The sequence below is a fragment of the Quercus lobata genome, chromosome 10 (assembly GCF_001633185.2).
Source record: "Quercus lobata isolate SW786 chromosome 10, ValleyOak3.0 Primary Assembly, whole genome shotgun sequence".
Classification (NCBI taxonomy): Eukaryota; Viridiplantae; Streptophyta; class Magnoliopsida; order Fagales; family Fagaceae; genus Quercus; species Quercus lobata.
The window spans coordinates 34,782,734-34,854,822 of NC_044913.1; the positions used below are offsets into that span (position 1 = coordinate 34,782,734).

The following is a 72,089-nucleotide window of genomic DNA, read 5'->3' on the forward strand; positions in this document are numbered from 1 at the left end:
CATGAGCATTTGAATGATCATAGCATTGAAACAAAGAAAATACAAAATAAACCCTAATCCTAACATGTGAGACAAAACAAGCAATTAAACATGTGAAACATAGTCATTGAAAGCATAAAGGCATAGGAAAAGAAGCTGAACAAACAAACATGTGAAAGCAAAAACGAAATAGACAAAATAAAAATTAGGGTTTTTGGGTAGCAGCTTGCGCACGCAAGAACCATCCTACGTGCACATAATTAAGCCTGCCTGCATAGGCAAAATTATGCATACACAAGTTCTTGCCCAGAAAATTCTAAAAGAATAACCAAGCTTAAAACACTAAATTTAACACCCTACATGCATTTTAAACATATAAAAAGGTAAATCTAGACTAGAAAAGCATATCAAAACATGTTATAACAAGAAACAAGACAAACAGAAGAATTAAAAGCATAAAAAGAGAAGAAACAGAAAATGCAAAGTTTGAACTAATACCTCAAAGAAAGGCTCTTCAAGCTTGATTTTGACCGTTTCCCTCAGTCAAATCTATCCATAAACCAATAAGAAAGTGATTAACAATGTTAAACTAAAAGGATTGAGGCTAGAAAAGGTCACAATCAAACAAAATTGACTTAAGGGTGTTTTGTGAAAAAAACCCTCTTTTAATTCACTATTTTCTAGTGAATTTTGTATTTTTCCAATGAGATTTCTTTGTCTTTCGAAAATATACCATGTAAGGCTTTATAAAGAGAACAAAATAGGGTTTGGAATAGCTCTCAAACAATGTGGGATTCATTCCAAACCTCAGTATTTATTACAAAAAACTTGCCTTTTTTATGTCTCTGAAACCCTAGTTATGTATGCATGAGTGTTCCTGCGTACGCCTGCTTTAGCCCACGTACACAGGCTGCTACCCACGTAAATGGGTCAAGGGCTACTTTGGTCATTTTATTTTCAAAATTAGATTTTTGCTCATTTAAAATGTTATATTTTCCATTTTAACACTCCTTAAGACAATTTGATATCTGATTGGACTCTAAATTGGACCTTAGAGTTTGGGCATCATTGGGGAGCGGGAGCCCAAGTCATAAAAGGTACAAAATGCGGTGTCTACAGTGTCCCATACTATGATCACATGCGTGAGACCTTTTTTGTTCATCAAAAAAAAACTTTGCGCAAATTCTCTCTCGTTTTGCACTTTGCAAGTTCCAATTTTCTTAATTTTACTTGCTTTTGGATAAATTCTTTCACTTTTTACGTGGTAGGGTCTTGAAGCTTAAATACTATAAGAAAGAAAAAAATCCAATAAAGATTTCGTGAATATTCTCAAGTATTAAAGATAATAAAGTTATAAAAAAAATTAAAAAAAAAAAAAAAAAAAAAAAAAAAAAAGTATTTCCTAAGCGAAATTGAAAGAATACATCATTCTTGAAAAGGAAATTGATAAAAGTTGAAGCCATAATTTTGTACTTGTAGGGCTATTTCGTCCACATGTAGGATTTACCCAGTAAATTTTTCTCTCATGCTACAAATTCTATTCTTAAACGCACAAAGCATCAATTATACCTAAAAAACAAAACAAAAACAAAAAACAAAATGCAACACGAATTAGCATTATGTCTAAATTATGCAATTGCATTTAATGCAACATCAATTATCAAAAGAAAAACAAAATAAGAAAGAGGAATGAGAAATCCCTACAGTATTTGCCATGAGTGAAGTACAGATCTTTTGAATACCTTAAAGAAAATTATTTTATAAAATTATGACAACTTGATAAGAAACAAAGAAGTTTTGAGTGTTTTAAACGTTTAAGAAATAATTTTCTTGAGAAAAAGCAAATTATTATTGCTGACCCTATTATTGAAACCTTTTTTAAGTTTTCAAAAGTTGAATGGGTATTTTGGAAAAGTCAAAATGTCCATGCCAAATAGAGAAAGCCCCTTAAGTAGTAATAGTAGTAATATGCGTGTAAAAAAATATCTAATTTTTTTATGAAATATATATATATATATATATAATTTTTTTTTTTTTTTTTTACAATCAAATAGTCTTATAGGAGTATAGTTTATAAATTAGATCCAAGATACAACAAACTTCGCCTATGCAAAAAAACATATGTTAGCATAAAAAGTATTTTAAAACCTTGTGACCCTAACTAAAGACATTCATTAAATAAATTGCAAGTCAAATGACTAAAAAATTATTATATCAAAAAAAGTATAAATTCTATAATCGTTCTATGAACAACAATATTTTAAGGATAAATCAATTTATAGTTCAAATTTCCTTTTTTTTTTTTTTTTTAAATGTGTCATATCATTTTGTATATAAGGCAAAATTCAAGCCCTCAATCCAAATTATTTATGATTAAACTTATGGTAGTGATGATGTATTTCGTCATCCTTTTCTCTGATATTATCTATACATCTTTCCATCATTCTTCAATTCCGATTATACTCCCTCATGTTGTATATATAGGTATATACATGGATAGGTTGTAATAATGATATTTGAGTTTGGAGAGTATTGTTTCATAAAGTGAAAATTCAAGTTCTAGAAATTTCTAAGTGAAATTCGAACTAAAGGATTTTCGATTGGTTGAAACTTTTGCTCGATCGATCAAAATGATGAAGAAAATAATTTAGGAGTCACTAAATGATTCGATTGCCATTCGATTCTTATTCGATCAATCGAAAAGAGCATTCGATTGATTGAAAGGAACTCTCAATTGATCAAAAGGCTACTGTTTTTTAATGCTTTCGGCATGGCTTATGAAAGCTGTTAAGACATATTTGAATCATGTTAGGAACATATGTCACTATAGAATTGACTAATCCTTTGACAAAACACACTTTACTTGTAATTGGGTAGATTTAGGATGTGTTTAATACTTTAAGGAACAAAGTTTTAAGTTCAAGTGTTAAAGCCATGCAAGTCTATCCAAGAATCAAGTGATGAAGTGCTCTGATAGGCCAAGAATGTATTGACCCCTTGTGATAAATTAACCAACTGATGTAGCCAAGTTAATAAATTAATTCAATTAACATGCAAAATGCGTGGTAGCACAAACAAATCACCAATTAACTAATATGCGACGGAAAATAAATTGACACGGTGATTTGTTTACGAATAGGGAAAACCTACACGGCAAAAACCCCATCGGGTGATTTTAAGGTCACCACTCCCAAAAATCCACTATTATCAGCGATTACAAATAAAGGAATCCCAGTACCTTATTTGAACCTACAGTTGAACCCTTACCCCAATAACCAATTGGACTTGTACTGTAGTGACAATCTCTCCTTTTCAATACACGGCTCCCAGTACATGACTAACCAATAGATGTGCGGATCCCAGTACGCAGCTTAATCACCAACTTAAGAAAGATGTTGGTTGCAAAGTTCTTCAATTCATCACATGATGATCATGAAGCTCCTTGGTCACAAAACCCTAAGGTATACAAACACAGCAACTTCTTCAATAGAAAGATGAACTAGGGCAAATTTTGTCTCCAATCATAATTTGCATGAACAAAACTTTGCTTCACACTTGTCCAACCTTTGATGGCCCTTAAAATAATCCTTATATATGTTTAGGATTGTGAGAAAAGAAAGCCCAAACATATACACACGGATTGGATGAAAAACAACTCTAAAAAACTGAATTCCATAAACCTCGACAGATAGGGTATCTATCAAGCTAGCTGTCGAGTTTCGAGTTTCAACAGCTTTTTAAACCTTGATAGATGCTAGTTGTTGAGCTTTAAAATTCAGCACTTCTTCACCTGTTTCTTAGATAGATTTGCATGGCTTTAACATTTGATCTTGAAACCATGTTCCTTGAAACATTAAATACATCCTAGATCTACCCAATTACAAGTAAAGTGTGTTTTGTCAAAAGATTAGCCAATTCTAAAATGACATATGTTCCCAACATTAAATCACATATGTCCTAACATGCTGGATTTTAAAGCTCGACAGCTAGTCTCTATCGAGGTTTAAAAGGTTGTTTAAGCTTAATACTCAACAACTACTCGATAAATAGGGTATCTGTTAAGGATTAAAAAAATCATTTTTCAGATCTGATTTCACTCCAATCCATGAATAGATGTTTGGGCTTTCTTTTCTCATAACCCTAAACATATATTGATAGGCCAAGAATGTATTGACCCCTTGTGATAAATTAACCAATTAATTCGCCAAGTTAATTAATTAATTCAATTTGCATGCAATAAGCATGGTAGCACAAACAAATCACCATCTAAGTTAATATGTAGGGAAAATAAATTGACACGGTGATTTGCTTACGAATGGGGAAAACCAACATAGAAAAAACCCCATCGGGCGATTTTAAGGTCACCACTCCCGAGAATTCACTATTATCACAACAAGCGGTTACAAGTAAAGGAATCACAATACCTTATATCAACCTACAGTTGAACCCTTACCCCAATACCCAATTGGACTTGTTCTGTAGTGACAATCTCTCATTTTCAATGCACGACTCCTAGTACGTGACTAACCAATTCAATGCACGGATCCCAATACACAGCTTACTCACCAACTTGAGAATAATGTTGGCTACAAAGTTCTTCTGTTCATCAACACAATAAAGATCACGAAACTCCTTGGTTACAAAACCCTACGGTGTACAAACACAGCAGCTTCTTGAATAGAAAGATGAACTAGGGCATATGTCTTCGGTTCACAATATGCTTGTGAAAAACTTTTGCATTGAGTTGCATCATCTATGATAGCCCTTAAAACAATCCTTATATATGTTTAGGGTTGTGAGAAAAGAAATCCCAAACATCTATACACAGATTGGAGTGAAATCATATCTGAAAAACTGATTTTCTTAAACCTCAACAAATACCCTATCTGTCGAGCAGTTGTTGAGCATCAGGCTTAAACAGTCTTTTAAATTTCGATAGATACAAGCTGTCGAGCTTTAAAATCCAGCACTTCTTCACTTGATTCTTAGACAAACTTGCATGGTTTTAACACTTGAACTTGAAACCTTGTTCCTTGAAGTATTAAACACATCCTAGATCTATCCAAATACAAGTAAAGTGCATTTTGTCAAAGGATTAGCCAATTCTACATTGACATATGTTCTTAACATGATTCACATGTGTCCTAATAATCTCCCCCTTTGGCAATCCATGATAAAACCACAACAAACAAATGAACATATAAGAGAAGTCATAAATCACTCAACTCATATTCACTTGTTGAATATAATAAAATCTATCCTAACACAAACTTTTGAAAACTTTGCAAAAAGAGAGTTCATGGCAAGAAAGACTTTGACAACCTGTATTTTTGAAACACTTTAAACAAAACTCATCACGGCATCTTAGTGTGAAACAGAAATAAAAGATTGCATACAAAATATAAGAAGCATGTGTATAAAGAGAGAAAAGAAACAAAGATAGGTGAATAACATACATCAACATATATATATATATATATATATCCAAAGATAAGTACAATGTATGTCAAATGGTCAAAAGACTGGTATACATAAGGTAAATGTAAAAGAAAGATAAGAAAAATACATAATAACCTTCCTACATCCCTCAAAGTATAAACACTCCCACTATTACAAAAATATCCTATGCTAACTATCCCCCTATGTATATGACTACTCTCATATCCAAAACTACTCCCCCTTTTTGTTACGAATGATAAAGGGTAAGTAAATCAAGCAGTCATCTCATCGTCATTGGGCAAGCTAGCATCCTCATCCTCATCATCACCATCATCGAAGTCACCATCATCATCCTCATCCTCAGATGCTTCTAGAGAAGGAGAGAGAGACTATACAAAGCCACCAAGGCAAGCCTGTTGTCTAGCAATACAGCTAACAGAAGTGTTCACCTAACATAACTCATCACTGAGTGTGTCAAGGCAAGCATCCATGCGTTGCATCTGTGCCATGACTGCCTCGAGGGTTACACTACCTACCGATGAAGAAGATGCAGATGTGGAAGGAGCAAAAGAAGCAGGAGGAGTCGCTAGCTCTGTCAATGGCCACTTCGATCGAAGCCAAGCCTCGCTCCGTCTGACGATAGTCACATCTATGGCACACATGACCGAAAAATGAGGAGACTCGGGATAAGAGATAGAAAATGGTGAAGAATTCGCATGATAGGTCGCCTTATCCCTATAGACATCTATGAAGGATAGAATGAAGTGAGAAGGAAAATAAATAGAGAGTCCCACAAAAAGGGATAACAAAAATCGAGTACAAGGCTTTGCAATAGAGTTATAGTGAGACAATGGATAGAGAACGAATGTCATCACATTGTTAAGGAATCTCGGACCTTTTGCAAAGCCTGAGCAAGGTGTGTTTTGATGGTCACCCCAAGATGAAGGTGTCTCACAGAATAGAGACGAGAGTTTGTCTTTGGACACAGTTCGGAGACAATCGCAGCTAGGGTAGTCAGGATGCACTACCCTAGGAACGTGTAGTACCTTGGATACAATATCTGGAGTAACTACGATACGTGTAACTTGAACGCGAGTGACAAAATGAGGTATAGAATAATCAAATCTGTGCATATTAGAGTAAAATTCATGTACGATCATGGAGGGACAAGTGACTGGGATGCCACACAGTGACTTCCAACCCCGACTGTAGATGGCAATGTGAAGGTCAGTATCAAAAAAATCTGATAGAATGACTTGGCATTCTGAATGAATGCCTCTTCATGAGAAGTTCTCTGAAAAGCCCTTACGGGCATTATCATCACGGAACCTAACGTGAAAAGGAGTGGGGTTAGAAAGCGAAGAAGAAGAAGATGCCCCAGAACAAAGAGGGTTCTAGGATGAAGTAGATTTTCATTTAGGTGCCATAGAGCAGACTAACGCAAGAAAGAGAGAAAAAGAGAGAAGGAGAGAGAGAGAGACATGCAAAAAAGCACCAAACAAATCAATATAAAAAAATAAAGAAATGAAGGCACGTATGCATGAAAATGCATGAGCATGTGATAGGCAACATAGAAAGCATCATGGGCTCAGCCCAACCCAAACCTAACAGCACACAACAATTCAACATATATAGCACACATATATAGAAATCTCAGTTTCTCGATGGATCGAGAGGTGTCAAGAGCTGTCGATAATTAAAACGTGAGAAATAGCTATTGAGCAGCTATCAAGAGGTGTCCACAACACATAAACTTTGATGGATCGAGAAGATATCGAGCATCCAGAAACTTCCTCGATGGATCGAGTAGCTATCGAGCAACTATTGAGATTGAATCTCAAGAATCGCAATGGATCAAGATTGCAATAACAACTATCGAGAAAGGAAGTTCAAAAGGCTCGATAGATAGCCTACCTATCGAGAGGTATCGAGAAGCTGTCGAGATTGCTTAAAAATAGTTTTTCAAAGAAGAGAAAAACATAGACATGAATGCAATCAATCATGCTACTTAACCAAAGATCCAAACAATATTTTAAGCTCTTAGAAACATCTCTCATAAAAAAAAAATGTTAAGTGTTTAGATCCAAAACACACACACACTAAATAAGTTTAACCAATTTTATATTTCAAAAACAAGTTAAGACAGTTTAGTGAGCATACGTTAACACATGTATTTCTTGTGATAGCTAAATCAAATTTTACCTGCACATGTTTCAAGAGTAGCAAAGAATATTGCATGTTGTGTGTGAAAAATATCGCAAGATTGCATAAGTGTCTACACGTTATGATGATTTGAGATGTGAGAAGATCATTTTAACTCACACAAAATCATAACTATTTGATGGGAACTATCACCTTCAAGGTACATCCTATAACTCCCACATCCCCTACAAGAAACGCTTGCAATCATATAAAAAGTATTTGGATTCTTTTTGCTTTTATATTTTCTTTGCATATTTTCTTTTAAGCAAATCATGCATGGGCATATAAGAGAGAGAAAAGAAATACCCAATGATGTTAAACTTTTGACATTGCACTTTTGCTATGTTAAAGCATACAAATGTCATTTCAAGATTGGCGAGCAATAATGGTGAGATGGATATTTAGGGCTTTCTCTTCAGATTTTCTAGTCCTTCCCTTAAAAAAGAGTTATACGAGTGTTAAGCACAAGAGATTACTTAATCTTACTCATCACAAACATGAGCCACAAAGCTCACTTGAATGCGGTCTGAGGAGCTAGGCATAACCAAGGTTCTATTTAACACATCAGCATATAGCCAAGAATATTAATTTACCGAAGGCATCTGGTCCGAGGAGCCAAGTATAACCAAGGTTCTATTTAATATTCAGACAAGTAATAGAGAGTGTTAATTTACTGAAGGAATGTGGTCTGAGGAGCCAGGCATAACCAAGGTTCTGTTTAACACATAAGCAAATAACCAAGAATATTAATTTACTCAAGGCATCTTGTCCGAGGAGCCAAGCTTACCCAAGGTTCTGTTTAATATTTTCACAAGTAAAAGAGAGTGATAATTTACTTAAAGCATGTGGTCCGAGGAGCCAAGCATAACCAAGGTTCTATTTAATATTTAGACAAGTAATAGAGAGAGTTAATTTACCGAAGGAATGTGGTCTGAGGAGCAAGGCATAACCAAGGTTTTGTTTAACGCATAAGCATATAGCCAAGAATATTAATTTACCCAAGGGATGTTGTCCGAGGAGCCAAGCATAACCAAGGTTATGTTTAATATTCAGACATGTAACAAAGAGTGCTAATTTACCGAAGGAATGTGGTCTAAGGAGCCAGGCATAAACAAGGTTTTGTTTAACACATAAGCAGATAGCCAAGAATATTAATTTACCCAAGGCATGTTGCCCAAGGAGCAAAGCACAACCAAGGTTTTGTTTAATATTCAGACAAGTAATAGAGAGTGATAATTTTCCGAAGGAATGTGGTCTGAGAACCCAGGCATAACCAAGGTTCTGTTTAACACATAAGCAGATAAGCAAGAATATCAATTTACACGTGGCATGTGGTTCAAGGAGCCAAGCATAACCAAGGTTCTGTTTAATATTCAGACAAGTAACAGAAAGTGTTAATTTACCGAAGGAATGTGGTCTGAGGAGCCAGGCATAACCAAAGATTTGTTTAACACATAAGCATATAGCCAAAAATATTAATTTACCCAAGGCATCTAGTCCGAGGAGCCAAGCATAACCAAGGTTCTATTTAATATACAGACAAGTAATAGAGAGTGTTAATTTTCCGAAGGAATGTGGTCTGAGGAGCCAGGCATACCCAAGGTTCTGTTGAAAACATAAGTAGATAACCAAGAATATTAATTTACCCAAGGCATGTGGTCCAAGGAGACAAGCACAACCAAGGTTCAAATTAATATTCAGACAAGTAACAAAGGGTGTTAATTTATCGAAGGAATGTAGTCTGAGGAGCCAGGCATAACCAAGGTTCTATTTAACAAATAAGCAAATAGCCAAATATATTAATTTACCTATGGCTTATGGTCCGAGGAGCCAAGCATAACCAAGATTCTGTTTAATATTCAGACAAGTAATAGAGAGTGTTAATTTACCGAAGAAATGAGGTCCGAGGAGCCAGGCACAACCAACATTCTGTTTAACACATAAGCAGAAAGCTAAGAATATTAATTTACCCAAGGCATGTGGTACGAGGAGCCAAGCATAACCATGGTTCTGTTTAATATTCAGACAAGTAATAGAAAGAGTTAATTTACCGAAGGAATGTGGTCTGAGCAACCAGGCATAACCAAGGTTTAGTTTAACACATAAGCAGATAACCAAGAATATTAATTTACCTTAGGCATGTTCTCCGAGGAGCCAAGCATAACCACGATTCTATTTAATATTCAGACAAGTAATAGAGAGTGTTAATTTTATGATGGAATGTGGTCTGAGGAGCCAGGTATAACCAAGGTTCAGTTGAATACGTAAGTAGATAACGAAGAATATTAATTTACCCAAGACATATGGTCCTAGGAGCCAAGCATAACCAAGGTTTTGTTTAATATTTAGACAAGTAACAGAGGGTCTCAATTTACTGAAGGAATGTGGTATGAGGAGCCATGTATAACCAAAGTTCTGTTTAACACATAAATAGATAACCAAGAATATTAATTTACCCAACTCATGTTGTCCGAGGAGCCAAGCTTAACCAGGGTTCTGTTTAATATTTTGACAAGTAAAAGTGAGTGATAATTTACCCAAGGCATGTGGTCCGAGGAGCCAAGCATAAGCAAGGTTCTATTTCATATTCAGACAAGTAATATATAGTTTTAATTTACCGAAAGAATGTGATCTGAGGAGCCTATCATAACCAAGGTTCTGTTTAACACATAAGCAGATAACCAAGAATATTAATTTACCCAAGACATGTGGTCTGAGGAGTCAACCATAACTAAAGTTCTCTTCAATATTCAGACAAGTAATAGAGTGTGTTAATTTAAAGAAGGAATGAGGTCTGAGGAGCTAGGCATAGTCAAGGTTCTGTTTAACACATAAGTAGATAACCAAGAATATTAATTTATCCAAGGCATGTGGTCCGAGGAGCCAACCATAACCAAGGATCTTTTTAATATTCAGACAAGTAATATAGAGTGTTAATTAACAAAAGGAATGTGGTCTGAGGAGCCAGGCATAACCAAGATCTGGATTAACACAGAAGTAGATAGCCAAGAATATTAATTTACCCAAGGCATGTGATCCGAGGAGCCAAGCATAACCAAGATTCTATTTAATGTTAGAACAAGTAATTGAGAGTGTTAATTTACCAAAGGCATGTCGTCTGAGGAGCCAGGCATAACTAGGGTTCTGTTCAACACATAAGCAGATAGCCAAGAATATTAATTTACGCAAGGAATGTTGTTCGAGGAGCAGAGCACAACCAAGGTTCTGTTTAATATTCAGACAAGTAATAGAGAGTGTTAATTTTCCAAAGGAATGTGGTCTGAGGAGCCAGGCATAATCAAGGCCCTGTTTAGTATTCAAACAAGTAGTAGAGAGTGTTAATTTACCTGAGGAATGTGGTTTGAGGAGCCAGGCAAAACCAAGGTTCTGTTTAACACATAAGCATATAGCAAAGAATATTAATTTACCCAAGGTATCTGGTCCAAGGAGCCAAGCATAACCAAGGTTCTATTTAATATTCAGACAAGTAATAGAGAGTGTTAATTTTCCGAAGGAATGTGGTCTGAGGAGCCAGGTATAACCAAGGTTCTGTTTAAAACATAAGTAGATAACCAAGAATATTAATTTACCCAAGGCATGTGGTCCGTGGAGCTAAGCATAACCAGGGTTCTGTTTCATATTCAAATAAGTAACAAAAGGTGTTAATTTACTGAAGGAATGTGGTCTAAGGAGTCAGGCATAACCAATTTTCTGTTTAATAAATAAGCAGATAGCCAAAAATATATTCATTTACCTAAGGCTTGTGGTCCAAGAAGCCAAGCATAACCAGGGCCATGTTTAATATTTTGAGTAGTAAAGGAGAGTGATAATTTACCCAAGACATGTGGTCTGAGGAGCCAAGCATAAGGAAGGTTCTATTTAATATTCAAACAAGTAATAGAGAGTGCTAATTTACCGAAGAAATGTGGTTTGAGGAGCCAGGCATAACCAAGATTCTGTTTAACACATAAGCAGGTAGCCAAGAATATTAATTAACCCAAGGCATATGGTCCGAGGAGCCAAGCATAACCAAGGTTTTGTTTAATAATCAGACAAGTAATAGAGAGAGTTAATTTACCGAAGTAATGTGGCCTGAGCAACCAGGAATAATCAAGGTTCTGTTTAACACAAAAGTAGATTGCCAAGAATATTAATTTACCCAAGGAATGTTGTCTGAAGAGCCAAGCATAACCAAGGTTTTGTTTAATATTCAAACAAGTAATAGAGAGTGATAATTTTCCGAAGGAATGTGGTCTGAGGAGTCAGGCATAACCATGGTTCTGTTGAAAACATAAGTAGATAACCAAGAATATTAATTTACCCACGGCATGTGGTTCGAGGAGCCAAGCATAACCAAGGTTCTATTTAATATTCACACAAGTAATAGAGGGTGTTAATTTACCGAAGGAATGTGGTCTGAAGAGCCTGGCATAACCAAGGTTCTGTTTAACACATAAGCATATAGCCAAGAATATTAATTTACTGAAGGCATCTGGTTCGAGGAGCCAAGCATAACCAAGGTTCTGTTTAATATTCAGACAAGTAATAGAGAGTGTTAATTTACCGAGGGAATGTGGTATGAGGAGCCAGGCATAACCAAGGTTCTGTTTAACACATAAACAGATAAACAAGAATATTAATTTACCGAAGGCATGTTATCCGAGGAGCCAAGCTTAACCAGAGTTCTGTTCAATATTTTGACAAGTAAAAGTGAGTGATAATTTACCCAAGGCATGTGGTCCAAGGAGCCAAGAATAAGCAAGTTTCTGTGTAATATTCAGACAAGTAATATAGAGTTTTAATTTACCGAAGGTATGTGGTCTGAGGAGCCTGGCATAACCAAAATTCTGTTTAACACATAAGCAGATGTCCAAGAATATTAATTTACCTAAGGCATGTGGTCAAAGGAGCCAACCATAACCAAGGTTCTGTTTAATATTCAGACAAGTAATAGAGAGTGTTAATTTGAAGAAGGAATATGGTCTGTGGAGCCAGACATAGCCAAGGTTCAGTTTAACATATAAGTAGATAACCAAGAATATTAATTTATCCAAGGCATGTGGTCCGGGGAGCCAACCATAACCAAGTTTCTGTTTAATATTTAGACAAGTAATAGAGAGTGTTAATTAACCAAAGGAATGTGGTCCGAGGAGCCAGGCATAACTAAGGTCCGATTTAACACAGAAGTGATAGCCAAGAATATTAATTTACCCAGGGCATGTGGTCCGAGGAGCCAAGCATAACCAAGGTTCTATTTATTGTTTAGACAAATAATAGAGAGTGTTAATCTACCTAAGGTATGTGGTATGAGGGGCCAGGCATAACCAAGGTTCTGTTTAAAACATAAGTAGATAGCCATGAATATTAATTTACCAAAGGCATGTGGTACGAGGAGCCATGCATAACCGAGGTTCTGTTTAATATTCAAACAAGTAATAGAGAGTGTTAATTTACCGAAGCAATGTGGTCTGAGGAGTCAGACATAACCAAAGTTTTGTTTCATGCTTAAGCGAATAACCAAGAATGTTAATTCACCCAAGGCATTTGGTCCAAGGTGCCAAGCATAACTAAGGATTTGTTTAATATTCAGACAAGTAATAGAGAGTGTTAATTTTCCCATGGCCTGTTCTCTGAGGAGCCAAGCATAACCAATGTTCTTTTTTATATTCAGACAAGTAATATAAAGTGTAAATTTACCCAAGGCATGTGGTCTGAGGAGCCAGGCATAACCAAGGTTATGTTTAACACATAAGCAGATAACCAAGAATATTAATTTACCCAAGGCATGTGGTACAGGGAGCCATGAATAACCAAGGTTCTATTTAATATTCAGCCAAGTACTTGAGAGTGTTAATTTATGGAAGGAATATGGTCTGAGGAGCCAAGCATAACCAAGGTTCTGTTTAACACATAAGCAGATTGCCAAGAAAATTAATTTACATATGGCATGTGATCCGAGGAGCCAAGCATAACCATGGTTCGGTTTAATATTCAGACAAGTAATAGAGAGTGTTAATTAACCGACGGAATGTGGTCTGAGGAGCTAGGCATAACCAAGGTCCTCTTTAACACAGAAGCAGATAGCCAAGAATATTAATTTACCCAAGGCATGTGGTCCGAGGAGCCAAGCGTAACCAAGGTTCTATTTAATGTTCATACATGTAATAGAGAGTGTTAATTTACGCATGGCATGTGGTCTGAGGAGCCAGACATAACCTAGGTTCTGTTTAACACATAAGTAGATAGCCAAGAATATTAATTTACCCAAGGCTTGTGGTCCGAGGAGCCAAGCATAACCAACGTTCTGTGTAATATTCAAACAAGTAGTAGAGAGTGTTAATTTACCAAAGGAATGTGGTCTGAAGAGCCAGGCATAACCTAGGTTCTGTTTAATACTTAAGCAGATCACTAAGAATGTTAATTCACCCAAAGCATTTGGTCCAAGGTTCCAAGCATAACTAAGGTTCTGTTTAATATTCAGACAAGTAATAGAGAGTGTTAATTTTCCCAAGGCATGTGGTCTAAAGAGCCAGGCATAACCAAGTTTCTGTTTAATATTTAGAAAAGTAATTGCGAGTGTTAATTTACAGAAGGAATGTGGTCTGAAGAGCCAGGCATAACCATGGTTCTGTTTAACACATACTACTTATAGATAACAACCCTTCTATGCTTTACCTTTGCAGGTTCGCAAAAAAACTTTCCGAAGAAAAGAGACTTCGAGAGTCACAATCACCACATACAAACAATCCGGCATAAAGGGGATCATTGGTCGTCTTTGGTACACGTTGGAATAAAGATCACCTCCTATATATGAATATGTTTACTAGTTCTAAGAGTTATTACTTTAAAAATCATTGTAATTTTATTTATTCTGATCATACAATTCATTAATAGTTAATTGGTTTATGCAGTAAAAAACAGTTATCCGAATAAATTGAAAGTTTACATTAAAAGTTATACACAGACCAGCTATATGTGAAAATGTAATTTGAGGATGTGAATTACATTATTTACTACAAGTCCCGGGTTGCACAGATTTGGGTATAAACTTATAAAATATATAATTTTATTAAAATATCCCCTCTTCCATTATAGCTATAGAATACTTTTCAATCAAAATGCTCCACTAAGAACTTAAATTGGTGTAACATCAACTCAATCAACATATATTATTCTAAAAATATAACTAATAATGTTGAATGACTAAAGAATGATTAAATAATTATAATCATTGGAATAAAGATAATCACTCCAAAAACGTTGTCCACTAAAAGTACTTAAATAGTATTATTTAAAAGCCAAAAATATGGATTGTGGACTTGCTTTCAAATAATCCGAACAATATAGATCAGTTTTTTTTTTTTTAATTCTAGCTATCCCATGAAATTGTTTGTACTAAGCAATGGTACTCCAAATATAAAAATCATTGTTCATTCATAACGAATCTTCGTTCTAATCTTACAAGTCTTTTTATTTCAGCGTTGTTCAACTATTTAACCCAAAAACTATATGTGGCAAACAACTATAGCATACACAACCGAACTAAACATACATAATAATACATATCATGCTGAAAAATTAACACTATATTCAATTTATTTTTTAAATCATGTTAGTAAAAAGTTACTGACAAAACTATTATTAGTAAACATTTCTTAGGATTATCTATTTAGCTTTGTTGCCAAAGTGATATCTAACTCTTTTATTTTATTTCATTTCATTTTTTGATTTGTACATTGATACAAACTATTTTAAAATTATAAATACTATCTTATTTGATTGGCATTGCTAAAAAGTTGATAAGAATAAAAAGAGTGGTGTTAACTAAAAGAAGAAGTGATAAAGGAATAAAAAGTTGATAAAAACTGATATAGGACAAAATCTACTATTTTGATTTTTGTAATTATTTAATTTAGGTATTTTTATGTAAAATTCATTGTTTTAGGTTTAGGTTATTTATTTCCTAATTTTTAGGTGCTTTTAATGTTTTTTAGGTCAGATTTGGTTCTTATTATGATCAGGTATTAATTAGGAGTTATTTTAGAATATATTTTCTTGTCTATCAAGTTTTATAGAGCCCTTAAATAGACCCCTAACTCTTTAAAAAAAATTAGAATAATTATTCAACCAATAAAATTCAAACTTTTGTCTTTCTATTTTCTGGTGGATTCTAAACCCTTTCTCCTTGTGGGTTCAATGACCCTTATGGATTCAAGAAACCCTCATGGATTCAAGGTTATTTTCAGAAGAAAACGTGTTTTGTTTCTTGTTTTCTAGAAGTAGACATGTTCTACTTCTTGACACTTCCGCATTCCCGCATCAGTTGGTATCAGAGTCTTGACTTATCCTGGTTTGATGGCTAACATATAAGACAATAGCAATTCCAGTGACAGAAAACTTAGCAAGTATTACGTGACGTACGATTGGCACTCTCAAATATTTTTACTAGGATGCTGTCATTGGAGCATGGAAATAATAGGGATAACTGTGGCAAATACATAACTCATGGGCAACCTATTTGTAAGCAAATTTCATACAGGCCTTTTAAGAGAATTGCAAGGTTTAAAGGTTATTTTTATAATTAGATTTTCTTGATTGGTTACTTGATCTAGAGGTTTATTTGTCTATGAGAATATTTGTGATGGGAATAGTTAAACTTGCTTTGTATGAACTTAAAGAGTATGTCTTACGTTGGTGGGAGTGAATACAAACTGATAGAATCCGACAAGGTAAAAAAAAAAAAATTGGTTTATGGCCAAAGTTGAAAAAGATGCTTGCTATCAAATTTTTTTACTTTAAATTGTGATGAACTTTTTTCATATACAAAACAAGAATATTTTTGGCCAAGAAGTTCACACTTGAATTATTTTGGAGAACCATATATTCCACCATTAAGAGAAGCATTGTTTGTTGAACAACACATTTTTCTTGAATAAAATATAGAAATTTATGAGGAAGTTCATGAAGATCTTATTATAGAAGAAGAACCTAAAATAGAGATTGTGGATGAGATTAATGAAGACCTTATTATAGAGAAAGATCTTGTAGAGACCATTAAGAAGAAATTATGGAGGAAGTTGCCAGCAATCTCAGTGAAGTCAAGTTAGATGATTGTAACGTTCAAGCTCCCATTATTTTTGTGGGACATATTGAAACAAAGTGATTTTCTTGGGGTGGAAAGATTTGATTTGATCATTGACACTTATTTGGTGAATATTTTTTCAATTGCATGAAGATCAAAGGACAAGAAGTTCAAGTTGCCCAATGGATGACTTTCAAGTTTGTCAAGAAGACAAAGAAGATGAAGTATTCAAAGTATTTTTTGTCTTGGCGTGGAAGATTTCATATTTCAACCATCAACCCGAGGACGAGTTTGTTTCAAGTGGAGGGATTTGATGTAGGACAGAATCTACTATTTAATTTTTGTAATTATTTAATTTTGGTATTTTTATGTAAAATTCGTTATTTTAGGTTTAGATTGTTTATTTACTTGTTTTTAGGTGCTTTTAATGCTTTTAAGGTCAAATTTGGTTCCTGTCATAGTTAGGTATTAATTAGGAGTTATTTTAAAATATATTTTCTTGTCTGTCAAGTTTTACGGAGCCCTTAAATAGGCCCCTAAGTTTGTAAACGTTTTTAGAACAATTATTCAATCAATAAACTTCATACTTTTGTCTTTCTATTTTCCGGTGGATTCCAAACCCTTTCTCCTTGTGGGTTCAAGGACCCTTGTGGATTCAAGGAACCCTCGTAGATTTGAGGTTATTTTCAGAAGAAAACGTGTTTTGTTTTTTGTTTTCTAGAAGTAGACGTGTTCTACTTCTTGATGCTTCCGCATTGCAAAAAAGTTGATAAGAATAAAAAGAGTGTTGGTAACTAAAAGAAGAAGTGATAAAGGAATAAAAAGTTGATAAAAACTAATAAATTTTTGTTATTATCTAAAAAAAAAATTGCTTCAATCTGGTGAAACCATTCTTCTAAGCACATCTTTATATAGTTTGTGTTGCAAAATTTTTGGTCAACTTATAGCAAATATAATTTTATTGAAAAAAAATTAATTAATTAATACTTATATATTATATAAAAATAAGGAATAGTTGAATTAAAATTTTACTATTAGAGAAAATAAATTTAATTTAATTATGCACATATAAACATAACATGACTCTTTTTAGAAGAATATAACACAACTAAAAACCAATAAACAATAATTTAAATTTATAGTAAAAATGTAATCAAAGTTATTCAAAATCTAAAATTAAGAAACTACACAAATAATAATTTAAGATATAAATGTAGAAAAAGAACCTCTATGATTTTGAGAGATGAAAGTTAGAGTAAACCTGAACCAATTGGTGTAGGAGAGAACAAATGAGTATAAAAGTTGAATATTATGAATTCGGTTAATTTCTCTATCAATTTTTAATGTGGAATTAATGAATTTTTAATAAATTAATAATAAAAGGATTAGATGAAGAATTTGGATTGTAATCAAATTAATATTTTTATCAACTTAGAAATTATAGGAGAAGAAGATAAGAAAAAAATTATATCTTTTTTTTAAATTAAAAAAAAAAAATCTACAATTTGGTGTAGCCATTTGGCTCAGTCACGGCTTCTAAGCCCAACTTTTATTATGTTATATATATATATATATATATATATATATTAGACTCATCACATGCACTTTGCAGGTGCAATAAATGCTTTTTTTTTTTTCTTTTTCTTTTTTTGGTTTAGAGCTTATTTGGATAAGCTGTTTCAAAAGGTGCATTTTAAAAACACATTTTTAAAATGTTTGTTTTGAAAACAACAATTTTAAAACCATAGATAAGAGTTTGGTAAAAATGTGAAAATATGTGTTTTCTATTTTTAAAGCTACATTAAGCATTTGGATAAGCTATTTTAAAAATAGTTGTTTTGGGTGTGAATTTCAAAAAAGGACTTAACTATTTTATTAGGATTATTTTGTCATTTTTCCTATAATCAGTGTTTTCTTCAAACCCACTACTATTCAACAAGAAAAAACTAATCCCATCCAATCCAAATGGTTTTGTTCAGAAAGTCTCCAAGCAATAGCTATCATGGTTTGCGATATCCATGGAAGTACAGGTATTGATCTAGGATCAGAAAACTCATTCAGTGAACTTTCTGACTGAGTAAAGGAGCCCAACAGTTCCTCCGTCGTTGCAAAATTTGATGATAGAAAGTCTCGCTTCAACAGCCTCTCAAACAAAGTCAATATCTGCAACAAAGTTTGTTCAATTGAGCAAATGATCACACCAAATAATAATAATAATAATAAAAAATAAGTACACAAACAAACACACACACACACACATATATATATATATATATAAATCAAGACTATGCAATATGGAAGTAGTGAACTAACAATACTACCTGTCATATGAGCAGAGTACTACACAATAGTCCATAAAAAATATCAAAAAGAAAATAAGAAGTTAGAAAAAAGCAAAACAAGATAAAGTAAAATTGATTTCATGTTTTCCCTATATAATTTGCTAGCATTTCATGCTTGACCATGGCCATTTCTGAGCTTGTCTACTGCTTTTTAATCCAAGTCTTAGTTAAAGACTTGTATTTATACCGTGTGTGTAATGTTGGAAAATCTAGTTTTGCATCTCATACAAAACACACAGCGGAAGCAACAATCACACATCTACTTCATTCATCAGAGATAACATGTAACCTTGAATTCTAGAACAAAGAATAGAAAGCGTACCTTGATGCAATGAAATTCAAAACCAAGACTTGAGAATACCTTTAATCTTCATCTCAATTCCACATGGTGCCCAAGAAGTGTGATCTCTTAATCAATCTTTTTGTACGTTGATTCTCAAAGAAAATTTTTCTTCTTCTCATTGTAGAGAAAAACTGTTTTCTTTTTCTTTTTATCATATGTACATTCTAACTACCTTAGTAGTTACTTATTTAATAAATCCTATTAAATAAAAACTGATTATTTAATTGGGTTAGCCTTTTGGGCCTACCAATTGGGTTTTAGTTTGTTTTAGTTTGTGGCTTGAGATGGGACCAAAGGGAACAAATAAGACTCTAGCTCCAATGGGCCTTGGGCTTTTCTGTCAACTCTTGACAAGTCCTAAGTTATCATTAATTATATTCAATACCACTATAAGAATATAATTGCACTCTAGGCCTTATTAATAAATTATATCCTAAGACTTTATTATATATGCAACCCCTTCATTAAAATATTCATAGTGAATGCTTAAAATGTGTGAAAACATGAGCTATTTAGACCCCCAAATAAAAGATACGGCTCGATTGATTTTACACTAACTTAATACTAAGTGCGGAATAGTGTAAATGTGAGCGGATAAACAAACAAGATACTCTAATCCATAATCATAGCAACACAGTAGTAAAATGGAATGTAAAAGAGTAGGGAAGAGAGATGCAAACACAAGATAACACGCCGATATATTATCGAAGAGGAAACCGAAGAACTCGGCAAAAAACCCCTCTGCCGCCCTCCAAGTGGTAATCGATCCACTAGATAATCAGTTGGGATACATGGGTTAGCAAAAGACCCTCCAAGCCTAATCTACCCGATGTACCTAAGCCCTCCAAGCTCCTACTCTAACAAGGCTTCTCGGAACCGTGTCTTGTCTAGCTCTCCAGATCCCACAACAAGCTCCATGTTGCATCTGCCATCCTTGGCTTCTTCTAATGCTTCCCAGCAGCACCAAAACCTTACTTGACACTCTGAAAGGGTGTGGTAAGTGTTTAGGCTATCAACCTTTCAATGGTATGGAAATGGAGAGATAGGAGTTGAGGAAATCCACAAGTAAATATGTAGAGATACGTGGGTATAACAATCTCTAACTCTTAAGGTTTGTGGTTAGGGTTTTCTCTCAGAAGCACTCCTCAACATTTATGGGTAATGTGGGTACATATAGTGTAGGTACAGAAAGTGTGTTTCAGATATGACAATCTGGCAAAACAGAATGTTTCGCGAGTGTCTCGTGGGAAGGCCTTACCCGCGAGCTACTCGCAAAACACAGCTATCTCCATCTATCTCGACTCTTCGCATTCCAGTCATGTGCAGGGCACATATATCATTTCATGAGATGCTTAGTCGGTAGCTACCCATGAGAACTCTTCAGTCTTCAATTACTTGAGTGTTCACACTTTGTCTCTATCACACAACCCTTACAATTAAATCTCACAATAAATATAGGGTATAAAAGATTGAATAAAATTACAATCAAATTTGGCACGAAATTAAGGCCAACAAAACACATAGTTGTAAATTACAACTTTAATATCTCCCCCTTTGGCTATTCCATGACAAAACCCCTAAAACAGACTCTAAACTTAACGTGAGTTTGGGAACAGTGGCAAAACTCACTCACACATAATCTAGAAGTTGTGAAGCACTTACACATATATACCTGTAACCTAAAACACTTGCACACAAACAAAACTTTCACTAAGCTTATGACAAGTTGAATACAAGATACGTATATGAACAAGTAAAGTGCGATCAAGTTTGTAAACACTATATATAATGTAAGCATAGCTTGACCAAACAAGTTCAATAATTAAGGAATGACTACAATGAATATTTAGCTAGCAAATGCTCATCCGGACATGCAATGCAATGAAGACCAATCACAATAATCAATTGCATGTCCAACACACAACTAATGCAAAATACACAAAGTATTTGCATCTAGGAATTAAGATCCTACTAGGGCACAAGTGTGAGGTACTTAAGATATAATATAAACATCTAAAAGTACTAAAAAAATGCTACAAAGCATTGAGATAAACACAAATACTAAATATAAAGCTGTAATTAAGAACAAAGTACTTAAGCATAAATAAAAGCATAAACCGAGCAATATAAAAACTAAAATAAACAGAGGTAAACCACCTGAATGAACCAATGTTTCTAAGCCCTAAGCTATGCTCCCCTTAACTATGCAAGCTCCCCCTCAAAATTTTCTCCCCCTTTTTGACCAGAATGGCCAAAGGGCTAGAACTGGTCAGACTCTGAATTGGAACCCTAGTCGACGGACAAATCATCGATCTGAGAGGATAAGGCAATGATCTGACCCTAAACATAAGCAAACTAGTCCGCGGTGTGCTGCACATGGGAGTCTAGCAAAGTATACAGCAAGTCCACTATAGAAAGAAGGCGATCAAGTCTGTCGGGTCCTCGTGTAGGTGCTGAGGAGGATGGCTGTGCTGAAGTCTTTGGGGCTGAAGTGAGTCTATCAATCTCCTCCTCTATATCTCTTCCCTCCTCCTCAACACGAGCCCATGGTATCGTATGCACACCTATTTTGGAGCCTTTTATGTGAGTTGTGCTCCTAGTCACTATGTGTGCACCAATAGGATAGTCCCTCTAAACCACTGTGAGACCACTTGGGAGTTTGAGCCTTTTCATCGCAATTAGGCCCATAATTAGTGAAGGAAAAGGCACAACTGTTCTAGAATTTTGCTTCTCAATACGCCTCTTCAAAAGGTGGAAGATGTGTCCACAAATATCAATCTCTTTATGAGTGAAGAGATCGTACAAAAAGATTGTCCTTGGAGCGGACAATGTAGTAAGGTTGGTGACCGGGTATAAATTGTTGATCATCACATAAGCAAGGGTCCTCATCTCTGGACTAAATCGGATTGTGTTCATGGAGGTTTTCTTAGGAGTACCACCAAGTATCCTCACCATCTCCTCAGTAGATTCCAATCTATCCTCATATTGCACCATGATTGGGTGTGAGGGAGGAAGAACTTCTAAGAACTCCTGAATGCTGTCCCTAGTGATGACAAACTCTTTGTGCCTTACACAGTAGTTTATATTATCCCCTTCAACACTAGCATTGGAGAAAAACTCTTTGATAATCTTCGAATACACTACTCCAACTAGATTCAACAGTTTTGTGCATGTCCTTTCCCTAAACACTGTAGGTATGCAAGTGTCTAACTTCACAACCCTTTCCATGATAATGGTTGCTCTTTTGTAGCAGTCATTGTACTTCAAGTCTACCTCAATAAACTTAAAATTATCAGAATCCATGCGTGCACGCTTTGAGGTTGGTCTCTTAAGGGCTGAATGTTTGGTAGGAGACATCTACACAAAGAAAAAGAAAACAAAGAAACGAAACATGTGCACAAAACAGGCCACAAAACTTAATTAGATTCAAGTTAGTCCAAAACAGAATCAAAAATAGCTTAAAACAAAGCATAACAAACTCAAAAAAACATGTTATAAGAGATAAAACATGTAAACAGAAACACAATGCATGAATTAAGTGACTGTGCATGTGTGTTCATATGTTGTGCATGTGTGTACAACATGAGATGCACGGGGTGTGCCTAGGAGGTGCATGGCATGGCACAAAATGGGAAAGTGTGTAAAACACACACTCATTGATCAAAACATGTCAAACATGTTCAATCAAGAGCAAACCCAAGTATTGGAACTCATTTGAGTCCAATTCAACACAAGAATGTCACTAGGACAATCTATCAAACACCTAACATGCAACAGTGAACAACAACCATGAACAATACATGAACATATGTGAAAGTGCCTTAATACATGTTTAAATTGCCTCATGGGGCCAACACAGATACAAACATATCAAATGGGACTCAGCCCAATCAAAGATTTGGAAAAAATTTCACAAAATTAAGAAACCCAACCCAGTTTTCGAAAATCCCCAATTTTTAAAAACCTAAGCTAAAAACTGCAAAATTTAAGACAAAAGTGAAAACAATGTTTGGGAAAACATACTTTGAAGTGATTTTGCAGAGAGTTTTGGTTGAAAATGATGGGGTTTGAGTGAAAGTGAGATTTAGGTTGAGAGAGGTTCGAGAGAGGCAAAGTGAAGGAAATGACTAAGTGTTTGAAAAACTGTCACATCTACTATATAAAACTGAAAACACGCGTTTTTCGTGGGTTGGACAGTCGCGAGATTAGTCGTGAGACATACTAAAGCTTTCGCGAGAAGCTTTTAGTCACGAAATAGTCACGAGACAGTTGCAATAGCCTTTGTATGAAATTGAAAGTTTTCCAGTTTTTGCCTAAAAGGCATTTCGCGAGAAGGGTTTAGTTGCGAAATACTTGTGAGGCAGTAGCGAGACTCTCTATATGAAAATGTGACTTTTTAATTTCCCTTAAGCACTTTTCGCGGGAAGCTCTAACTCCCAAGCTTCTCACGAAACAGTCTCTGAACCAGTTTTTGAAGATAAACACAAAAATGTATTTTGAACAAAAACTAAAATCACGAAAGTATAAACTCATTTTAAAAAACAAATAAAACACTCAAAAATCTTTTTGGGTTTGATCAGCAAGTACCTGAGCATACACATCACATTTGAACATGTACAATCACACAAATGAGATAAGCATTATTTGAACAAAGTCTTGTGTGTTGTGGGTGAGTATCAAATGTGGAATAGTCCTTAGACCAGAGTGAAGCTTCAATGATCAATTCAATCAAGTTCTACACAACTAGTACTAAATCAAGCGGTCTATCTCAATTATAGAAATGAACATATATGACCTCCCACAAGAGAATGGTTACAAAACTTAGAAACTTTTCATCTGGCTTCTGCATAAATCATAATATTTGATCCTTTTTGGAGAATACATCTCTTTTTGAGACCGGTGCTTAAAATTTTTGATATTTCAACATTGAAAGTTAGCCTTTGGCTTTTTGAGCACTATACATTTCAATACAAAAGTCACTTTCCCTTTTTCCTAGTTAAATACTAGTATGTGCGACAGGCTTTTGCAGCTCATAATCTCTTTTTCATTTTGAAATTTATATTTGGTGAGCTCTATTGCAAAAACAAAAAAATGTGGGAAAATATCTAGGCACAAGTCTATGCAAGTATCAAGACCATCAAGACTATTGACCAATTATTCATGACAAGCTTGAAAATCTATTTACAACAATCACACATAGTTTTCAAGATTTCTCCCACAAAGATATATGTGCATACATAACAAGCTAAGCTCGTAAATGTACTACATCATTAGTACGAAGGCACTAGGCCAAACTCACAAGTGATATACACAAAACAAGCAATCAAACTTTTTGAAGATTTTTCAATTTTTATGGGTTTTTGAATTTTTGAACACACTCAAAAACAGAACAAGTAAAGTAAGATCAATAAAAACAAGTACAATACAAAACTTGTAAAAGAAACATGCTATAAACAGAAAGCAATGCATGACATGATGCATGAACCTATGATCCTAAACATTGGAAGTATTAATTCATGGACATAAGAGGTGATCATGTATGAGTACCCTTCTTCACTCACACGTCACGTGCGTTTGGGGTGATATCCCTATAGGATTGGGTACGAGTGTTGCGACCTTCAAACCTTCTGTTGAAGTTTGCCAAACAGGTGGTGAATGCATCAATCATCTTCATCACATCCATCACTCCGGAATCACCATCTCAGCCTCGTGATTGTTCAACAGCCCAATTCCTTTTGTCATCTCTTGGTCCTCTTGACCTTTGATCCCTTGCATTCTTCAATGCTCTAAGCTTATGACAATTTGGTCTTATGTGTCCTTGAAGTCCACAATGATGGCAGAAATGTTTTGTTCTAGGACTTATTTGTGATTTTGGAAGTGATTTCCCTTTAGCTTTAGGCCTGACCACTAATTGGTTACGAGGCTTATTCAACACTCATTGGTCAGCCACATTCTTATTCTTCCCTTCCTTCACTTTCTCAGCAGTAGGGGTAACTACTATTGGCTCCTTGGCTTTCACAAACTTCACTTCCTTGGTTAAATTGACAGCCGAACTACTTTCTCCAGTATATCCCAATCCGGTTTTGTCGAAGAAAGCTTTTTGATGAGAAAGGACTTCATCAAGCTTCTTAGAAGAGACTCGCTCTACCTTAGCATTTGCTTGAATCACTTCAAGCTCAAGGAATTTCATAGGCTTCAATAAACTCACCATTCAGTGTCTCTATTTCACACTTGGCCTCCTTATAACGCACTAGAAGACTTCTATAGTCCTCCTCTGCCTTCTTCATCTTTTTAACGACTGCCTTGGCCACCCTTGCATATTCTCCTGATTTTTCAAGAAGGGAATTGTAGTTCTCTTGAAGTCTTGTTGTATTTTCATCTTCCTCAGCATCGGATTCTTCTACCACTCCCATTGACTCCACCTTACTGTGCTCCTCAAACTCTTCCACTAGCAAACTTAAGTCCTCCGAAGACTCAACATGAGCAATAGTCATAAAAGTGGAGTAATTCCCTTCTCCATCACAGCTCTCTTCTGAATCTAACTTGGAAGAATCCGAATCACTAAGAGTTGTGGCCTACGCCTTGCCTTTCATTCTCAAATAATTAGGACATTCTTTCTTGATATGTCCATGTCCGTTGCACTCGAAGCAAGTGATTCCTTGAGTAGGTTGAGACTCCTTCCCATCTCTCCTTTTGAAGTCCTTTTTATCCTTTCCGAAACTTAGGAATTTGCCTTTCTCAACAAATTTTCCACTGTTTTTGAACTTCAAAAAATTTTGGAAATTCTTCCCAAGGTATGCAACTTCTTTCTCAAGAACATCCTCATCCAATGGGTCGTGAGCTTCTGCCCTTTCATTAATTGTCTTAAGAGCAAGGGATTTGCTCTTCCTTTGTGATGGCAATGACAGCTCATAAGTTTGAAGTGAGCCAATCAGTTTTTGTACTTTGATATCATCAAGATCCTTACTCTCTTCAATTGCTGTAACCTTTGCACGGAAGCTCTCCGGCAATGATCGAAGGATTTTCCTCACTATATTTGAATCCTTTGTTTTCTCACCCAAGTTGAACTTGCCAATAACCACCTCATTCAGCTTACTATAGAAATAGTCAAATAACTCGTCCTCACTCATTTTCAGCTCCTTAAACCGAGTAGTCAGCATCTGCAACTTAGTGTCTTTCACTTTCTTCGTTCCTTCATACGTGGTCTCTAATATCTGCCATGCCTCTTTGGTAATAGTGATGTGAGAAATTCTATGAAACTCATCTGGAGATATGTCACAAAAACTAGCGCTAAGTGCTTTGCTATTTGCATTAGCCACCGCGAGGGCTGCCTTATCACATGTGGATTTGGCTGCCTTCGGCCTAGTCCATCCAATATCAACAACATCCCAAACACTTTCATCTATTGAACACAAAAAGGCCCTCATCCGGACTTTCCAAAAGGCATAATTGCTACCATCAAAATATGGTGAAGCATTTAAAGATTGAGACCAGTCCATCTCAAAGGGTCAAGGATCACACTTAGGTATTAAAGCCAAAAAGCAAGTGTACTCGCTCTGATACCAATTGAATGCTAAAAATGTGTGAAAACACAAGAGCTATTTAGACCCCCAAATTAAAGATACGGCTCGATTGATTTTACACTAACTTAATACTAAGTGCGAAATAGTGTAAATGCGAGCAAATAAACAAACATGCTACTCTAATTCATAATCATAGCAACACAGCAGTAAAATGGAATGTAAAAGAGTAGGGAAGAGGGATGCAAACACAAGATAGCACGTTGATGTGTTATCGAAGAGGAAACCGAAGAACTCAACGAAAAACCTCTCCGCTGTCCTCCAAGAGATAATCGATCCACTAGACAATTAGTTGGGATACATGGGTTAGCAAGAGACCCTTCAAGCCTAATGTACCTAAGCCCTCCAAGCTCCTACTCCAACAAGGCTTCTCGAAATCGTGTTTTGTCTAGCTCTCCGGATCCTGCAATAAGCTCCATATTGCATTTGCAATCCTTGGCTTCTTCCAATGCTTCCCAACAGCATCAAAACCTCACTTAACAATTTGAAAGGTTGTGGTAAGTGTTTGGGCTATCAACCTCTCAATAGAATGGAAATGGAGAGGTAGGAGTTGAGGAAATCCACAAGAAAATGTGTAGAGATATGTGGGTATAACAATCTCTAATTCTCAAGGTTTGTGGTTAGGGTTTTCTCTCAGAAGAACTTCTCAACATTTGTGAGTAATGTGGGTATATATAGTGTGGGTACAGAAAGTATGTATCAGATATGATAATCTGGCAAAACAAAAAATTTCACAAATGTCTCGCAGGAAGGCCTTACCCGCGAGCTACTCGCGAAACACTTTGAAAGGGTGTGGTAAGTGTTTGGACTATCAACCTCTCAATGGAATGGAAATGGAGAGGTAGGAGTTGAAGAAATCCACAAGAAAATGTGTAGAGATATGTGGGTATAATAATCTCTAACTCTCAAGGTTTGTGGCTAAGGTTTTCTCTCAGAAGAACTTCTTAACATTTATGAGTAATGTGGGTATATATAGTGTGGGTACAGAAAGTATGTATCAGATATGACAATCTAGCAAAACAGAAAGTTTCACAAATGTCTCGCAAGAAGGCCTTACCCACGAGTTACTCACGAAACACAACTGTCTCCATCTGTCCTGACTCTTCGCATTCCAGTCATGTGCAGGGCACATGCATCATTTTGTAGGATGCTTAGTTGCGAGCTACCCGCGAGAACTCTTCAGTCTTCAATTGCTTAAGTCTTCACACACTCTCTCTTTATCACACAACCCTTACAATTAAATCCCACAATAAATACAAAGTATAAAAGATTGAATAAAATTACAATCAAATTTGGTACGAAATTAACGCCAACAAAACACATTGTTGTAAATTACAACTTTACACATAGTAATACAAAGTAATGAATGCTGACTGCCACTTTAAAGATTACGAAATCTTAATCCTTAAGTACCTGATTTAATCTTTTATGTTATTCATCATATATTTATGAAATCCAATTTCATAAATATGTACTTTGATAACTCCTTACTAAAGTGGTTGGGCCTAACACTCTGAATAACCAAACCCATTAAACTTATCTTAAGGGAATATTTTATATCTCCGTTAAAAGATTATGAATTCCATCCTGAGAATATATGTTTCATCAATACTAAATGCAACTGCCCAACATACTGAGGTTTTGATTGTGACTTATAGATCTCACTCCTAATATATCAAAACAACTTACACCTCATGATCAGGTCCATTATTCTCTCAGGATTTAGAGTTAATGTAAATAGAAGTCATGAGATTTATTATTCACTGACAATCATTAGGAGAATAATAAATCTCACAGCAGTCTAGTTCAATATGTCTTAACTCTTAAAACATATCAACATATCAACTAAAAGTCTCTACTTCCATGATCACGACAAATCATCTTAGTTGATATGTTATAGTCTTCGCAGATGAAATGCTCAATTTCATCACTGACTACGAACTAAAATTCTGAGTTTATAAAGAACTTATAATTTATATCTTCTATAACTTTTCACATAAATCACATACTACGCATCTCAAGGACTATATGATAATATCTCATTAGTTCATTTATAGATAGTCTCATATAATATAACTATTTAATTATTCATGACATGCCAATAAATTGGATTTTAGGACATAAACCCCGACATGTAATTAGTTAAAGACTAGCACCCCTAAACCTGGCCTTTTGCAACTATTATACCTGATGCATTAACTAGTGTGTATCAGTAGAGATACATGTATTTTGTCAAAGATACAAAACATAATATTTGTATAAACGTAATGTAGCAGCAGTAGCAAAGATTGTGAGAGGTCTATGTGTTAGGTGTGTGCATATTGTTATATGGTAGCAGATGGTTGTAATAGCTTGTGTATACCTAGAGTAATTTTCTAATTTCCAATTTCAATCCCCCTACTTCTAATTTTACAATTTCAATGTAAATTTTCTCAATAGAATTACTTCCAAAGTCCGATGACTTATTTGGGTGGCTCATGAAGGATTTTCACATCTGAAGAGGGAGGCATCACTTTCCTCTTATCTTTTTACTGTATTAGATAATTGAGTAACCTAACTTCATAAGAGAGATAATGATAGTACTCAATAGCTAGGGACTGCAACCGAAGATCCACCACCAATTCATGGAACCTAAGTTTCAAAGAGTGTGGTTCTGTAGTGTTCTTGGACTTATAATATTTCAAATTGTTGGAAAATCTGGTTTTGCATCTCATACAAAACACACAATGGAAGCAACAAGCACAAATCTACTTCATTCATAAGAGATAATATGTAACCTTGAATTCTAGAACAAAAAATAGCAAGCGTACCTTGATGCAGTGAAATTCAAAACCAAGACTTGAGAATACCTCTAACCAACATCCCAATTCCACATGGTACCCAAGAAGAGTGGTCTATCAATCAATCTTTATGTACGTTAATTCTCAAAGAAAAGTTCTTTTAAAAGATATTGTTGTTCTTCTTCTTGTAGAGAAAAACAGTTTTTTTTTTTTTTTCATCATACATACATTCTAACTACCTTGGCAATTACTTTATTTAATAACTCTTATTAAATATGTAAAGTTGTGATTTACAACTATTTTGTGTTGGCTTTAATTCTGTGCCAAATTTGATTGTAATTATGTTCAATCTTTTGTACCTTATATTATATGTGGGATTTCTTTGTAAGGGTTGTGTGTGAGAGAGAGTGTGAAGACTCAAGGCAAATTGAAGATCAAAGAAGTTTTCACGGGTAGCTCACGAGTAGCCTTCCTGCAAAGTGAAGCATGTGTTTAGCACATGACTGGAATGCGAAGGGTCATGACAGATTCTGACAGCTGGTTTCGTGAGTGTCTAACAGTCAAGGCCTTCCCGCGAGATACCCGCAAAACATTCTATTTTGCTATTTTGTCATATCTAATACACCTTACCTCTACCCACACTATATATACCCACCTTACCCACATATTGAGAGAAGTGATTTTCAGAGAGAAAACCCTAACCATTAACTTTGAGAAAGAGAGATTGTCATACCCACAATCCTCTACACAATCCATTGTGGTTTTCCTCAACTCATATCTCTCCATATCCAAATCCTTGAGAGGTTGATAGCCCAAACGCTTACCACACCCATCCTGAGTGTAAAGTGAGGTTTTGGTACTACTGGGAAGCATTGGAAGAAGCCATTTGTTTGATGGATGCAATCGGGCTCAATTGCGTGATCTGGAGAGCTAGAGAAGACAAGGCTTGGTCAAGTCAGTTGGTAAAAGGAGCTTGGAGGGCTCAAGTACATGGGGTAGACAAGGCTTGAAGGGTCTTTTGTTATTCATGTACTCCAACTTTATTCTCTAGTGGTTTAATTTACCGCATGGAGAACGGTGGAGAGGTTTTTTACCGAGTTCTTCAGTTTTCTCTTCGATAACACATCGGCGTGTTATCTTGTATTTGCATTCTTCTTCCCTACTCTTTTAGCTTTCATTTTACTGCTGTGATTTGATAAATATGGCTTAGAGGAGTTATCTTATTTATTCGCTCGCATTTACTCTATTCTGCACTTAGTTTAAGTTAGAGTAAAATCAACCGTGCCGTAATTTTTAATTTGGGGGTCTAAACAACTCTTGTGTTTTTACACAAATTCGAGCTTTCAATTAGTATCCGAACGGGTACACTTGTTGTGGTTTCATTACCTAAGTGTGATCCTAGACCCCTTGGCTTGCTATGAATAGTGCTATGGCAAAGGCCAACATGAAGCATAGTTCATGTGTTTGTGATAATGTCTCTATAAGCATCTTTGGAGATTGCCCTTGCAATGAGCTTTTAGAGTTATTCAAATCAAAGAAACATGCTAGAATTTTTGTACACATGTTGAAATTTTTGCAACATAGAAATCATGATATTCATAATAGCTTGTGTAAGTCAAATTCTCTAGTTGCTAAATATAAGAGAAGGAATAGACAATTATGTGATAAATTTGATTGTTTGAAAAGAAAGCTTCGCTCATCTATGAATGAAGTAAAGGAAGATGAATCCTGTTTTAATGGTCAAGAATGCCTATCTCATGCTTGTCTTTTTCTTCATATTGCATTGAAAGTGTTTAATTTGTGTCTGTGGTATCTTGACAGCGGATGTTCAAGGCATATGACAGAAGATAAATCACTATTCAAAACTCTTAAGGAGAAGGAGGACGGCTATGTAACATTTGGATATGGTAGTCACTCACAAGTTCTTGGAAAGGGAACCGTTGATATTCTGGGACTTCCCTTATTGACTGATGTCCTGTACATCAAAGGATTAAAAGTGAACTTGGGACCATCTTCAATCAACATAGTGTTTGAGTGAATTTTTTTTTTTTTTAAAACAAAATTTTCTCTCTTAGTGGAGACGGACAGAGGAGGCTGCTTTAGGATTTTCAAAAAATCAGAATTTTTGTTTTTTGTTTTTTTTTTTTTTTAAATAATATTGATGTTTAAAAATGTGGGAGCTCTAAAAAAAGTCAAAGACTTCAGTTTTATATATATATATATATATATAATATATATATTACTCAACTTCATAGGCTGGGTTTGGATTGTTTTTTTGCATGCTTTTTTTTTTGGGGGGGGTGGGTGGGTCAACCACAAAGCAGCCCACGGGTATTTTGTCTAAGTATTTTTGGGCCCTTCTAAAGCTAATTTCAAGTTTTAATTCAAGTGGATAATGGGCCAATCTGAGTGGGTCTTTGGGCTGGAAATCTGGCTCTCAAACTTAGCAAACTTAATGGGCTTTGGTTAATTTTTTTTTTCAAGCCCGATTCAACAGAATTTCAGGTGTTTATTTTCATGGATATTGGGCTGACTTTGTGGGTTTCAAGCTTGCTGGTTTATTGTTAAAAAAATAAATTAATTCATTAATTAAAAAAAAAAAAGCCGTTTAACAGGAGGTTAGCATTATCTATATATATATATAAAACCGAAGCTTTTGAAGCTCCCACAATTTTCCACGTCAGCACAACATTAAAAAAAAAAAATAATAAAACATAAAACAATAAAACCAAAACCAAAAAAAAAAAAAACCGAAACCTAAGAAAACCATTATAAACCTCTCTTTTCACAAGCGCCTCTCCTTTTCTCTCTCTCAGTCGCTCACTCTCTTCATCCATCAGCAAAAGGGCCTGCTTTTCTCTCTCTCAGTCGCTCTCTCTCTCCATCCATTAGCAAAAGGGTCTGCCTCCAAACCTCGCTCGGTCTCTTCATCCATCGGCAAAAGGGTCTGCCTCCAAACCAAACAAAGTAAGTTTTTGTTTTTTCCATCAGCAAATTGCTTTTCTTTTTGTGTGTTGTTGATTTTGGTTGGTGGGTATTTATACAATATCAATAATCAATGTTTACGTGTTTTATTGATCTTGCAAACATAATTCAGTATGTAATCGGGCAATTCAGGCTGATGAGGCTGATACAGAATAGATTAACATGTACTGTGGCCAAAATAATTTTTTGGTTTTCACTTGAATCAATAATAGACATGGATAATAAGTATTAAGTAATTTTATATGGTTTTCAGTTTTGTGACAAACCTTATTGTTGTACTTGGATGGTGAATTACATTGGGTTTCTAAAGCTATTTGTTTCGTCTATATATATATATATATAGTGTATTTTGGTAAAGAATTGCACTTTTCACAGCATAAGATTTTAGTCAAGTGCTTGGCATCAGAATTCTTTTATTAACAATCTCAGGATTCTTATGAATTTGATGTAATTATCCAAGTATCATTGGTCTGCAAGGAATGCCAACCGTGACCATTTTTCTGCAATCATATTTGAATACACTATTGAATGTTCGTCAGCTCCCTTATGGAGAACCTATAATAAATTTTCCTTAATGTAGTTTGTGCTTTTATGGTCCTACTTTTTGGCTGGTTGGTTTGCTTGTGGCATTTAGATTGGATGTGCCATGTATGTATGAGAAATAAAATGAAATAGAGATTGCTGCTTCAGATTTTGTTAGCCTTAAATGGCTCACAACTATTGATTTGTATCTTCTTTTTCATTCACTTCATCCTTCTTTTTTACTCATGTTGGTTGGTTCAAGTTACCTGTTGTTGTTAAACTGTTTGAGACTACTTTCTTAGAAGATGCCCCTTACTAGAAACTAGGAACTTGAGAATAACATCAGTTAGAAAAGAACTCTCAACCTATCTATTAAGAACTTACATCCAACTTTGGCACAATAGAAAACATACTTCGGCAAAGATTATTTCTTTCTTTCCCTGTTGGCATTGTTCAGTATGTATGTTCTTTGAATCCTTGCTGTGTCCCTGTGTAATTTGGTTGTCTATGAGAATGGAACCCTTAACCTATATGTTGAAAATTTACATCCACCTTTGGCACAATAGGAAACATACTTTGGCAAAGAGTAGTTTTGTCTTTCCCTGCTGGCATTGTTCAGTATGTATGTTACTTTGAGTCCTTGCTGTGTTAGAAAGTTCCATTTTTTTAATCATATTTTGTTCATATTTTACTTGAAGTTTTGCTTTTATGTTTCATTTCTCACTGATGAACATTATTTTCAATCTTTTATTTGAAAATTATTTGCTTATAATTGCTCCTGTTGCTGTCATATCACAAATTCCTGTAGGCCCACTCTTGTAACAAAATAATAAGAATTGTTGCCTGTAGGTAGGTGATCCTCTAGAGAAGGCTGCACTTAAGGGAATTGATTGGAGTTATAAGTCAGATGAAAAGGTCATGCCAAAAAGGTATGCTGTGACATTTCAATATCATTAGTCTTATTGCTCTTTGGGCTTTATTTCTATATATAGTTTTATTTTCATTCTTTAATCCAAGATTGGAATGTGATTTTATGGACATGTATTCGTTTTCTTTATCTTTTTCCTTGCTTTAGCTGCGCTTTTTGCTTCTGTTATTGGTTCCTTTCTTTACATGTTCTTTTTGTTAAAGAACATGTAGCAAGAGATTCTTAATAAAAGAGCATAAGAGGGTAAAAAAATCACTTAAGAACCAGAGTAAAGACAAATGAAGGTAGCAATCAAAAAGAGTTCAGTTGGTCATTGACTATATCTTTGTCTATTAATTTTGGTGGAAACAGCCACTAAAGTCTTGAAGCCAATTTCTGCATAAATAGATTTTTTTTTTTTCATGATTTTATGACATGCTATAAATTGCAGGGGAAGTGGCAATGTTGTTCAGATTGTTCAGAGACACCACTTTGCATCCCACTTGAAGAGAATGGCAGTTGTTGTTCGCATTCAGGAGGAATTTTTTGCTTTTGTGAAGGTCTATTTTATTCGTGAACCCTGCAATTTGTATGCATGCATATATGGATTAGGAATGCTATTTTACTTGATGCTTGCATAATCAGGTAGCTTATAAGAAAGAAGTTATTGTGTATTTTATGGTAAAATTTTATAGGTAGATACGAAAATGTATTTGGGAATATGCCATGATATATAACATCAAGATTTTTCTTTAGAAAAAGAAGTTCCCAACCTATTTTGTATTCTAGAGTTGATTGAATTGAGTTTTTGTGCACACACTAAGATAATCAAATTGAATATATGTTTTTGTGTGGAAACTGAGCTATTGGTCAATTTGAATTGTTTTTGTGTGGAAACTGAGCTCTGGGTTTGAATTTGTTTAGTGGAAACTGATTGAGGTGGAGTTATCAGCTTGCTTCCTTTGTTTTTGTGTGGAAACTGAGTTATGATTTATTTTTTGGCATGACCTTTTCATCTGACTTATAACTCCAATCAATTCCCTTAAGTGCAGCCTTCTCTAGAGGATCACCTACCTACAGGCAACAATTCTTATTATTTTGTTACAAGAGTGGGCCTACAGGAATTTGTGATATGACAGCAACAGGAGCAATTATAAGCAAATAATTTTCAAATAAAAGATTGAAAATAATGTTCATCAGTGAGAAATGAAACATAAAAGCAAAACTTCAAGTAAAATATGAACAAAATATGATTAAAAAAATGGAACTTTCTAACACAGCAAGGACTCAAAGTAACATACATACTGAACAATGCCAGCAGGGAAAGACAAAACTACTCTTTGCCAAAGTATGTTTCCTATTGTGCCAAAGGTGGATGTAAATTTTCAACATATAGGTTAAGGGTTCCATTCTCATAGACAACCAAATTACACAGGGACACAGCAAGGATTCAAAGAACATACATACTGAACAATGCCAACAGGGAAAGAAAGAAATAATCTTTGCCGAAGTATGTTTTCTATTGTGCCAAAGTTGGATGTAAGTTCTTAATAGATAGGTTGAGAGTTCTTTTCTAACTGATGTTATTCTCAAGTTCCTAGTTTCTAGTAAGGGGCATCTTCTAAGAAAGTAGTCTCAAACAGTTTAACAACAACAGGTAACTTGAACCAACCAACATGAGTAAAAAAGAAGGATGAAGTGAATGAAAAAGAAGATACAAATCAATAGTTGTGAGCCATTTAAGGCTAACAAAATCTGAAGCAGCAATCTCTATTTCATTTTATTTCTCATACATACATGGCACATCCAATCTAAATGCCACAAGCAAACCAACCAGCCAAAAAGTAGGACCATAAAAGCACAAACTACATTAAGGAAAATTTATTATAGGTTCTCCATAAGGGAGCTGACGAACATTCAATAGTGTATTCAAATATGATTGCAGAAAAATGGTCACGGTTGGCATTCCTTGCAGACCAATGATACTTGGATAATTACATCAAATTCATAAGAATCCTGAGATTGTTAATAAAAGAATTCTGATGCCAAGCACTTGACTAAAATCTTATGCTGTGAAAAGTGCAATTCTTTACCAAAATACACTATATATATATATATATAGACGAAACAAATAGCTTTAGAAACCCAATGTAATTCACCATCCAAGTACAACAATAAGGTTTGTCACAAAACTGAAAACCATATAAAATTACTTAATACTTATTATCCATGTCTATTATTGATTCAAGTGAAAACCAAAAAATTATTTTGGCCACAGTACATGTTAATCTATTCTGTATCAGCCTCATCAGCCTGAATTGCCCGATTACATACTGAATTATGTTTGCAAGATCAATAAAACACGTAAACATTGATTATTGATATTGTATAAATACCCACCAACCAAAATCAACAACATACAAAAAGAAAAGCAATTTGCTGATGGAAAAAACAAAAACTTACTTTGTTTGGTTTGGAGGCAGACCCTTTTGCCGATGGATGAAGAGACCGAGCGAGGTTTGGAGGCAGACCCTTTTGCTGATGGATGGAGAGAGAGAGCGACTGAGAGAGAGAAAAGCAGGCCCTTTTGCTGATGGATGAAGAGAGCGAGCGACTGAGAGAGAGAAAAGGAGAGGCGCTTGCGAAAAGAGAGGTTTATAATGGTTTTCTTAGGTTTCGGTTTTTTTTTTTTTTGGTTTTGGTTTTATTGTTTTATGTTTTATTATTTTTTTTTTTTAATGTTGTGCTGACGTGGAAAATTGTGGGAGCTTCAAAAGCTTCGGTTTTATATATATATATAGATGAATGCATTGAATATTTAGTGGAAGACATGAAATAAATGAAATAGAAAAATAACAACATGCTACTAGAGAATTGATATTGAATTCCAATAGCTAATGTCACATCATTTGGAAAAAATTGGTAGCTTTCCCGTGCATCGCACGGGTTAGCGACTAGTTTTTTTAATTTCTGTGCGTTTGATCAAAATAAGGAACAACTAATTTGGCTGTTCAAGGCAGCATTAGTAGTAATATTGTTCGGTTAGACTTTAGGGCATCGAGAATTAATTCTAATCACACCAACTTTTCTGTAAAGTCAAATTTTGTTTGTTATTAGATGCAGATGGGATTATCACATCATGCACATGGCAAGCGAGAAAAAGATCATATCCATTCTGCACGTTCATCCTTCAGATTAAGCCAAATAGATTAAACATAAGTTTTGAACAGGTCAGAAGTTGCACATTTCGTCCAAAAATGTATTGACAAAGATGAGAATATGGGAATACAAACTTCGCAGCATTGAGGAAATTTGCTTGTCTCACATTAACACATAAAAGACTCGTGATGACAGTTACATATTAGACAATTCTCAGTTATTTTTTTCATGTTCTCGATAAATGAAGAAAAATATGGAGTCTTGGGGTTTAGTTAGGTCGACAATTAATGCATTGCACGGAAAGTTTCAACGATTTTTTTCATGTTCTCAATAAATGAAGAAAAATATGGAGTCTTGGGGTTTAGTTAGGTCGACAATTAATGCATTGCACAGAAAGTTTCAACGCGGGCTTGATATAGTTGCCAGATTATAGTTCAACATGCACCCTCTGACGGTCTGACCTTTGATGATTGTTCCATGCAATTTCGACATACCTGATGAGGGACTTGTACTAATGTAGACCTTGAAGGAGATTTTTATCACAATCAATCTAAAGCTATAAATAGGTTCTAGTTCTATGTATTGTGAGAGCAAAAACTACAGCTTTTTTTTTATCCACCTAGCAACAAGAACTAAGGCATTCTTTCGTTTTCCCAATAATTAAACTTGCACATTTATTTGTACTCCACTTCCATTTAGCCTAATGGAAAAAACCAGGTTATCATCTTTCCAAATGCAACCCCCAACTTATGGCGAATTGATCACCATTCTAAGCATTGATGGGGGTGGTGTCAGGGGGTTCATCCCTGCAACCATACTTGAATTCCTTGAATCAACACTTCAGGTATACTCTAATTTTAAATAATAATAAAAAATCAGATATCAAATCGAATTATTATTTTTATAGCTTTCAAAATTAAGTCTACAATGAACGTACTATACATACATTTTTTAATGAATTATGCATGATTCATAATTTTTTTTTTTTTTTAAAATATATATATATATATATATATATTTCCATGATTTAAATTTGATTCATTTCTTTTTTCTAATTAAATATTATAAATTTAAAAGAGTATTTGAGTGTCTGGCAATTTAAATTTTTTTAAATAGCATAGTAATCTATACATTGTTAAATCAAAAAATTATAATCGTGAGCTAACATACTAGATCTTGTAGTAAATATATTACTCACACATACAATGTTGGAGGCAAGCAGCATGGCCTCCTATCTTTTAAAATGCCTCCCACCCTCTGATATTTTTGATTAAAAATAAAAAATTATTAGTAAAATTGTATTTAAGTATTGCCCCCCCCCCCCCCCCCCCCCAAATTTTTTATAATAAATTTACTATATTTATATTAGTTGTCACTAATGAACCATTTTTTTTTTCTTTATTATTCTTATACTATACATAGCTCATTAAATCAAAATGCATGTATGCAAAATATTATTAATTTTCTAAAAATAGATAAGTTTATATAATAATTAATAAAATATTTTTCTTCTTATTATATTCTTAGCTGCTAGCTAGTTCATTAATTCAAAGAATATATAAGAAATATGTTCCTAGAAATATATAACTAAATCTATTTGATAAAAGCCTTTTTTTACTTACCAAAATAAAAAATAAAAAATAAAAAATAAATTATATTGCATTTAGAGGATTAGAGATTTTGACACTGACTTAGGGATATCCATATTGCATTTGTCATTTATGAAAAATAATTTATTTATTTATTTATTATTGTTATATTTTTTTAATATTGATTAATAGGTTTTGGAGTGTAAAAAGATGTTAAATTATTTTTAATTGAATAAAATATTTTTATTTTTTTATAATTTTTAGAACTATTAGTATACTTAAATTGTGAATCCCTAAATTATTTAATAAAAATATTGATCTAAAATACTTAAAGAATTTTAATGATGATCAATATAATGTAAGGAAAAGTTCACATTTACAAATTGACAGGATGGGAAAAAAAATAGTTATTTGGTGCATATATTTTTGTTATATATGAGAAAATAACAAGAGTTAGTTGAATCTAAAGCTAAAATTGAAAATTTGACTAGTACCAAGCCTGTTGTTGATAACAGAAGTGTTTATGTTTCTCTTAAACCTAAAGCTGAAAAGGTTTATATACTCCCTTTCAAGAGGAATAATAAAGAAAATGCTTATTTTGCTAGGTTAGACAAAGGTAAAAGTTATGATATAGACGTTGAAGTTTCTAAACCTATGTCGAAATCTACTATTAGAGAGCTTAATAAATTTGTTTTTGTGCCTACTTGTCACCTTTGTGGTGTTGTTGGTCATATTAAACCAAATTGTTCTTTGTTAAGGCAAAAACCAAAATCTGAGAATAGATTTGCTATTAGGAATACTGATGTTCCTAAATTTGTTCTTGTTTGTCACTTTTGTGGAAAGTCCGGGCACATTCGTCTAAACTATTTCAAGCTGCAAGCTGCTAAGCGAGCAAACAAATCAAATGTAATTGTACCTCAAACACAAGATCCTATGGTACTTATTGGTAAATTGGTAAAGGCTTTTAACCTTTATTCCAATCCTGGAGTTGGAAATCATTCTAATGTGAATAAAAACTCCAATGCTTAAGATGCATCTAAAAAGTTTTGGATGCAAAAGGTTTAATCTAAGTGAGTCTTTCTAACATGGTCCTTGTGCTTCATTGCTGTACTCTTTATGACCATTGCTCTTTATTATGTTTTTTTTTGTTTTCTTTGTTTCTAGGATTTGCATTACATAACATTCATGCATTTCATTCTAGGTTGTTTTGATTTTTTTTTTTTTTTTTAAAAACAAAAACAAAAAAACAAAAAAAAAAAAAAAAAAAAAAAAAAAAAAAAAAAAAAGAAGAAGAAGAAGAAGAAGAAGAAGGAAGCAAAATGTGTTTTGCATTATTTTCTTGGATTTGAAATCAAGGTTGGCCAATTTATTTTTACATAACATGTTCATGTACTTTGTTTAGCTTGGATGAGCTCATTTATTGCACTTTACTAGTTTGAGCTTTGTAGTGCATGTTGTGTGGAAAGATATTTATAGTTTTTGATCACATGATCTTGATCTTGAAATCACATACTTTTAATTTTCAGACTTGAACTTATTGAGACAGGCATAAATAACTATCTCACCATTGTTTACTAGCACTTTAATGCATATAGTAAGATTTTGTGCTCGAGAAAGTGTAGCACATGCACAAAAAGATCATAAGGTGTAGCATTGATTTAAATGCTAAAATTGGTGTGTACATTATTGGGTTTTAATAACTTCACAATCAAATAAAATTGGTGTGTACATTATCCCGGCTATTTTTAATAAGTTTTTGCTTAAATAAAATTGGTGTGTATATTATGAGGCAAATCAAGAAACTTACATGATTGCAAGTTTGTTTTCTAGGAGATGTGAGAGTTATATGATGTAACTCTTTAAGTGATAGTCTCTTTCAAATTCTATGTGATGAATTTTGTAGAAATTGTGATTGATTTCTTTTTACATATCATCTCAAATGTATCTCAAGTTTTTACTAGTTGCACACACTACACAAGTTACTCTTTGCTAAACTTTGTACATGTTATTGTGTGTATTTTTGGTCTGGCCAACCGAGTTTGAAAATTCCTTGAATTTTATGCAAAATGTGTTTGAAGCTTGAGAATTTAAGGAGAATTGTTTGAAAACCTTAATTTTGGGAAAATTTGGTTCAAATCAAGTGTTTTTGAAAAGCATTTCATCTCATACTCATGCATTTTATTCATAACATACTATGCTTTAAGGAGTTTCTGCATCATATTGGTTTGTTTTTCAAAAAATTGGTTTTTCCAGAATTTCGATCAATCGAACCTATTTCTCAACCGATCAAAATTGCGATTAAAATTTTGATTTGGCTCTGTGTGTTTTGATCGATCGAACCTAATTTTCGATCAATCGAAAATCGTATAGAGATTATTTTTAAACCTTTGTTTTTCACGTGTTAAGTCACTTTCAAACTTTTTCAAAAAGGTTCTTCTCTCTCTCTCTTCGATCAACCAAGGGTCCAAATCAATTTTTGTTGTTTTCCTCCAAAGTTTTTGCAAGGTTTTTCTCCTCTAAGGCCGGTAAGACCTTTTTACCCTTCCTTTTTGCATTTATTTTCATATTTCATGCATTTAATCATGCATTTTGGGGAAATTTTCGAACCAATGAATTTTTGAGATTTTTGATGATCCAAGCTATTTTTCTTGAAATTGATCAATGGGTTTTTGTTATAAGATGCTATATAACTGTTCTTGATGGTTTGATTTGATCAATTTGGTGATTTGTGAGAAATTAAAAATTCTAGGGCTTGAATGAATCTGAATTGGGGTTTTTGTTCAATTTGGTTTAATTTGACAAAATTGGCTTGTTTGGTTGATTGATTTGGTCATTACAAATTGTTTTCTATCATCTCTAATGATCAATTTGGTCAAATTGTTGTTGTTTTCTTAAATTGGGTTTTTCAAATTTTGGGGTTTTTGATGTAACCTCTATGCTCAAGCCAATTTTGTGATTTTAAACCTAAATTGAACCTATTCTCATAGCATTAGGGCATGTATCATGTGTTGATAATGTTCATGCATCATATAGAATTGTTATTTCTATATTTTTTTTATGTGCTAACTTGCAGTCTACCCTTATTTTTTTCTTGTTTCCTTTTTGGTTCTTTTCTGTTTGTCTTGTTCTTTCCTTAGCATCATGCCTAGGAAAACTAGAGCCAGTAAGACCTCCACTTCTTCTCCTTCCCCCACCTTTGACAGTGAAAGGTTCCTGAGTGAGAAAAACCAGGAAGCGTATAAGAATATTAACCTTAGGAGAAACATTTGGACTGAGAGAAAGGTTCTTTTAGATGAGCTAAATCCTAAGATTAGGCATAACTTTTAGCGTAGGGGCTAGTTACCTTTATTGGATATTTCTCATCCTCCTCCGGCTACCTTGATTAGAGACTTCTATTCGAACCTCTTTGTCCACTCCTATGATGCCAACACTCTTGTGAGGAGTTGGGTACGGGGTGTAGGGTACACCATTACCCCTTCGGTAGTGGCTAATGCTCTTGGGGTACCACTGGTCTAGCATCCTGTCTACCCTTATAATGAGTCTCCTCCCTTGGACGACATCATGTCTTTTATCACTGGGTCTTCTATCCAGTGGGGTTCTGATCCTCGGATCACTACTGCTGAGCTCACTACGATTCACTATCTTTTCTTTAGGATTGTTTGTCATTCTTTTTGGCCTATCTCTCATCTGCACACCATTCCTTTGGGGTGTTGTGCATTTTTGTATGCCCTTGTTATTGATGCTCCTATTAGTTTTCCTCATCTTTTCATTCGTTCTTTGATTGAGGTTCATAGGAGTAGTTCTACTGCTCATGTTTTGTTCTTCCCTGTTTTTATTCACCGGATTCTTTTGCATCTTGGTTTAGTTGAGTTTCTGGCATCTGAGCCTGTCCATATCATAGCTCTCATAGGTGCCACATTTCTTAGGCAGAGGGCTGCTCAAATGAAAGCTAGCTCTAAACGCACCAGGGTAGAGCCTTTTGGTGTCACATCTCCTCCTCCTCCTTCTTCTACAGGTGATGCTACGGCTGAGGAGCCCGTTGATCCTGCTGCTGCTGCTGATGTTCCTCTACCTTCTACTTCGGATGATTCAGACATTCGAAGTATGTTGGAGACTATCATAACCATTCAGGTGACTCATGGTCAGATTTTGGTGGACATGCTTAATGAGTTTTGTGCTTTGCGAGTGGATCTGGAGCATTTGAGACGATCGCCTCCGCCACCTCCTTTTGATGATGGACTATGATTTCCCGTTGGCATTCTGTCACAAAAAGGGAGAGTACATTTGTAGAGGGTTTTTGTAGTTAGGGGGAGATTTTTGTATTTGTGAAGCTTGTGGAGCTATTAGATTATATCTAGGTGCTTCATGGTGTATTTACATTTTTGGCTCATGATGTATTCTTTGTTTAGATTGGATTACTCATGATAGGGGGAGATACATTGATTTGTATATGTTTCTTGTTTCACATTGCTTATTAATTTATATTTATGAGTTATTCATGATATATGTCTTTATTGTGTGTTATGTGAAATCAAGAAGTTATTTTTGTTTTTCTTATATTTTCCACACATGCGTTTATGTGTTTGTTGAGTGTTTCAGGAAATATACAGGTTGATTCAGTCGTGCTGCTGTCTACACTTGCAACTGATAGATAGTAGTCAAGTTGGATTTTTTGTGTTGGGCTATATTTTTGTAATAGGCTGTTTTTATGTAAACTTTGAGCAATTTTGTTTAGTTTGTGTTTTGTCACGGATTGCCAAAGGGGGAGTTTGTTGGATTCTAAGACTTTAGGTTTAAATGTATTAGAACTTCAATTTGTAATGTTGGCAAACCATGATCAAAACAGTTTAGTTTTGTTTAGACTTGCTCAAAATATTTGCTTTTTATGTAAAGTTAGAATCGAGTTACTGCAAAATTTATTGTGCAATTTTGTCTAGCTCGATCGATCGAGAATTAGACTCGATTGATCAAAAGTCGTGCAGATTTTTTTTCTGCAGAAATTTCCAACTTAGCCCAAGCTCGTTTGACGTGTAGGGTTTTATATTTTGTCTTAAGTATAACAGGGAAAACCCTAGCCACGTTTTGGAGATGCTCCATATGTTATGTGTGTGAATCTTTTGTGAGATCAAGAGGTGGTTGCCTTTACACATACTTAGGGTTTCCAAGTTTCAAGATTATGTCAAGAACTTGGTAATCAATTCAGTTACTGCATTAAGAGCTTAAAGATACACAAGCGGGGTGTGCTTGTACTTGCTAGGAATTAAAGAAAGAAGTAGTCCGTGGACTAAGAGCTATCACGTAGTCGTGGTAGTAAGTTTCCTACTCGAGGTAGCAATAGGATGTTAGTAGTCTAAGTCGCTATTGTGTAAATTTCAATTCTTTCATAGTGGATTTAGGTTTACCTTGAGGATAGGTAGGTTAAATCCTCCCCAGGTTTTTACCAGTTTGGTTTCCTGAGTCATCATATCTTTGTATTCTTTATTTTCCGCACTTTACATTGATATGATATATTTGTGTTAACCTAGATTTGTTAATTTGACTAAGTAATCACTTGGCTAATTAACTAGGTTAATCTAGTTTTGTTTTAAGAGATTTAAAAACAAACAAATCTAAAATACTTAAAGAATGTTAATGATGATCAATATAATATAAGGAAAAGTTCACATTTACAAATTGACAGGATGGGAAAAAAAATAGTTATTAGGTGCATATATTTTTGTTATATATGAGAAAATAACATATGTAAATTATTTATATATATATATATATATATGTAAAATAAATAGATTATTTGGATTGAATTTTGCTAATATATTTAGCTTGGCTCTTTAGGAAAAATGGTTGGCTCTACCACTACAGTTACATAATCACAACACAAAAGCACATACGATATAATTTGTGTAACCTTGTGGTAGGATTTGGATGGTGAGGATGCAAGACTTGCAGACTATTTCAATGTCATTGCTAGGACAAGCACAGGTGGTCTTGTAACCGCCATGTTGACTGTAACCGCCCTGTTGACTACTCCCGATGAAAATAATTGTAATCGTCCCCTCTTTGCTGCTAAAGATATCAAGCCCTTCTATCTCCAACATTGCCCTGAAATTTTCCCACAAAATAAGTAATTAGATACTTTTTTTTTTTTTGTTGAGAAACAAGTAATTAGATACTTGGTTTGTCCTTTTTCCTCATATTATTCCATAGCAAAGATACAATTTATTAGTGCTTTGAAATATTTTAACAAATTTTTCTCTTTCATTTGCAGCAGGGGCATGTTTGGATCAATTGCAAACATATTTAGCGGTCCCAAGTATGATGGTAAACACCTTCATTCGATCATAAATGAGAAATTAGGGGAACCTCGACTGAGGAGCACCTTGACCAATGTTGTTATCCCTACATTTGATATCAAGAATTTGCAACCAACCATTTTCTCATCCTATGAGATATCTCTCTCTCTCTCTCTCTCTCTCTCTCTCTCTCTCTCACAGATTGTCTTTATAGTTAGTGCCAATGAAGAGTGATAAGGAAATATTTGGTAGCCTATTTTGAGCAACATTTTGAGCATTTCAAACACACTTACACACATTTCCACACTTTTTCACCCACACATATATCAAAAACACTCAAACAATATTACTCAAACTCCTCTACCAAACACTCCCTAAGTTTGTTTTATTCCACGTTCTTAAAGTTTGACTGCTTCAAAAGTGAAGTACAAACTTTTGGGAAACTATTTTTCAACTTTCATGGGCCAGGCTGTGGTAGAAATATGTAACATAAACCTCATATTTTAAATGGGAAAATTAAAATGGAAATTAATTGGCTTTAGTATTCAAGTTCAATGATAAATACATAATTACTTTTCAAACTCGAAGAGGGAAAAGGTATATATATTCAATTTCCTTCTTTTCTTTTTTTCTTTTTTTTTTCTTTTATACAAGATAGAAATTTTATTCTAACCTAATCTTAATGTATATATGTGTGAAATTCCCTCTTCGAGACTTGAATTCCGGCCCTTGTCCCCACACCCCACAAGTACCGCACAAATGTCATGTTGCATGGATTTTGGACTTCCTTTTGACATCATTATACTCAATTTTAAGCGCAAGAAAATGAGGGAGGCAAGCTTTTTTTTAAAGAAAATTATGGTAACTTGTAAAACAAAAATCTGAAAGCAATTACGTTATAACATTTGCGCAGTTAAGGAACACTGATTGCCCCTGGAATGCTCGGCTCTCAGACATATGCATTGGCAGTTCGGCAGCTCCAACTTATCTTCCTGCCCACCGCTTCAAGAACCATGATAGGGAATTCAATCTTGTTGATGGTGGTGTTGCTGCAAATAATCCGGTATGTATATGGTTACCCTCAAATCCTCAATTACATATCTATTAAGTGAAAGGTAGAACTTAGGCACCATACCTTTTATATATATATATATATATATATATATAGTACATTAGTTTCTTTAAATAAATTCAATCATCTAATTGCATTGACCAATAAAACACAAATAATGTTATCATTTCATAATACAATTAAATTTAATGTAACTAAACGTTTGAATTTAAGTAATGAACTTTATGTACTGCACCTAAAAGTATTGTATCTACATTTTTACGCTAAGTTAAAATGGTTTCAAAACATTAAGCTGACATATCTAATTAAGTTTGTCTATATTTTGGCACCATACATGATCCAGGCACTAGTTGCTGTAAACCGTGACCAGACAGGTCATTGAAGATAATCCTGATTTCCTCTCTATTAAGCCAATGGATTATCAGCCAATGGATCATTATCGCCGCTTTCTAGTAATCTCACTAGGGACCGGCTCGCCAAAGTTGAAACTATACGATGCTGATATGGCAGCCAAATGGGGTACTTTGGGTTGGTTAATTCATGGTGATTCCACTCCATTGGTGGATGTGTTTATGCAGGCAAGTGGAGATATGGTTGATATTCATCTCTCTGTGGTGTTTCGAGCTCTTCGTTCGGAAGAGAATTACCTCCGTATCCAAGTAAGCTTGCATGAAAGCCTTATTTTTTTTTAGCTACACTGGTTTTGATTCTTTTGAATAGTATTACGTAGTTAAGAGATTTGACTAAATATTGTTGAATCTGCTATTGGATGTGTGATCAGGGTGATACATTGACTGCGGCAGAAGCTTCAGTTGATATTTCTACAAAAGAGAACTCGGAAAAATTGGTGCATTTTGGGGAAAACCTATTGAAGAAACCAGTAACTTGGGTGAATTTGGAGACGGGTCAAGCAGAAGAAATTAAAAATTGTGGACCAGATGCCACCAATGAGAAGGCCCTGATAAAGTATGGTAAAACATGCAAGTGCACAACACTTCTGTGTTAATTATTAATATAATTTAATTCATCAAAAAAAATTATTAATATAATTTAGAAAAATGCTAAAGTTTCATATTTTTTTTACAAATTGCTGATGTGCTGAGTAGTTATTGATAAGTAAAAAAGTAACGTCAATGATAAGCCCAAATAAGAACCATTAAAATTTTGCCACAACAATAATTTGTAAAAACATTATAAAATAGTTTATACCTATAACATCACACTATAATTTAGTATTTTATCTTCTTTGATTTTTTGTCCAAATAGGAAATTTGATATTTATGATAGTTACTAGTAGGCTATGCCTGTGTTTATATATAGCATTAAATAATCTACCATTAAAAACATGCAAGTGCACAACACTTTTTGAAAGTTCAAATATGTGTATAAACACCCTTGAACGTTTAGACCTCCAATTTACAAATTAACCAATTCAATTATTATGCCAAACAACTAGTGTGCGGAAAATGAACATAAGCTATAATATAGAATTGGATAAACTATCTAAGCCAAATTAAAATCACAACCCACAGCAGATAATAAAAGGCAAAGATAGAAGGGAAGGAAGATGCAAACACAAAGACAACACGCAATATGTTATTGAAGAGGAAACTGAAACCCTCAGCATAAAACCTCTCCGCCGCCCTCTAAGTGGTAAACAATCCACTAGAAAATGTAGTTGGGATACATGGACAGCAATAGACCCTCCAAGCCTAATCTACCCAGTGCACCTAAGCCCTCCAAGTTTCTTGCTCCAACGAGGTTGCGCCGAACCTTTTTCTTTTCTAGCTTCCCGGATTTCGCTACTAGACCGTAGCATCAACCAATGAAGATTGGTTCCTTCCTAACTGCTTCCCAAAAATCCAAACAGCCCTCTCATAGTGATGAATATGGTGAGAATAAGGTTTGGTAAAATGCCTCTCAAGGATTTGACAATGGAGAGGAAGAGAGTTGAGGAATTTGAAGAGACTCTAATGTATAGATTGTTAGTGAATCAATTTTATTTTTCTTTAGGGTTTCTCTCTCAAAAATCTCTCTGGAAGCTCTCTTACATTTGTGGGTAAAAGGAGTATTTATACTGGAGTGAGAGAGGAATGTGAAACGTTAGGTTTTACAAAACAGGAGTGGCTCGCGGCTTGACCTCGCAACTTGACTAAGTCGCGAGATCCAGTTGCGAGATAACCATATGCCCAGTTGTCCTGTTTTGTCCTGTAGTGCTCCAACTAGCATGACTGTTCACCTTCCGGCATGCTTGGCACGTGTGTTACGTCTAGCGGCTTGCAGCCGCGAGTCACCCACAAGGCCAAGCCGCGAGTCTCTGTTTTCTTGCACACTCTTGAACAAACTTCACTCTATCTCACTCACTACCCTTACAACAAGCCCACCTAAATACAGGGTTACTAAATGCTGAAATACAAGCAAATTTGGCACGGAATAAAGCCAATTAGATGGTTGAATAAATTCAACATTACAATCTCCCTCTTTGGCTATTCCGTGACAAAACCCTAAAACAGACTCTAGACTTAACATGTGAGTTGGGAACAGTTGAACAAAACTCACTCACACCTAACTCGAGAAGCTGTGAAGCACTTGAATCATATGAACATAAGACTTCTGAAACACAACAATACACAATGATCATTGTAAGCAGAAAATCGTGAAATGCATATGAAACAGGCAATATGTGATCAAGCAAAAATGGAGTTAAGAAACAAACCATGGCTTGATCAACCAAGTAATCACTACAAGGTAGTGACCACAATGCTCATTCACACTTGGAATGAACACAAGGACATACAAGCTAACAAGCACAAGGCAAGATACTTGTATGCTCAACACTCAACCAATGCATAATACACAAAGTATATGTATCTAGGAACAATCCTACAAGGGCACAAGAGTGACAGTACATAAATCAAAATGCATGACATTTAGATATAAGTACTGATTTCAACATAGCATAAAAGGCTGCATTAAGCAAGGTACAAACCATAAAGCCTACATATTATGCATAAAAATATTAACCCTAAAAGCTTACATAAGTACATGGGTACAAATTACAATATATCCTGAATAACATCAACAAAATATATAAAAGATTAAACCAAGAGTATAAGTTATGAGTTGGAAACAAATATACACCAAAACCACAGTGTATCAAACCCATATAAACATCAAATACCCAAAACATAAGCATGTATAAACAAAGTCTCTGATTTTGACAACTCCCCCTCAACACATTACTCCCCCTTAAGAGCTGTTTTTTTGCTTCTCATCAACAATGTCATCAACAACAGAAAGAAACATCTCCCCCTTTTTGACCGGAATGGCCAAAGGGTCACTGTCCATGCTGGGTGGTGAAGCTGTCAAGTTTTGCAGACAAAATATCAATCTGGTCCTGCATGGCTCTCATCCTCTCAGAGTGCTCAGTCTGGACTCCTCTGATCCCATCAAGTCGCTCCAGAATGATTTGGAAAGCATCTGGAGGTGTATCTGAAGAAGTTGATGCTCTAGTCCTTTTGCCACTGCTCTTGGGTGTTGAGGTTGATGCATGCCCTGCTGCTTCTGCCTCAGTCTCCATTGGGACACCCTCTCCTTCATCACCTTCATCTTCTTCTCCTGGAAGCCTAACACTTATCCTTTTGCAGGTAAGCTTCTTAAATGCAGAGAGTGTGGACATGGGACTGATGTCTTGTGGGATTGGAACACCCTTCTTTCTAAAGATCCTCATTAGCAAACTACGAAAGATCAATTTTGGCCTAGAAGTTATTCTAGTCTCATCCACAATAGTGTCATATATGTGAGAACTGATGTCAATGAATGTCTTTTCTTTGAGATCCATCAGAAAGATTGCTCTTACACAATTGATTGTAGTCAACTTCTTTATGGGATAGAGGTTAAATATCATGATTATTGTTAGACACCTCATGTCCACTGGAAAAACTGTGGTATTCAGACATTTCCCTTCTCTCTGTCCACCTATCCTTTGTTGAATAGTTTCAATAGATACAATCCTATCTTTGTAATTGACAAACTCCTAATCTTCTAATCCTTTAAGCCCTAGCACATCATCAATGACATGTGCATCCAAAATGAATTCTTTACCTCTAACCCAGCAACTTAAATCATTCTCCCTTATCACAGCATTTGAGTAAAACTCCCTAATCAGGGGTTCACACACTACAGGGAGATCACTCAGAAACTTTTCCCATCCTCTCCCTTCAAAACAGCTGGGGATAAAGGAGTTTCTTAAATCCTCCAAATCTACAAATCTTTCTTGTATAATTCCTGCTTTCAAGAAGAAGTCCTTGTATCTCTCAAAGTGTTGAACTGACCTAAACAGATTAGAATCCATTTTCAATCGTTTGTCAGTCTTCTTTGCAGGAGTTTTCTTCTTCGGAGGTGAGGGAGCCATCTGTGAACAATCAGAAGAGGCCACAACAACATAGTACAAAACATGTGTAGGACAAAACAGAACTTTGTTGGTGACAAGGACAAAAATGCCTCCACTCAGATGAACTAAAACAATTAAACCTCATGCTACTGAAATCAACCACACAGATGAACAGGCTTAAAAAATGAACACACAAGAACAACAGGGAGAATGCAGGGGAGAATTAAAGCAGCAGATATAGAAAATATCCTAAAGACAATGTGATGAGAAATACATGACTCATAAATAGCATAGTAAAACACACAGATGCTCTCAATAGATTCACACAATAGAACATGCACATTCAGCACAGTAAACTTCACATCCACAATAGGAACATTTTGAATCAACTCATCAGCACAAATTCAGATAAACTAAAAAGACACACTTAGCTAAGTACATGATGAAGACCAAAAAGGAAACAACTAAAATAGTTTCAAACTCAAGCAACAACATCCACAAGCTAAGCATGAACATAGAGCAATAGCCGAAACACAAACCCATCTCAAAAACATAAACAAATGTGAAAAATCAAAGGGGAAAAACACAAAATCAAGTAGAAAGGAGTTCAAGAATGAAAACTCATACCTGTTACTTGAAGATTTTGAGTAGAAAATACGTAACAATGGAGTCTGGAAATGGGAGCACGGAGTGTTTGGGAAGGAGACAGTTGAGAGAGAAGATGAACAGTCACAAAAGTTCGAGGGAAAACTGAAAAAGATTTAAAAAATTGCCCCTATTTTTGCCAAACGCGTTTTTCGCGACTGAAAAGAGTCGCCAGCAAGTCGCCAGTTCAAGCCGCCAAAACACTCAAAGAAAAAAGTTTGAAAAAATTTTCTAAATGTTTTTCGCGACTGGGAAGGTCTACCCGCAAGAGAGTCGCGAGCTGAACCGCGAAAATCTCTGAGTAACCCTCGCGACTGGACCTTCCACTCACGAACAAGTCGCCAAAAATGACCCGCGAAGACGCGACTGAGGCTCGCGACTTGACTTACCCGCGAATGAGTCGCCAAAACAAGGCAAAACTGGATTTTTGAAATTTTCAGATTTTTCTAACAAAATACTTTCCAAAAAATACCAAAAACACTCAAAAATCTTTTTGTGCTTGAATTAACAAAGATTGAGCATGTAAAAACACATTTCATCAAGTACAATCACACAAATGATTATGGCATTTATTGAACATAAACTTGTGTGTTGTGTGTGGATATCAACAATGAGATAGTCCTTAGTCTAATGTGAAGGTTCGATGATCAATTCAACCAAGGCATACACAATTAGCACTAGATCATGTGAACCATCTCAATTATAGAAATATGTATATATGACCTCCCACAAAACTTGATAACATATCTTGGAGCTTTATATTTGACTCCACTTTCAACCATAACATTTGATCATTTTGATCTTTTGAGACAATCACCTCTCATTATGAGAGTGATATTTGATATTTCACTTCAAAGAACTAGCCTTTGGCTTTTTGAATAAACATTCATTTTAATATAAGGTCGCTTACCCTTTTTCCTAGTCGAATACTAGAATGTGCGATAGGCTTTTGTAGCTCAATATCTCTTTTTATTTGGAGATTTACATTTGGTGAGCTCTTTTTAGCAAAAACAAAAATAAAGAGTGGGAAGATATATAGACACAAGTCTATGCATGTCTCAAGATCATCATAACCATTCACTAATCATTCATGACAAGTTTGAAGATCTATTTACAACAATCACATAGATTTCAAGATTTCTCCCACAGTGATATGAGTGCAAAAAAACAAGTAATGTTCGAAAATGCACAAAGCCATTAGCACAAAGGTACAAGGCAAAACAGGTTTTGAAACAAAAGCTCAACAATGTCAATCAAACTTTTTGATTTTCTAATTTTTATGTGATTTTTGGATTTTTTGACACTAGAAGAAAAAGATTGATCAAAAACAAAATAAATTAAAAGTATGCACAAGAAGACAAGCAAACAACCAACAGCAAAAACAATAAGCAAACAAACAAACATCGTCGCAAAGCATAAGAAGTATTAATGCATGGACATGTTGTAATGCTTATGCATGAATACCCTTTTTCACCCACACGTCACTTGCGTTTGGGGTGATTTCCTTATAGGATTGGGTACAGGAGTTAGGGCTTTCAAACCTTCGTGAGAAGCTTTCCAAGCAATTGGTGAATGCACCAATCATCTTCATCACATTCATCATTCCGGGATCACCATTCTGATCTCTAGATTGTTCACCTGCCCAATTTCTTCTTTCATTTCTAGGTCCTCGTGACCTTTGAGGAGTTGCACTATTCTTTGCTCTCAGCTTTTGGCAATTTGGTCGAGTATGCCCTTAAAGTCCGCAATGATAACACACATAAGTTGATCTAGGACCTCTTTGTGGTCGTGGACGAGACTTGGCACGAGATTCAGACCTGCCACATATTGATTGCAGGGATTCAACAACCATTGGTTCTCCACATTCTTCTTCTCCTCCATCTTGAGCTTCTCAGTAGTAAGGTCAACTATAACTGGATCTTTAGCCTTTACAAATTTCACTTCTTTAGTGACAGTTCCAGATGAGCTACTTCATCCGATGTATCCCAATCCGGATTTTTCTGAAAAACTCTTTTGAGATGAAATAACATCATCTAGCTTCTTGGTAGTGACCCTCTCTATTTTAGCATTTGCTTGCACAACCTCTTGTTCAAGAAATCTCACTTTTATGTAAGCTTCTGACAGCTCACCATTCAGTATTTCTATCTCACATTTGGCCTCCCTATATCGGATTAGGAGACTTTTGTAATCCTCCTCTGCCTTCTTCATTTTTCTCACAGCAGCCTTGGCCACCCCTGTGTACTCACCCGACTTCTCCAGAAGTGAGTTATAATTCTCTTGAAAATTGGCTGTGCTTTCATCTTCTTCAGCATCTGATTCTTCAACAATTCCCAGTGATTCTTCATCACTATGTTCTCCAAGGTCTCGTACAAGCAGATTCAACTCGTCTGAAGACTCAACATGAGCAATAGTCATAAAAGCTGAATAGTTCCCCTCTCCATCACAGCTTTCTTCAGATTCTGAGTCTGATGAATTCGAGTCACTCAATGTCATGGCATACACTTTGCCTTTCGATTTCAAATAATTCGGACATTCCTTCTTAAAGTGTCCATGCCCGTTACATTCGAAACAAGTGACACCTTGTGTAGGTTGGGATTCTTTTCCATCTTTCCTTTTGAATTCCTTTTTCTCCCTTCCTGAACTTTGGAATTTTCCTTTATCACCAAATTTGCCATTATTTTTTAATTTCAAGAATTTTCTGAAATTTTTAACAAGGTATGCAACATCTTTGTCAACCACATCTTCTCCCGATGAGTCTTGATCTTCCACCTTCTCATTAATGGTCTTAAGAGCAAGAGATTTACTCTTCCGTTGATTGGGCAGCGACATCTTATAAGTCTGAAGAGAACCAACCAGCTCCTGGACTTTGATGTCATCAAGGTCCTTGCTCTCTTTAATCGCTATCACTTTAGCACGAAAACTTTCCGGTAATGATCGAAGGATCTTCCTTACAATTTTAGAATCCTCCGTTTTCTCCCCCAAATTGAACTTGCTGACAACCACCTCATTTAGCTTCCCATAGAAAGAGTCAAAGGACTCATCCTCACTCATTTTGAGCTCCTCAAACCGAGTGGTCAGCATTTGCAACTTGGTGTCTTTCACTTTCTTCGTGCCTTCATAGGTGGTTTCCAATATCTCCCATGCTTCTTTGGCAACGGTAATGTGGGAGATCCTGTGAAATTCATCTGGAGACACACCACAAAAAATAGCATTGAGTGCTTTACTGTTAGCATTAGATGCAGCGAGTGCTGCCTTATCCCATGTGGATTTGGCTGCCTCAGGTCTGGTCCAACCAATCTCAACAGCATCCCAAACAGATTCATCAATAGAACACAGAAAAGCTCTCATGCGAACCTTCCAAAAAGCATAATTACTACCATCAAAATATGGAGGTACATTTAGGGATTAAGACCGATCCATCTCAAAAGGGAGTCAAGGATCACACAATGGTAATGAAACCACTAGAAGTGTACCCGCTCTAATACCAAATGAAAGTTCAAATATGTGTATAAACACCCTTGAACGTTTAGACCCCGAATTTACAAATTAACCAATTCAAGCATTATGTCAAACAACTAGTGTGCAGAAAATAAACATAAGCTATAATATAGAATTGGATAAACTATCTAAACCAAATTAAAATCACAACCCACAGCAGATAATAAAAGGCAAAGATAGAAGGGAAGGAAGATGCAAATACAAAGACAACACGCGATGTGTTATCGAAGAGGAAACCGAAGCCCTCGGCGTAAAACCTCTCCGCCGCCTTCCAAGCGGTAAACAATCCACTAGAAAATATAGTTGGGATACATGGATAGCAATAGACCCTCTAAGCCTAATCTACCCAGTGCACCTAAGCCCTCCAAGCTTCTTGCTCCAACGAAGTTGCACCGAACCTTTTTCTTTTCTAGCTTCCCGGATTCCGCTACTAGACCGTAGCATCAACCAATGAAGATTGGTTCCTTCCTAACTGCTTCCCAGAAATCCAAACAGCCCTCTCACAGTAATGAATATGGTAAGAACAAGATTTGGTAAAATGCCTCTCAAGGATTTGACAATGGAGAGGAAGAGAGTTGAGGAATTGAAGAGACTCTAATGTATAGATTGTTGATGAATCAATCTTATTTTTCTTTAGGGTTTCTCTCTCAAAAATCTCTCTAGAAGCTCTCTTACATTTGTGGGTAAAGGGGGTATTTATACTGGAGTGAGAGAGGAATGTGAAACGTCAGGTTTTACAAAATAGGGGTAGCTCGCGGCTTGACCTCGCGACTTGACTAAGTCGCGAGATCCAGTCGCGAGATAACCGTATGCCCAGTTGTCCCATTTTGTCCTATAGTGCTCCAGCTAGCATGACTGTTCACCTTCCGGCATGCTTGGCACGTGTGCTGCGTCTGGCAGCTTGCAGCCGCGAGTCACCCGCGAGGCCAAGCCGCGAGTCTCTATTTTCTTGCACACTCTTGAGCAAACTTCACTCTATCTCACTCACTACCCTTACAACAAGTCCACCTAAATACAGAGTTACTAAATGCTGAAATACAAGCAAATTTGGCACGGAATAAAGCCAATTAGATGGTTGAATAAATTCAACCTTACACTTTTGTGTTAATTATTAATATAATTTAATTCATAAAGAAATTATTAGTATAATTTAGAAAAATGCTAAAGTTATTTTTTTTTTTTTTTTTTACAAATTGCTGATATGATGAGTAGTTATTGAAAAATAAAAAAGTAATGTTAGTGGTAAACCCAAATAAGAACCATTAAAACTTCGCCACAACCATAGTTTGTAAAAATATTATAAAATAGTTTATGCCTGTAGCATCACTTTATTATTTAATATTTTATCTTCTTTGTTTATTGTCAAAATAGGAAATTTGATATTTATGATAGTTACTAGTAGGTTATGCTTGTGTTTATATATAGAATTAAATATTCTACCATTAAAAGAAAATGTGATGTGTCAATATTCTTTTTTTTTTCTTATAAGATGTGTCAATATTCTAACCAAGTGTTTAAATATTCAATAACTATATTCTATGAAGCATAGTTATTAAATCCGACCCGAAAATTGACTTAGTCTTTGAGTTGGATAACTAAGTTACTAGTCGCACTGCAAAGTCAAATAAAAAATAAAAAATTATATATATATATATATATATATATATAAATTTGAGAAATCATAACATAAATAAGTAATTCTTTAAGTTTTCTCTTCTTTAAATTACCATATTATAACACATTAAAGACAATAAAATAGACTTCTAGAAGTAATTTTACAAATTTCACAAACTCAGCTACATGTTAAAAACTAAAAAAAAAAAATTTAAAAAAAAAAAAAAAAAAAAAAACTCATTCAAGTTACACGCTTCGACCAACTGCCGCTTCAGATTTAATAACTATGCTTTAAAGTTAACCAAAAGTCAAATGTCTTTAAGTTTGAAATATTAAAGATAGACTATAAATAGTTAATTGGGTTAGTTATTGCCATAAAACATGAACGTTTATTACATACTACTTATAGATAACAACCCTTCTATGCTTTACCTTTGCGGGTTCGCAAAAAAACTTTCCCAAGAAAAGAGACTTCGAGAGTCACAATCACCACATACAAACAAGTCGGCATAAAGGGGATCATTGGTCGTCTTTGGTACACATTGGAATAAAGATCACCTCCTATATATGAATATGTTTACTACTTCTAAGAGTTATTACTTTAAAAATCATTGTAATTTTATTTATTCTGATCATATAATTCATTAATAGTTAATTGGTTTATGCAATAAACAAAAGTTATCCGAATAAATTGAAAGTTTACTTTAAAAGTTATACACAGACCAGCTATATGTGATAATGTAATTTGAGGATGTGAATTATATTATTTACTACAAGTCCCGGGTTGCACAGATTTGGGTATAAACTTATAAAATATATAATTTTATTAAAATATCCCCTCCTCCATTATAGCTATAGAATACTTTTCAATCAAAATTCTCCACTAAGAACTTAAATTGGTGTAACATCAACTCAATGAACATATATTATTCTAAAAATATAACTAATAATGTTGAATGACTAAAGAATGATTAAATAATTATAATCATTGGAATAAAGATAATCACTCCAAAAACGTAGTCCACTAAAAGTACTTAAATAGTATTATTTAAAAGCCAAAAATATGGATTGTGGACTTGCTTTCAAATAATCCGAACAATATAGATCTTTTTTTTTTTTTTTAATTCTAGCTATCCCATGAAATTGTTTGTACTAAGCAATGGTACTCCAAATATAAAAATCATTGTTCATTCATAACAAATCTTCGTTCTAATCTTTCAAGTCTTTTTATTTCAGTGTTGTTCAACTATTTAACCCAAAAACTATATGTGGCAAACAACTATAGCATACACAACCGAACTAAACATACATAATAATACATATCATGCTGAAAAATTAACACTCTATTCAATTTATTTTTTAAATCATGTTAGTAAAAAGTTACTGACAAAACTATTATTAGTAAACATTTCTTAGGGTTATCTATTTAGCTTTGTTGCCAAATTGATATCTAACTCTTTTATTTTATTTCATTTCGTTTTTTGATTTGTACATTGATACAAACTATTTTAAAATTATAAATACTATCTTATTTGATTGGCATTGCTAAAAAGTTGATAAGAATAAAAAGAGTGGTGTTAACTAAAAGAAGAAGTGATAAAGGAATAAAAAGCTGATAAAAACTGATGTAGGACAAAATCTACTATTTTGATTTTTGTAATTATTTAATTTAGGTATTTTTATGTAAAATTCATTGTTTTAGGTTTAGGTTATTTATTTCCTTATTTTTAGGTGCTTTTAATGTTTTTTAGGTCAGATTTGGTTCCTGTTATGATCAGGTATTAATTAGGAGTTATTTTAGAATATATTTTCTTGTCTACCAAGTTTTATGGAGCCCTTAAATAGACCCCTAACTCTTTAAACATTTTTAGAATAATTATTCAACCAATAAAATTAAGACTTTTGTCTTTCTATTTTCTGGTGGATTCTAAACCCTTTCTTCTTGTGGGTTCAATGACCCTTATGGATTCAAGAAACCCTCAAGGATTCAAGGTTATTTTCAGAAGAAAACGTGTTTTGTTTCTCGTTTTCTAGAAGTAGACATGTTCTGCTTCTTGACACTTCCGCATTCTTGCATCAGTTGGTATCAGAGTCTTGACTTATCTCGGTTTGATGGCTAACGTATGAGACAATAGCAATTCCAGTGACAGAAAACTTAGCAAGTATTACGTGATGTACAATTGGCCCTCACAAATATTTTTACTAGGATGCTGTCGTTGGAGCATGGAAATAATAGGGATAACTATCACAAATACATAACTCATGGGCAACCTATTGGTAAGCAAATTTCATACAGGCCTTATAAGAGAATTGCAAGTTTTAAAGGTTATTTTTATAATTAGATTGCTTGATTGGTTACTTGATCTAGAGGTTTATTTGACTATGAGAATATTTGTGATGGAAATAGTTAAACTTGCACTGTATAAACTTAAAGAGTATGCCTTATGTTGGTGGGAGCGAATACAGACTGATAGAATCCGACAAGGTAAAAAAAAAAATTCGTTCATGGCCAAAGATGAAAAAGATGCTTGCTATCAAATTTTGTCCTTTAAATTGTGATGAACTTTTTTCGTATACAAAACAAGAATATTTTTGGCCAAGAAGTTCACACTTGAATTATTTTGGAGAACCATATATTCCACCATTAAGAGAAGCATTGTTTGTTGAACAACACATTTTTCTTGAATAAAATATAGAAATTTATGAGGAAGTTCATGAAGATCTTATTATAGAAGAAGAACCTAATATAGAGATTGTGGATGAGATTAATGAAGACCTTATTATAGATTCGGATTGTTTTGTCATTTTTCCTATAATCAATGTTTTCTTCAAACCCACTACTATTCAACAAGAAAAAAACTAATCCCATCCAATCCAAATGGTTTTGATCAAAAAGTCTCAACGCAACAGCTGTCATGGTTTGCGGTATCCATGGAAGTACAGGTATTGATCCAGGATCAAAAAACTCAATCAGTGAACTTTCTGACGGAGTAAAGGAGCCCAACAGTTCCTCTGTCGTTGCAAAATTTGATGATAGAAAGTTTTGCTTCAGCAGCCTCTCGAACGGAGTTAATATCTGCAACAAAGTTTGTTCAATTGAGCAAATGATCACACCAAAGAAAAAATAATAATAATAATAATAAAATAAGTACACACACAAACACACATATATATAAATCAAGACTATGCAATATGGAAGTAGTGAACTAACAATACTACTTGTCATATGAGCAGAGTAATACACAATAGTCCATAAAAAATATGAAAAAGAAAATAAAAAGTTAGAAAAAAGCAAAACAAGATAAAGTAAAATTGATTTCATGTTTTCCCTATATAATTTGCTAGCATTTCATGCTTGACCATGGCCATTTCTGCGCTTGTCTACTGCTTTTTCATCCAAGTCTTAGTTAAAGACTTGTATTTATACCGTGTGTGTAATGTTAGAAAATCTAGTTTTGCATCTCATACAAAACACACAGTGGAAGCAACAATCACTGATCTACTTCATTCATGAGAGATAACATGTAACCTTGAATTCTAGAACAAAGAATAAAAAGCGTACATTGATGCAGTGAAATTCAAAACCAAGACTTGAGAATACCTTTAATCTTCATCTCAAGTCCACATGATGCCCAAGAAGTGTGGTCTCTCAATCAGTTTTTTTGTACGTTGATTCTCAAAGAAAATTTTTCTTCTTCTCATTGTAGAGAAAAAATGTTTTATTTTTCTTTTCATCGTACGAACATTCTAACTACCTTAGTAGTTAATTATTTAATAAATCTTATTAAATAAAAACTGATTATCTAATTGGATTAGTCTTTTGGGCCTACCCAATTGGGTTTTAGTTTGTGGCTTGAGATGGGGCCAAAGGGAACAAATAAGACTCTAGCTCCAATGGGCCTTGGGCTTTTCTTTCAACTCTTGACAAGTCCAAAGTTACCATTAATTATATTCAATATTAGTATGAGAATATAATTGCACTCTACGCCTTATTAATAAATTATATCTCCAAACTTTATTATACATGCAACCCCTTCATTAAAATATTCGTTGTAATACAAAGTCATGAATGTTGACTGCCACTTTGAAGATTACTACATCTTAATCCTTAAGTACCTGATTTAATCCTTTATGTTATTCATCATATATTTATGAAATCCAATTTCATAAATATATACTTTAGTAACTCCTTACTAAAGTGGTTGGGTCCAACACTCTGAATAACCAAACCCATTAAACTTATCTCAAGGGAATATTTTATATCTCCGTTAAGAAATTATGAATTTCATCTTGAGAATATATGTTCCATCAACACTAAATGCGACTGCCCAACATACTGAGGTTTTGATCGTGACTTATAGATCTCACTCTTGATATATCAAAGCAATCTACACCTAATGATCTGGTCAATTATTCTCTTAGGATTTAGAGTTGATGTAAATAGAAACCTTGAGATTTATTATTCATTTAAGAGTCGTTAAGAGAATAATAAATCTCACAACAGTCCAGTTCAATATGTCTTAACTCTCAAAACATATCAACTAGAAGTCTCTACTTCCATGATTAAGGAAAATCATCTTAGTTGATATGTTATAGTCTTCGTAGATGAAATGCCCAATTTCATCACCAACTACGAATTAAAATTCTGAGTTTACAAAGAACTTGTGATTTATATCTTCTGTGACTTTTCACATAAATCACATACTATACATCTCATAGACTATATGATAATGTCTCATTAGTTCATTTATAGATAATCTCATATAATTAAACTATTTAATTATTTATAACATGCCAATAAATTGGTTTTTACGACATAAACCCCAACATGTAATTAGTTAAAGACAAGCACACCTAAACCTAGCCTTTCGCTACTATTATAGCTGATGCATTAACTTGTGTGTATCAGTAGAGATACATGTATTTTGTCAAAGATACAAAACATAATATTTGTATAAACATAATGTAGCAGCAGTAGCAAAGATTGTGAGAGGTCTATGTGTTAGGTGTGTGCATATTGTTAGATGGTAGCAGATTGTTGTAATAGCTTGTGTATACCTAGAGTAATTTTCTAATTTCCAATTTCAATCCCCCTACAATTTCAATGTAAATTTTCTCAATAGGATTACTTCCAGAGTCCGATGACTTATTTGGGTGGCTCATGAAGGATTTTCACGTCTACAGAGGGAGGCATCACTTTCCTCTTATCTTTTTACTGTATTAGATAATTGAGTAACCTAATCTTCATAAGAGAGATAATGATAGTACTCAATAGCTAGGGACTGCAACCGAAGATCCACCACCAATTCATGGAACCTAAGTTTCAAAGAGTGTGGTTCTGTAGTGTTCTTAGACTTATAATATTTCAAACTGTTGGAAAATCTGGTTTTGCATCTCATACAAAATACCCAGTTGAAGCAACAAACACGGCTCTACTTCATTCATAAGAGATAGCATGTAACCTTGAATTCTAGAACAAAAAATAGCAAGTGTACCTTGATGCAGTGAAATTCAAAACCAAGACTTGAGAATACCTCTAATCAACATCCCAATTCCACATGGTGCCTGAGAAGAGTGGTATCTCAATCAGTCTTTATGTATATTGATTCTCAAAGAAAAGTTCTTTTAAAAGATGTTGTGGTTCTTCTTCTTCTTGTAGAGAAAAATGGTTTTCTTTTCTTTTCATCATACGTACATTCTAACTACCTAAGTAATTACTTTATTTAATAACTTTTATTACATATTTACAACTATTTTGTATTGGCTTTAATTTTGCGCCAAATTTGATTGTAATTTTGTTCAGTCTTTTGTACCCTATATTATATGTGAGATTTCTTTGTAAGGGTTGTGTGTGTGAGAGAGTGTGAAGAATCAAGGCAAATTGAAAATCAAAGAAGTTTTCACAGGTAGCTTGCAAGTAGCCTTCCTGCAAAGTAAAGCATGTGTTTAGCACATGACAAAAATGCAAAGGGTCATGACAGATGCTGACGGCTGGTTTTCACGAGTGTCTCGCGGGCAAGGCCTTCCCACGAGATACCCACAAAACATTTTGTTTTGCTATTTTGTCATATTTGATACACCTTAGCTCTGCCTACACTATATATACCCACCTTACCCACGTATTGAAATGAGTGTTTTTAGAGAGAAAACCCTAGCCATCACCTTTGAGAAAAAGAGATTGTCATACCCACAATCCTCTACACAATCCATTATGGTTTTCCTTAACCCCTACCTTTCCATATCCAAATCCTTGAGAGGTTGATAGCCCAAACACTTACCACACCCATCCTGAGTGTAAAGTGAGGTTTTGATATTGCTAGGAAGTATTAGAAGAAGCCATTTGTTTGGTGGATGCAATCGGGCTGAATTGCGTGATCCGGAGAGCTTGAGAAGACAAGGCTTCATCAAGTCAGTTGATAGCAGGAGCTTGGAGGGCTCAAGTACATGGGATAGACTAGGCTTGAAGGGTCTTTTGTTATTCGTATACTCCAACTTTATTCTCTAGTGGATCGATTTATCGCTTGGAGGGCAGCGGAGAGGTTTTTCGCCGAGTTCTTCAGTTTCCTCTTCGATAACACATCAACATGTCATCTTGTATTTGCATTCTTCTTCCCTACTTTTTTAGCTTTCATTTTACTGTTGTGATTTGATGAATATGGCTCAGAGTAGTTATCTTATTTATTCGCTCGCATTTACTCTATTCCGCACTTTGTTTAAGTTATAGTAAAATCAACCGAGCAGTAATTTTTAATTTAGGGGTCTAAGCAGCTCTTGTGTTTTTACACAAATTCAAGCTTTCAATTGGTATCAGAGCGGGTAAACTTGCCCTTGCAATGAGCTTTTAGAGTTATTCAAATCAAAGAAGCATGCGAGAATTTTTGTACACATGCTGAAATCTTTGGAACATAGAAATCATGATATTCATAATAGCTTGTGTGAGTCGAATTCTCTAATTGCTAAATATAAGAGAAGGAATAGACAATTGTGTGATAAACTTGATTGTTTGAAAAGAAAGCTTCACTGGCTATTTTGTCTAAGTATTTTTGGGCCCTTCTAAAGCTAATTTCAAGTTTTAATTCAAGTGGGTAATGGGCCAATTTGAGTGGGTCTTTGGGCTGTAAATCTGGCTCTCACACTTAGCAAACTTAATGGGCTTTGGTTTTTTTTTTTTTCAAGCCCGATTCAACTCAATTTCAGGTGTTTATTTTCATGGATATTGGGCTGACTTTGTGGGTTTCAAGCTTGCTGGTTTATTGTTAAAAAAATAAAAAATAAAAAGCCCTTTAACTGGTGGTTGGCATTATTTTTTTAATTTCTGTGCGTTTGATCAAAATAAGGAACAACTAATTTGGCTGTTAAAGGCAGCATTAGTAGTAATATTGTTCGGTTAGACTTTAGGGCATCGAGAATTAATTCTAATCACACCAACTTTCCTGTAAAGTCAAATTTTGTTTGTTATTAGATGCAGATGGGATTATCACATCATGCACATGGCATGCGAGAAAAAGATCATATCCATTCTGCACGTTCATCCTTCAGATTAAGCCAAATATCGATCTTACCTACTTTAAGATTAAACATAAGTTTTGAACAGGTCATAAGTTGCACATTTCGTCCAAAAATGTATTGACAAAGATGAGAATATGGGAATACAAACTTCGCAGCATTGAGGAAATTTGCCTATCTCACATTAACACATAAAAGACTCGTGATGACAGTTATATATTAGACAATTCTCAGTTATTTTTTTCATGTAGTAGCAGTAGCAAAGATTGTGCGAGGTCTATGTGTTAGGTGTGTGCATATTGTTAGATGGTAGCAGATGGTTGTAATAGCTTGTGTATACCTAGAGTAATTTTCTAATTTCCAATTTCAATCCCCCTACTTGTAATTTTACAATTTCAATGTAAATTTTCTCAATAGAATTACTTCCAGAGTCCGATGACTTATTTGGGTGGCTCATGAAGGATTTTCACATCTGAAGAGGGAGGCATCACTTTCGTCTTATCTGTTTACTGTATTAGATAATTGAGTAACCTAATCTTCATAAGAGAGATAATGATAGTACTCAATAGATAGGGACTGCAACTGAAGATCCACCACCAATTCATGGAACCTAAGTTTCAAAGAGTGTGGTTCTGTAGTGTTCTTGGACTTATAATATTTCAAACTGTTGGAAAATCTGGTTTTGCATCTCATACAAAACACACAGTAGAAGTAACAAGCACGGATCCACTACAAAAAATAAGCTTATTTGCGATGGTCAAAGTTTGTCGCAAAAGCACAAAAAGCCGTCGTAAATTCGTATTATCGACAGCAAAAAGTCGTCAACATCCATCGGCAAAAGCCTTATCGGTAATACTATATTGCCGACAAGGCCGTCGCTAACACTTATTTTCGACAGCAAAACTCCGTCGTAAGTACTTAATAATTGCCATCGCAAATTCAACTTCATACGAGGAAGTTGGACGACCAAATAGAGTTTGCAACGAACTAAGACTGTCGTTAATGTATTTTTTTCGACAACTAAAAGTCAACATAAATACTTGTCTTGTAATCAAAAATAGAACTTCAAACGAGGAAGTTGGTTGACCAAATACCTTTTGCAATGAACAATGACCGTCGTTAATGTATTTTTTCGACAACTAAAAGCCATTGTAAATACCTAGTTTTTCATTGAAAATATAACATTAATGCAACCAATTACTTTTTTTTGATGAACTTTAGCTGTTATTAAAAACCATTTATCTCGTCACTCATACATTATTTGCCAAAAAAAAATAGCTCCATCGAAAAAAAATTTATGATATTTTTATTTTATTTGATAATATCAAATATTTCTGTATATGGAATAATTAATATATAAATTACAAACACAAATCCATAATTGTTCATAAAAGTTTCACCATTCAAATAACAAACACAAATCCATAATTGTTCAAAACTAATAAGTGCATTAAAAATGAAAATATTAAAAGGTCTACAAAATAGCATGTTGTTCAATAAAACACGAAGGCTATATCATATCCTTTACTAAACTTGAAAGTATAAATATTGGAAGATCAATTATCATCTGAGTCAGTGTCGTTCTCCATCTAAAAGTCATCTTCCTCCTCATAGTCATCTTGTGTCATTATTTACATTGTGATCTCCTCCTTTAGCATTGGTCTGCAATATTTTAAATTAAACTGAATAAATATATAAGAACATTATAGTGCTCCAGTTAATGAGAACTTAAAAGAATACATCTACCACCAATAACCATATTAATAGTATATCTTCATCACCCTTAACAATATATCCATCACCACAACAAGTCACATGAAATCACATATGTACCAACAATAGCAATTAATTGAAAATTATAATGAGCAAATTTATCACTTATTTCGACAACCTAAATAAAATAGCAAAAAAATTTAATGTTGATTATATTGAGAAAATATATATGTGTAGTAGTTGCTTGCATATAATTAAAGCCCATCGATTTCAAAACATTTTTTATAATAAAAGCTATCATCTCTTTCAATTGACTAATTGTTCCCTCCAATAACCACTTATCATATCATAAGTTTATAGAAAATTTGGAAAAAAAGTTTAGAACTTTAGTATTTTTCATTTTTAATATAAATATAAATAAAATAATATAACTCTAGAGATTGTTAAAGTTAATAAGCCTTATATATATATATATATATATATATATATATATATATATATATATATATATATATATATATATATATATATATATCTAAACTACATGTATTCGTTAGTCTAATATGATCTATCAATATATATTGCATATAAATAATAAAAGAATAATATAATCACCAATCCTATTATATAACTATAAGCTACTTTTGTCTTTACTTGGAACTTTACTAACAAAGAAGAGGCAAACTCAAACAGGGCAAACTCTAAAAGGCTAAAACACAAATTGAACAAAGCACTATTTTCAAGTGAAAAACGCTTCTCATGAATCAACAGATTGGTTGAGGCCACCAATACATACAAACATTACACTATGGGCTAGTACCAAACTATGAAGAACTTTGCCTATAATACTAGATGATATATTATGAAAGAGGTATATCTAAACCAAACCCAAAATTTAGATAAATGAAATAAACAAGCAAATACATTTACAAAACCACAATACATTATCAAAAACAAAAAAAAACAAAAAAAACAAAAGATAAGGATTTAAGAAGACCAACCTTTTGGGTTTGATTATGATGATTGGGAGAAAGAGAGAAAATGAACAATAGATGGAGATAAGGGGTTTTTTTTTTTTTTATAGTAAAATAGGAGTGTTAATATAGTGAGGGGGCAAGGGAGGGGGGGGATTAAAAAAAAAGGTGGGGGCGCTTGTTTTTTAGTAAAAGGGAGAAGGAAAGTGGTGGAAGAGCTAGGGTTTTGTCTTTTCCTCCTTCTTTTTTTTTTTTTTTTTTTTTTTTTTTTTTTAACTAAAAGTGGGGGCGTTTGTTTTTTAGTGAAAGGGAGAAGGAAAGTGCTGGGAGCTATGGTTTTTGTCTTTTCCTCTTTTTTTTTTTTTTTTTTACTAAAAGATAATAATGATATTGTGGGGTTTTCTTTTTTATAAAAAAAATAATAATGATAATAAGGCATGGCTGGGTTTGTTTGAAATCAATGTAACTTATTTGTTTATTTATTTTTACAACAAAACTATGTATTTCATTTATGACAACCACACCACTTTTTTTTTTTTTTTTTTTTTTGTTGTCATTTGGAAATATCACTTTTTATTAATTATTATTATTAATAAAAGATAGAAACACTATGAAATCTCACTTCTTGCAATTATTATTTTTTTTTCACATCAAGTTTTCTTTTTTGATAAAAGAAGATAGATGATTTATTTATTTAGTATCTCAATTTAAAATAGGAAAGAGAGATGAGAGACATTCTTCACATCGGCCAAAGCTTGAATGTGAATGTGACTTGTGGATGATTTAAGAAATGAAAATTTGGATGTAGTGAAGGGGATTACTTACTATGTACCCACAATTTTTCAGTTTTCCCATGGGTCATAGACGCAATTTCAATATTGACCATGTTTGACCAAATTTTGACCAAGTTTTGCAAACTTTGACTACTTATTTTTCACAATCCAACCGTCTAATTTTTGTCATACTTTACAAACACCAATATATCACCACATTCTTCCAATCCAACGGTTAGATTTTGGATTTAAGTCTAGAACATTATGGACATGTGTCATTGTACCAACATATCAAGAAATTTTGATTGGTCACGTTCTCACAATCCAACCGTTTGATTGAGCTCAAAGTTCATCAAAACAAATATTTTATCACTCTTTCAATCCAGTGGTCAAATTTTAAATCTGATTATGGCATAAGATGGAAGCATGTTGTTGTATTCACCTATCATGAAACTTCAATCACTAAAAATATTCAATACTCTTTCAAGAGAGTTAAATACTATATAAACATTACTAAGAATTGAGAAAATGATCTAAAAAACACAACCCAAAATCTACAAAATGACCATAATGGATTTGTATATGACTTTTGACTACCTTGTTTTGCTATTTTAAAACTTGAAATTGATAAAAACATGAAAATCAAGAAAACCTTAAAACATTGACTAATACCCAAAACCCAAGTAAAACCTCCCTGATCAACCTAATTTGATCAAATCTAGTGGTCCTAAAACCATCCAAAATGGCTGAAATACGCCATCAAAGCCAGGAGATGACCAAAATACCCATAAACTTCTAAAATAACCAAAACACAACCCAAAACCTACAAAATGACCAAAGTGCCCCTCAAAGCTTTAAGATGATCAAAATACCTTTTAACTCTAAAATGACCAAAATAGCCCTTAAGTACTTGAGGGTCTTGAAAGATGTTTTTGTGCAGCTTTTAAAATTAAAAAAAAAAAAAATTCTAGTTCTTTCAGACAAAATTGAGGAAAATTCACCATTCAAAGAAGATAACCATTTTTTATGGCCATATGTATGTTGGAAATCACCTTTATTGTGATGGATTTACCTTACCGTCACTAATACTTTCTTTTCTTAAGAAAATTTTAACTATTAACAACAACCAACATGTTCGTCGTAAATAACAAATGCAATATATAGTGATGGAAAAAAAAAAAACGTTAAACACATGAAAAATAAGGGCATGAATTCCCCCTTTGAAAAAAATTACCATTGTCGACGGCTTAGGTCCATCGCAAGTCTTATTTATTGCGAGGGATCCAAGTCCATCACTAATACATTCTTTCTTTTAAAACAAATTAACTATTTACGACGGTCAACATGTTCGTTGCAAATACAAACTCAATTAGAAAAATAAAAAATAATAATTGTGATGGATAAATGTCATCACAAATATGAAAACTAAGGAGGGAATTTTCCCTCCAAAATATTTTACCACTTTCGATGGCTTTATGTCTATCGCTAATATTCTCTTTTATATTTACGATGGAAGAATGTTTGTCACAAATACCAACATCATAAAAAAAAATATTTTTGGTATTTTCGACGCATGAGAGCCGTCACAAGTGTTAATAGTTCCGACGGTTTTTCTTCAATCGTCATAAATAATACTTTATTAGGGACATATTTTTATTCCGTCGCGAAAAATAAGGCGGGAACAATTCTCTCCAAAAAAAAATCATATTTTCGACAAAAATAATAGCCATTTTCGACAGACTTATTTTGCCGTCACAAATGTTTTAATATTTGATGAGTAATTGTCGACGAAAGAGACTTGCCGTCGAAAAAGCTAGTTTTTCCAACGGCTTTTTGTAGTCGTCGAAAAAGTTTCGTCACAAATAGCAATCTTTTTTTGTAGTGATCTACTTCATTCATAAGAGATAACATGTAATCTTGAATTCTAGAACAAAAAATAGAATTAGAGTCTTATTGGAGCTAAGTTGACAAATAAGCCCAAGGCCCGTTGGAGTTAAAGTCTTATTTGTTCCCTTAGGTCCCATCTTAAGCCACAAACTAAAGCCCAATTGGGCAGGCCCAAAATCTAACCCTATTAGATAATCAGTTTTTATTTAATAATAGTTATTAAATAAAGTAACTGCTAAGATAGTTAAACATACGTACGATTAAAAGAAGAGAAAATAGTTTTCTCTACAGAATTTTGGGAATACACTTATCCAAAGGAAAATCAACGTACATAAAGACTAATTGAGAGACCACTCTTCTCGGCACCATGTGGAATTGAGATGTTGAATAGAGGTATTATCAAGTCTTGGTTTTGAATTTCACTACATCAAGGTACGCTTTCTATTCTTTGTTCTAGAATTCAAGGTTACATGTTATCTCTAATGAATGAAGTAGATTCGTGTTTGTTGCTTCCACTGTGTGTTTTGTATATGAGATGCAAAACTAGTTTTTCCAACATCTTTAGGGCTAGCTTTATTAAAATCGGTAAAATCCACACATACCCTCCATTTTCCCGATTTCTTCTTCACTACCACAGTGTTAGCCAACCATTCAGGGTAAAAATTTTCTTTGATCACCCCAACTTGCTTAAGCTTATTCACCTCTTCCTTTACTGCCTCAACGTGTTCCTTTGAAAAGTGCCGAGGTGGTTGCCTTTTCGATACAGCCATAGGACTTACATTCAGATGTTGGCATATAAAATCTGGGTCAACTCCGGTCGCCTCGTATGCATTCCATGCAAAAACATCTATATTCTTCCTCAAGAAATTTAAAAGTTCTTCCTTTTCAACTGGGAATAGTTGAGTTCCCACCTTAAAATACCTATCTTTGTCCAAACTGAGCATCACCTTCTCCAATTCCTTATAAAGCAAACCCCTCAGATCAGTCTATGGTTCGCCTTTGGACTCCATTAATTGCTACGAAGTCTCCTCTAGAGCCGAAGTAACCTTTCTATTGATTGGTGCCTGATAACAGCCACCAAGCATTGTCTGGCCATTGTTTGGCTTCCCACAAGTTCTCAAATTCGCCCTTCGATAGGAAACTTAACCTTCATATGCAAGGTTGATGACACTGCTCCCATGGCGTGGAGCCAAGGCCTTGCTAAAATGGCCGCATAAGGAGAATAGGCTTCAACTACTATAAAGTTCACTTCCACCACTTCATTCCCTGCTTGCACGGGTAGTTTAATCATCCAATGAGGGATTACCATTCTCCCGTCAAACCCCAACAGAGGGGAATCATATTTTCTCAAATCATCAGGCTTGAGATTCAATCCCTTATATAAGTTCGGGTACATAATTTCCGCCTCACTTCCCTGTTCTACTAGTACCCTCTTTACATCATACCCTCCAATACGAAGGGTCACCACCAGGGCATCGTCATGAGGTTGCAAAGTTCCAATTTTATCTTCTTCCGAGAAGCCTAAGGTTAATAGTGTCTCATACTTAACCCTTTTAGATTCTCAGATCCACTCCTTAAGCTCTGGCTTCGAGGCCACAGATATGACACCTGTAGAGAGCTTGCATTTTGCCTTAGGGTGGCAAAGATCACATTAATGGTTCCCAAGGGTGGCCAAGGAGTAGCTCCTCTTTGATACCCTGCTCCAATTTGACTTCCTTGCCCCGAAGGCTGGTGCATGAACTGTTTTAGTTTCCCTGATTTCATCAACTGGTCTAAATGATCACGCAAGGTCCTACAGTCTTCGGTGGTGTGTCCTCTGTCCTGGTGGTACTAGCAATAAAGGCTTTGATTGCGCTTAGATAGATCTCCTCCCATCTTATTTGGCCACTTGAAATAAGGTTCATTCTTTATTTTGTTGAGGATCTGGTACACTGGCTCCTTAAACACCAAGCTAACTACTTGTGCATTGGCCCTTGATGACTGGTTAACAAATTCTCTTCTGGGTCAACTGTGGTTATACCCCTTCAACCGAGGATCTTTCCTTTCAGGGAGGAAGACTTTGGCCTTTCCCTTCCCTTGAGTTTAATCCTCCTCTACCCGCTTATGTTTGTCAATGCAGTCCATAAGTTGACGCATACTTCAGGCAGGTTTCATGGTTAATGATTTTCTCAAGTCATGGTTTGTTGGAAGCCCAACCTTAAAGGTTCTTATGGCCACATCTTCGAAATCCTCGTCTATTTCATTAAATGTTTCCTAATACCTATCCGAATAGGTTTTCAAAGTTTCTCATTCTCTTATCACCATGGATAATAAGGAATCCAAAGGACTGGGAACCCTGCTACATGTCACAAATCTTGCTCCAGAAACTCTTGTTATCATAAGAACTTATCGAACCCTCTTCCAGCTCATTGAACCATCTCATGGCAACAGGCCCAAGGCTAGAAGGAAACACTTTGCACAAGAAGGCCTTATTCCTCGAGTGAATGGCCATTCTTTGGTTGAAGTGGCTCACATGCTCCACAGGGTCGGTCCTTCCATTATAGATAGCAAAGGTAGGTTGAGTGAAGCAATGAGGAAGCTTAGCCCTATCAATTCTACACGCAAAGGGTGATTTGGAAATTTGACGTAGAGCTTTACTCATTGCATCATTTCCCATGTTCCTAGGAGATGAGCTCCTACTTCATCTTCTACTATGCCTCTCCACCTTATCTAAGTGTGAAGACTTCTTCCAAATCAGATCCTGAACTTTATGGGGGTGTTCGATCTCTTTAAACACACGCCCTATGGTGTAGTTTCTTCCGTAGGTTATCAACCT

The 72,089-nt window shown here is 34.5% G+C and overlaps 2 long non-coding RNA genes and 1 pseudogene across 2 annotated transcripts; 2 read left to right on the forward strand and 1 right to left on the reverse strand.

Moving 5' to 3' along the window:
- Positions 1 to 32,637: 32,637 nt before the first annotated feature.
- LOC115962966 lies at positions 32,638 to 34,168 on the forward strand. The gene is made up of 2 exons (XR_004085644.1): positions 32,638 to 32,714; positions 34,104 to 34,168. It is a non-coding gene; the product is annotated as an uncharacterized LOC115962966 (long non-coding RNA).
- A 1,002-nt stretch (positions 34,169 to 35,170) lies between these two features.
- LOC115963231 lies at positions 35,171 to 36,841 on the reverse strand. Its single transcript, XR_004085761.1, has 2 exons — positions 36,625 to 36,841; positions 35,171 to 35,235 (listed from the first exon to the last, which is right to left on the reverse strand). It is a non-coding gene; the product is annotated as an uncharacterized LOC115963231 (long non-coding RNA).
- A 1,182-nt stretch (positions 36,842 to 38,023) lies between these two features.
- LOC115964671 lies at positions 38,024 to 56,934 on the forward strand (annotated as a pseudogene).
- The last annotated feature ends 15,155 nt before the right edge of the window (positions 56,935 to 72,089 follow it).